The 54,782-nt window shown below is 54.9% G+C and overlaps 2 protein-coding genes across 3 annotated transcripts; one reads left to right on the top strand and one right to left on the bottom strand.

Annotated features, from left to right (window-relative positions):
* The first annotated feature begins 1,731 nt into the window (after positions 1–1,731).
* On the top strand, positions 1,732–7,223 carry HPN (hepsin). 2 transcript variants are annotated; one of them, XM_014596909.3, is made up of 13 exons: positions 1,732–1,838; positions 2,213–2,302; positions 2,996–3,097; positions 3,173–3,214; positions 3,445–3,574; positions 3,734–3,856; positions 4,032–4,072; positions 4,493–4,658; positions 4,801–4,991; positions 5,120–5,215; positions 5,587–5,729; positions 5,888–6,052; positions 6,189–7,223. In XM_014596909.3, exons 2-13 carry the CDS (start codon positions 2,266–2,268, stop codon positions 6,225–6,227), a joined length of 1,275 nt encoding a protein of 424 aa, XP_014452395.1. In that variant the 5' UTR covers positions 1,732–1,838; positions 2,213–2,265; the 3' UTR covers positions 6,228–7,223. The 2 variants fall into 2 exon arrangements, with proteins under 2 accessions (XP_014452395.1, XP_019353972.1); XM_019498427.2 differs by having other exon boundaries at positions 1,742–1,838; positions 2,217–2,302; positions 5,888–6,054.
* A 5,043-nt stretch (positions 7,224–12,266) lies between these two features.
* LOC106737352 (zinc finger and SCAN domain-containing protein 21) lies at positions 12,267–24,799 on the bottom strand. The gene is made up of 5 exons (XM_019498430.2): positions 24,588–24,799; positions 17,417–18,108; positions 17,126–17,327; positions 16,182–16,271; positions 12,267–14,441 (listed from the first exon to the last, which is right to left on the bottom strand). Exons 2-5 carry the CDS (start codon positions 18,017–18,019, stop codon positions 13,447–13,449), a joined length of 1,890 nt encoding a protein of 629 aa, XP_019353975.1. The 5' UTR covers positions 18,020–18,108; positions 24,588–24,799; the 3' UTR covers positions 12,267–13,446.
* Positions 24,800–54,782: the final 29,983 nt, after the last annotated feature.

Below are 54,782 nucleotides of genomic sequence, written 5' to 3'. Positions count from 1 at the left end.
CCCGTTTCTCCCTGACTCTATGATTCTTGAACTGGCCCAGGTGAGGCCGGGGACTGGGGCTCTGCCTGTGTCCTGCTGCCTCGGATGCAAGGAGGAGGGTGTTAGATGCACGTGGCAGAGCCAGGGAAGGGGCCCTGCAGCCCCGTCCGAGCTGGCCTGGCAGGGGGCACGTCCCCGCCTGATCCCCCATGTCGCGGCTTCGCTGTCCTGGACCCCCCCGGCCAGGACAGCGCCTCCCGCTCCGCCCCGCAGCCCTGGCAGGAAGCCCCCAAGGCCTCCCATGAGCCGATCTCCACCCCCGCGGCCTCTCGCTCAGGTCCGTGCCCGGGGGAGGGGGGGGGGGGGCAGGTCCTGCCCACGCTGCCCCGGCGGGGGCACCTCTGGGGGGACCCCGCGCCCTGCCGGGCTGCAGCAGTCCCGCCCGAGCGGGGGCGCAGGAAGCCCTGGGCTGTGGGGGAGGAGAGGCTGGGCGCCAGGATTGCTGGGTCCCCGATGGCACCCCGGCGCCCTGCCTCAGTTTCCCCGCCCGGCCCCACGGACAAGGGCCCCTTGAGGGAGCCAATGGGTGCAGAAACCAGGGGGGCGGGGATTCCCGGCAGGCCCCGCCCCCCGGGGAGATGTGGGGGCGGGGCAGCAGGGGTCGGGGATACCCCCGACACACGGATTAACCCCATGGAGTCCGGAGAAAACCGAGGCGCCCGGGCTCCTAAACCTCACCAGGTAGAGAGAGCCCAGGCACCCGGGCTCCTAAACCCCCCAGGTAGAGAGAACCCAGGATCCCGAGCTCCTAAACCCCCCAGCTACAGAGAACCCAGGCCCCTGGGCTCCTAAACCCCCCAGCTACAGAGAACCCAGGATCCTGGGCTCCTAAACCCCCCAGGTAGAGAGAACCCAGGATCCTGGGCTCCTAAACCCCCCAGTTACAGAGAACCCAGGCGCCTGGGCTCCTAAACCCCCCAGGTAGAGAGAACCCAGGATCCTGGGCTCCTAACCCCCCCCCCAGGTAGAGAGAACCCAGGCGCCTGGGCTCCTAAACCCCCCAGCTACAGAGAACCCAGGCACCCGGGCTCATAAACCCCCCAGGTAGAGAAAACCCAGACACCCAGGCTCCTAAACCCCCCAGCTACAGAGAACCCAGCCGCCCGGACTCATAAACCCCCCAGGTAGAGAGAACCCAGGATCCTGAGCTCCTAAACCCCCCAGTAGAGAGAACCCAGGCCCCTAGGCTTCTAAACCCCCCAGGTAGAGAGAACCCAGGTTCCCAGGCTCCTAAACCCCAGAGCTACAGAGAAGCCAGGATCCTGGGCTCCTAAACCCCCCAGGTAGAGAGAACCCAGGCGCCTGGGCTCCTAAACCCCCAGGCTACAGAGAACCCAGGATCCCGAGCTCCTAAACCCCCCAGTAGAGAGAACCCAGGATCCCGAGCTCCTAAACCCCCCAGTAGAGAGAACCCAGGCCCCTGGGCTCCTAAACCCCTCCAGCTACAGAGAACCCAGGCACCCGGGCTTATAAACCCCCCAGGTAGAGAAAACCCAGACACCCAGGCTCCTAAACCCCCCAGCTACAGAGAACCCAGGCACCCAGACTCATAAACCCCCCAGGTAGAGAGAACCCGGGATCCCGGGCTCCTAAACCCCCCAGTAGAGAGAACCCAGGTGCCTGGGCTCCTAAACCCCTCCAGCTACAGAGAATCCAGGCACCTGGGCTCGGACGCCGCCCCCGGCTCCTCCCCGCCTCGGGGGTGCTCAGGTGCCCGCCCAGGTGGGGAGGGAGGAGGAGGCACCTGCCGCCATGGCCTGGCCCGCACCCGCCAGCCTGGGGCCCTGAGCCCCCCGCCGGTACCGACCCCCACCCCTGTGCTGGGAGCCTGGATGCCTGGGTTCTGGGGGTGGGGGCATCGGTCCCTGGTATTCCTCCCCCAGCCGGACCCTCTCCCCTGGGGATGGGCTGGGGGTGTCAGGCTGTTCTGGGGGGGGTTCTGAGCCCTGTGGGGTGGTGGACAGGGGGCTGCGGGTCAGGAGTGAGGGGCACCAGGGGTGAGGGGCACTGCAGAGCTGGGGGGGGCAGGGGGCTGTGGGTCTGGAGTGAGGGGCACCGGCAGGGCTGGGGGGGGCAGGGACTGCGGGTTGGGAGTGAGGGGTACTGGCTGGGCTGGGGGGGCAGGGGGCTGCGCTCTGCTGTGCCCCCCCAGTGGCAGTGCCCCCTCCCCCAGGCAGGCCGTGCTGGTGCCAGGGCCGCGGGACGTGGCCCCGGGGCCGCGGGTGGATGATTAACTGCAGTCCAGAGATGGCCGGGAAGGACGGTGAGTTGTAGCCGGACCCCCCCAGGCCTGTCTGGACTCCTGCCCAGACCCACAGGCGACCCCAGCCAGACCCCAGCCCCTATTTCTACACCAGGCCCAACCCAGACCCCCTCCCAGACTGGGTTAACGATTAAGGGGGCATCTGGCAGAGGGCAGGGGTCTGTCCCTGGCCCTTCCTCCACTGCCAGGCCCTGGGGAGTCCCCCCTAGACCCCAGGGCCCCTATGGGTGGTTCACGGGGCTTCATGATAGGGAGAACCCAGGCATCTGTCCGTCCAGCCCCCAAGGCTGTGGGCCTGGTGTGTTAGAGCTGGGGAGGTGGGGGGGCTGTGGGGTCCCAGAAGCCCGGGTTCTGAGGTGGGCATCCCTGGGTCTGGGCAGGGCTGGGGGGCCTGGGAGCAACACTCCCTCCCCCCCCCATCTATCCCAGATTAGCTGGGCCATCCCAGAGCCAGGCAGCCACGAGGGCCTGGTGGGGGCAGAGTCCAGAGCTCGGCCCCCACCCCCTCCAGGACGCCTGGGTTCCCTCCCAGCTCTGGGACAGGAGGGGGGCTGCAGGGGAGTCTGGACGCCTGGGTTCCCTCCCAGCTCTGGGACGGGAGGAGGGCTGCAGGGGACCCCCCATGCCTGGACTCTCTCCCATGCTGGTGACTAGAGCTGGGGGGCGGGCCTGGATCTGACCCGTGTGTCTCAGGGGCCCCCAAGGTGCAGTGCTGGACGCTGCCCAGAGTCGTGGCCGCGGTGGCTGGTGGGTTCCTGCTCTTGGCCGGCATTGGTGCCAGCGTCTGGGCCATTGGTAAGACCCGCCCCCTTTTCCCCCTCCCCCAGTTGCCCCCCTCCCAGGCTCTTACCCCCCTCTTCTCTCCTGCAGTGACGTGGGTGCTGACAGGTGACAGCGAAGCACTGTACGGAGGTGAGTCCCAGGCTGTGCCCCCCTCCACATAGCCAGGGATTGGGCCCTTTGTATGGTTGAGGAAGGGGATGACCTGGGGGAGAACCCAGGCATCCCAGCTCCCAGCCCCTGCTGTTCCCACCCTCTTCCCGGAGCTGTGTCTGGGCTGGGACAGCTCCTGGGGGTGTTGCAGAGCAGCTGGGGGTCCTGGAGACCTGGATCCTGGCTCACGGTTGCCCCCCACCCCCCAGTCCAGGTGAGCCCAGCTGACCTGCGGCTCACCGTGTTCGACGAGGCCGAGGGCAGGTGGCGCCTGGTCTGCTCCTCTCCTGCCAACGCGCTGGTGGCTGCACTGAGCTGCGAGGAGATGGGCTTTGTCCGGTACCTGGCATGGGGCGGGGGGCTGCGGTTCAGGAGTGAGGGGCATTGGTGAGGCAGGGGGCTGCTGGTTGGAGGTGAGGGGCACTGGAGAGTTGGAGGGCTGTGGGGGCAGGGGTGGCAAGGGGGCCCTGGGGGTAACCCCCACCGCCCTTCCCCCAGGTCTCTATGGCACTCGGAGCTGGATGTGGAGCGTGCTGGGGCCAACGGGACGTCTGGGTTCTTCTGCGTGGATGAGGCCCGGCTGCCCTTGGCCAGTGGACTGGCTGAGGTTGTCACTGCCTGGTGAGGGGGGGAGCTGGGGATGCCCTGTGGGGCAGAGGGCTGTGGGTTAGGAATGAGGGGCATTGGCACAGCTGGGGGGCTGCAGGTCAGGAGTGAGGGGCACCAGCAGGGCTGGGTGGGGGTCCTGAGGCTCTGCTGCCTCCACCCTGGCACCAACCCTCCTCTCTGCCCGTAGTGAGTGCCCGTCTGGCCGGTTCGTGGCCACGCTGTGCCAAGGTGGGTGCCTGTCCCCCCACTCCAGTCCTCAAGGATGAGATTGGGGGTGGGGGGGTGGTCAAGGGCAGGTGCTCCCATGATGCCTTGCAGCTGCTTCCTGGCCCTGTGGGGTCCTGTCCACCTGAGGGCGGGGCTGGGGGGTGGGGGTGAGCACCTGGGGGGTGGCTGTTCTGAGGGAGGTGCAAAGGTCTCCTGGGGGACCCAGGGGGCTGTGGGGGTCTTCTAGGGGCCAGGTGGGGGCTGGGGGATCCAGTGGGCAGGGGTGGGAGACCTAGGGTGAGGGTCTTGGGGGGGCGGGGTTATGGGGCATCTGGAGGGGCTGGGGCCTGTGCTGAGGCCCAAGGGGGGTGGGGGTCTCTGGGGGAAGCTGGGGGGTCTGGGGCCGTGCTGAGGCTAAGGGTGGGGGGTGTCTCTGCACAGAGTGTGGGCGCCGGAAGCTGCCGGTGGAGCGCATCGTGGGCGGGCAGGACGCGGGGCGTGGGCGCTGGCCCTGGCAGGTCAGCCTGCGGCACGACGGCGCCCACCTTTGTGGCGGGTCCCTGCTGGCCAGCGACTGGGTCCTCACCGCTGCCCACTGCTTCCCCGAGTGAGTGACCACCAACCCCGACCCCCAAAGCTGGGGAGAACCCAGGCGTCCAGGTCTGGGGGGCTGTGGGGGGCAGCTGCCTGCTCCTCGCTGATCCTCCCCCTCTTCCCCCCATCCCCCATGTCCATCCGTGGCCGGGCAGGAGGCACCGGGTGCTGAGCCGGTGGCGGGTGCTGCTGGGTGCTGTGTCGCAGGCCGCGGGCCAGGGGCAGCAGGTCGGGGTCTTAGGTGTCGTCTACCACGGGGGCTACCAGCCCTTCCTGGACCCCAACAGTGAGGAGAATGCCGACGACATTGCCCTGGTGCGCCTGGCCGTGCCCGTCACCTTCACTGGTCAGTGCCAGGCCTATCGCTCCCGACCTGCAGCCCCCTCACCCCTGCTGGTGCGTCTGTCATGCATGTGCTGGTGCACACGTGTGCAAGGCCTCCTGCCCATTGGCTACCCTCTCCCCACACCCCAGAGTACGTGCAGCCCGTGTGCCTGCCAGTGCGTGGCCAGCACCTTGTGGATGGCAAGATCTGCACCGTGACGGGCTGGGGCAACACGCAGTACTATGGTGAGTGCACACGTGTGTGCGATACCACCAGCCTCACGGCCATGGGGGCTGTGACCACGGAGGAGGGTGGAAGTAGGTGGTCACACATGAGAGGGACCCTGGGGGCCTCGGTCTGGTGGGGGCAGGACTTCCTGGGGCCTTGGAGAGGGGTCTTCCCTGGGTGGGGGTGGGACGTCCTGGGAGCATCAGATATAGAGAGGGTGGGATGTCCTGGGAGGCGGGACTTCCTGAACTGCGAGCCCTTCAGGGAGGCGGGACTTCCTGTGCAGCCCCAGAGTTATAGGAGGCGGGACTTCCTAGCCCGCTGCCCTATATCCCCTGGTGGGGGTGGAGAGGGTGGGTAGGTCCCAGAGCCCTTCCCTGTTCCCCAGGGCAGCAAGCCGACGTGCTGCAGGAGGCGGCCGTGCCCATCATCAGCTCCAGCGTGTGCAACACGCCCGAGTACTACGGCAACCAGATCCGGCCACGCATGTTCTGCGCTGGCTTTGCTGAGGGTGGCGTTGATGCCTGCCAGGTATTGAGGAGGTCAAGGGTCAGGGGTTAGGGCTGGGCAGGTTGGCATGGAGGTGGGGATGGGATCGTGCTAGGGGCAGGGGCTGACTTGGGACCGGGCTGGGGGGTTAATCGGGGTGGAGAAGGACTGCCTGTGACCTTGACCTTGACCCCCCCCAGGGAGACAGCGGGGGCCCCTTTGTGTGTGAGGATGGGGTGGCGCGTGCCCGCCGCTGGCGCCTGGCCGGCGTGGTGAGCTGGGGCACTGGCTGTGCCCTGCCTCGCAAACCAGGCGTCTACACGCGTGTTGGTGCCTTCCACGCCTGGATCCACAAGGCCATGAAGGTGTGTGTAGGGTTGAGGCCAGGACATGCCCTGCCCCCTCTACCCTGCTGGGGCGGAGGAGCAGGGCTGGCCCCTTCCTCTGCCCCGAGTCCCGTGCCCCTTGGCCTGACCCCACGTCTCTACCCTGTCCCTACAGACTCACTCCCAGGTCAGCGGTATCGTGTCCCAGCACTGACCCCTGCCTGCCCCCCCTCCGTGGACCTTGCTGACCTGGTGACCTCTGACTTCCGGCCCTGCCCCCCCTCATGGCTGCAGGCCAGGAACAGGCCCCAGCCACTGAAGGGGATGCAGCGTCGGCTCTTTAAGCCTCCGCTGGCCAATGGGAGCATCCTTTGGCTGGATCGGCCTATTGCAATGTGGCACCAGCCCTTTAAGGACATGATGACCAATGGGTTTCCTCTGTGGCTTGTCAGACTTCTGTGCAAGGGAAAAGGAGCTGGCCAGGGAATGGTGAAGGCAGTGGGTATGGCTGCAAAGACCCCCCCCCCCCCCCCCCATGGACATCAGCCAATCAAGGTGGATCTGCCACCCATTAACTGCTTCAGTACTGGGAGGAGGCACCGTGCAGGGGAAGTTATTCCAGCATGCACTGCTCTTGCTGGTGCATGGCATGCTGGGAGGGACAGGGCTCAGAGGAGGATCTGGCTTCAGTTCATCGGGCCAGGAAGTGGGGTGGGGGGAAGGGACAGAGGTGGGCATGCACCCTGGAGATCTGCATGTACCAACACATGCCAAGGACACGCAACAGACACGTGTGCACACACATACATACACATGCACCTTAGACGCACAAAGGGCAGGCACTGCCTACACGGATCAGCCCAGGCACGGCACCCGCCTCCTTGTACCATGTGTAGAGAACACGTGTATGTGTGCGTGCATGCACTCATACACAGCCAGCCCCACTGCCACATGTGAATGCACGTGAGCAAACACGCACGCATGCATGCACGCACGCGCGCGCGCACACACACACACACACACACACCCCCCTTCCCTCTCACCATCCCACACACACACACATGCCTTGCTGGCTATGTCTGGGCCTCCCTGCCTAGAGCCAGCCCCTGGGTCCCTTCCCCTGGCTGGGGCCCTTTATGTACATAGCTGTGGGGCCTGTACGGGCCCCACTTTTGCCGCCAATCACTGTGCTAATAAATGTTTGATTAGACACTTCCGTGTCTGGCCTCCCTGTACCTGGCATCACGCATGCCCCTAGGGGCCTAGGCTGGGGCAGGGGTGGGTTCTGCCCACTATCCCAGGGTTACGAGGAATAACGGCCACAAATTATTAGAGAAGGTTTAGGCTGGACATCAGGAGACATTACTTTACAGTTAGGGCTGCCAGACTCTGGAATGGGCTCCCAAGGGAGGTGGTGCTGTCTCCTACCTTGGGGGTCTTCAAGGGGAGGATGGACAGATATTTAGCTGGAGTGATATGACCCTGGCACCCGTTCCTGCCCGGGGCAGGGGGTCAGACCTGATGATCTGTTTAGGTCCCTTCTAACCCTAAGCACTATGATCTGCCAGGCACAGCAGAGGACGTCTGGCTTCCCACTAGCTTCTGGGTATTGGGGCCAGGAAGGAGATTTTTTCCCATCTCATTGCTATAGGAGTCGGGGAGCCTTTCCTTCTCCCTCAGGGTATCAGCAGCAGCTCAGGCCAGGGTGGTTATGGTGCTGTAGATCTGCCAACCCAGGACAACGAGCTGAGTGGTTTGTTGTTTGTTTTTTGGGAGTGGGGGAGGAGGGGCAGGGTTGTGGTTTTTTTAACTGAGGCTTTTTTTTTTTTAACTGACAGTTGAATTTTTTTACTGATGGCTGAATTCCTGACACACATTTTTACCAACTTATATTTGACATCACATCCATGTAACCCTCCTGCCAGGCCCTGGATACCTCAACCAGGGGTGTCAGACATGGAGCTGTATGGTCCAGAATAGGCCAGGGAGAAGTTAGAGTAGGTCCATATGTGGGTGATAAAGATGATCAGGGTATCAGAAAGCAAGTCCTTCTGGGGGAGCTGGGCATGTTCAGCTTGAGGTTACAGTGCTGAAGAGTGGACATCATAGCAGTCTGCATATACTTGAAGGGCTGCCATAAGGAAAAGGGAAAGCACCTTTTCTCCTGGCTGCACAGAGGAGGATGTGGACCAATGGCTTGAAGTTGCAGCAGAGGAGGTTGAGTTTGGCCCTAGATGTCCTGGATTTCCTTATGGTTTGGCTAACTATGGGGATTTCCCAGGCTTCTGGATTTTCCTTGTTGCACTCCCCCCCGCCAAATGTGTCATGGGGGTTTTAAGCCTCCCCCAGAGGTGCTGGCTGCAGCCCAGGCTGGGGATAGGAACTGGGCTGTGCCAATGCTCCTACTGGGACCAACCCCGTAGGGTCCTGGCTAGAGGGTCTTGCCCCTCCGCTCAGGCTCAGACTGATGCTGGACTTGGGGTCAAGAAGGAAGTTCCACCCTGGTCAGATTGGTACAGACTGGGGGGGGGGGGGGGGGGGGCGTTGCCTTCCTCTGTAGTGGGGGCACAGCCTTTACCTGGAGTCTCTGGACCATCTGTTAACAGCCTTCTACAGAAGCAGGAGTTTGGTTGCTGCAGTCCCCCTGCTTTCCCTGGGGTAGGTTTGGGTGTGATGTCTGGTGTTGTGTCAGGGCTAATGGTGGTTTTACAAAGATTGTAGATGCTGGCTTTGTCTGGGGTGGTTTGGACAGGACTGATCCTGCCTCAGGCAGGGTATTGGACTAGATGTGACCTCTGGAGGTCCCTTCCAGGCTCATTTCTCAATGGCTTTATGATCCTGGTACAGTTCCCAGACCCACATGAATGAAACCCCTTCCCCAAACTATGTTTAAAAAGCTTGGTTGTCAGTAAAAAATATGTATTATCAGTAAAAAAAAAAAAAAAAAATCAACAAATACCCAACCCCCCTGCCCCCACAAAACCCCCCTATTCTAGGGCTGGCTGTCCCTTATCAATGGTTTGACACCCCCCCCCATCCCCAGCAAAGGGCCCCCCCAACTCACTGCATACCTTGGTACCTTCAGTTGCACCCTGCATGATGCTGCTCTCATCCCCCCAGCCTTGCCCCTCTGAGCCCTGCTTCCCTCCCCGCCCCGAACCTGGCTCTCCCTCCTCTTGGCCTCACTGCCCTGCTCCCCGTACCTAGAGTTTCCTCTGTCTGGCTCCAGCGCCTTTCCCGGAGGCACTGGGATAGGCTCCAGGATGCTTACCTTCCCAGCACGTGGCTTGGGTTATTTCACGGTCAGAGCCTTTTGTGTTCATGGGAGTGACAGACATGGAGTCGGCTGCCCTGAAGGGGCCAGGCCCAGGAGGGCTGGGCCTCCAACCCAGTGGCCCCTGCTGGTGTTGGCCTGATGCTTCTCTGGGGCCAGGGGGTCCTGCAATTGCAGCAGGGTGTGGGGAGTGCAGCCCCCACCCAGGCATCATGCCAGGCTCAGCTGTCCCAGCCCCAGCCCCCCAGCCGCTGGTTGTGCTCTGTGCAAAGGCATCTCCAGCCCCTCCTTACACTCTCACCTGCTTCCCAATGCAACCCAGTCCCCCCCCCCCCCCCCAGCTATGGCCAATCCACTCCCTCCCTAGGGGCTGGTGTGTTTCCAGCTGGGGCAGGAGGGCAGGAGGGGCAGGTCTCCTTCCTTAACTGGACACCTGGGTCCAGTCTTGGCCTCCATGCAGCTGCCATCCAGAGACACAGCACTGGACATGGAAGAGAGAAGTGTGAAGTGGGAGATGAATGTGGCATGCTAGAGACTGAGAGAACCCAGGGGTCCGGGTCCCAGTCCTCCTTGCTCTAACCCAAGAGTAGGCAATGTTTTTTTGGCTGGAGTGCTGAAAAAACCACAGTGTCTACCTTGGAAGGTGCCAGAGTGCTGACATGCTGGAGCCTGGAGCAGCTGTTTGCAGCCTCCCGGCTGCAGCCAGCCCTTGGAGTCTGGTCTGCTTGCAGCAGGGCTTGCAGCCTCCCCGATTCCTGCTGGGAGCAGCCTGGGCTCTGGGGCTGGCAGCAGCTGCTTAGAGCCTGGGCTGGCAGTGGTGTGCTGAGCAAAATGGCCTTGCGTGCCAGGCTTGGCACACATGCCAGGGGTTGCTGACCCCTGCTCTAACCCTTCAGCCTGAACTCCCCTTCTAGAGCTGGAGGGAACCCAGGCAGCCAGGCTCTCAGCTTCCTCTTTAAGTTCCAGCCTCAACTCCTCTCCCAGAGCAGGGATCAAACCTAGGTGTCTGGGCATCCAGGGTGAACCTTCTGAGGATGACCTGGGGTAGATTTGGATGTCTGGGGGGAGATCTGGGAATATCCCTCCTGCTCCAGCCCCAATCTCCATTGATCCTAAGTGCTCGAAGCTCCTTCTCATGGCTGGGACAGGATGGACAAGTAGATATGGTTAAGGGAAGTGCTCAGTCCTGCCACAGGCTCCAGCCCTGAGACAAGCAGGACCTGGATGGGACTGAGGTCTCGGCCCTGAGATGTGGCCAGGCAGCAGAGGCTTGCCCCCTGCCCCCATTGGGGGGGAGGGAGGGGAGGGGGAGTAAGGCTATAGGTCCTCATCCAATACCCACCAAGTGTCCCAGCAGCTCTCCCTAACACTGGCCAGTCCTCAGCTTCTGCTGCCATGAGCTGTGAACTGGCAGTCATGCCCCACCCCAGAAGTGGCTGCATTTCAGCTGGGGAGCGACCAACCCTGCCTGCCCCCATGAAGCTGGAAACAAAGCAGAGGTAGCTCCATTGGATCTCACGTCCAAGCCCAGACCAGGAGAATGCAGTGAAGACCAGCTGCTCACCCCCTGGCTAGGCCCAACTAGGCCACAGGTCATCCCTGTGTTTCCTCTCACTTGTCCGTGCACGTCTCTGGGCGGAGCACCAGCGGGCAGCAACCACTGGCTCCTTGGATGCCTTTGAGGACCCGGGGCTAGGTGCGGCCCGGGGGGCTCTGCTCGGTGTCCCCCTCAGGCACACTTGTTTTCACGTTTTAACCCTTTGACCCACACGACACTTCTATCCTGTTTGTTTTGGCCTGTTTTGGCATTTTTTGTCCCAAGAATTCTGTTGTCTCTCACCCATTGGCCCCACAGTAGGGGCTGTTAGTTAGCCAGGTGGGCCTTAGAGCCCATGATACCTGAAAGATGCAAATAGACAAGTCATCCCTGTGTTGGGTCCCTGCAGTGCCCGGCCCTGCCCCTACGCTGCCCCTGACAGGAGGGCAAGGGGGAAATCACAGCAAAATGAATTTGCTTGGGCAGACCAGGATCCAGGGTTCCCTCTGTCCTGGGACAGGATGGTTGCCTGCACAGAAGGGTCTGGCAGTGGGGAGACAGGCCTAGGAGCTGAAATGAGGTCCTAGGAGCTCAGGACTGGAAGGGAGCTTGTGAGGGCCGTGGAATGAGCCGACAGTGCACTCTGGTGGCAATAAAAGCCAACAGCCTCCTTGGTCGTAGGAACAAGTCTGGGGCAGGGATTCTCCCCTCTAGTCAGCACTGGGGAGGCTGCCCCTGGAGTCCGGTGTCCAGGTCCGGGCCCTGCACTTCAAGAGGGTCATAGACAGATGGGAAAGAGTCCAGCACAGGGCAAAAGAAATGATCAAGGGCCAGGGAGACAGGGATGATCAGGAGAGGCCAGAAGAGCTGGAGCAACTGAGAGTGCAGAAGAGAAGCCTGAGCAGGGATTTGATCACAGTCTTGAAGGATAGTAACAGAGAGGATGGGGATGGACTTTCTTCTCTGCAGGGGGCAGGACTAGGAGCAATGGCCTCAAGCTTGCAGCTGGGGAAACTGAGGCTGGAGATGAGGGGGAGTTTCCTGACTGAGCGGGGGCTCAGGGGGGTGGTTTGGCTACAGGCTTGATCACCTTGGCCTGAAGGCCTCTACAGCCTCCTCATGGGGTCTGTGCTGAAGGCCTGGGGGGTACAGCTCATGGGTGGCCTACTACTGTCACATCAAGAGCCTGGATGCCACTGGAATGGCTTGAAATCTCGCAGCAGGCAGAGGAAACGCTACAAGGACATGCTGAAGGCAGACCTCCAGACCAAGGATGCTGACCTCCCCTCCAAGGCACTTCAATCCCTTTGACGCCCACGCCCATTGGCCATCTCAGCCCCTTGGAAATTCAACCTGGGCCAGGTCCCTTTCAAAACTCCTTTTACGGCCACTTCCAACACAAGACAAACTGGTCCTTCCCCACCCCCGAATCACAAGGGCTGTTCAAACAACATGAGGTTTATTTTCTTTAAAAAAAAAAAAATGTGGTCTAGGGGACGTGGGGATGAGTTCCTGACTTTGGGACACCTGATCTGTCAGGAAAGATGTCCATTGGGTGCCCTGTTCAGCAGGACACGGCATCGGGGAAGAGGTGATAGGATGGATGGTCAATAGCCTTTGGGAGTCGCTGCCACAGGAGAATCACAGAGTTGAATGGTTTTGGGACCAGCCAAGACCTGACACTTGCAACGGGAGAGTCCAATGTGCTGAATTTGCCCCCTCAAGAGGCTGCCCCACACTTCCATAGGAGAGGTAGGTTATGTCGTGGGCTGTCTCTCCTTTGCCATGGCAGAAGCGCTTGCAGCCTGGGCCCATCGGTTGCCAACGAAGCTGCGACTTCTGCTAAATACCTTGTCCCAAGGACACGAAGAAGGACAGGACTGCTCTATACAGCCCCCAGCTCAAAGCCAGCAGAGGCACTCTGGTCCACACTGCCCGGAGGTTCCTGCTAACAGTCCGCTGAGAGGACAAGAGAAGCCGTGAGGGACACTGGGAGAGTTACAGGCACAAACATTTCAGGGGGAGCGATGATTTGTTGGGGGGTGGGGGGGGAGATGGGGTTCAGCAAATGCTTCTCTGGTCATAAATACCATGAATGCTGCAGCCCAAGACCCTCCAGTACTGGGACCCCAAGAATGATTGGAGGAACAAGCCCACCAGCCCATGCCATGGCAGTGAACCGGAGTGACAGCCCCAGGGTGCCTGTCAGGCCTGCCTGTGGCCTCGTGCCGGGAAGGCACAGCTGGTCCATGCAGGAGAACTGGACAGTCTCAGTGCAGCAGGGTCCGGGGTCAACGTCAGAAAGAGGGGGAGGTCGCGGTGCCCGTGCTGACCCCTGCCCCAGCCTCTCCTGTCCACTATGGCTCTGCCTGGGCAGGGCCAGATTCTGAGGCGGATTCTGATGTCATTCCTGAGGGGCAGCAAGGAACACAGCCAGCTAACTCCCTCTGGCAAAAGGGAACATCCTCTCTGCTCCCCATCAAATACCAGGGTCAGGCCTCTGGACCCAGCGACTCTTTCGGTGCCTCACAAGGGCCGGACACATCTCTCTACCCTTGGCAAGCCGTCTGCCTGAGGGCAGGAGGTGTGGAGGCTGAAGGGGCGTCCACCATGGGGGCCAAGTCAAGCCGGCGCCTGCACATGGATGCGGCGGTGCCGGGCCAGGTTGGAGCTGTTGACAAAGCTCTTCCCGCAGGCGCCGCAGACATATGGGCGCTCGCCCGAGTGGATGCGCCGGTGCTGGGCCAGGTCTGGCCGGCGCACAAAGCTCTTTCCGCAGTCGGGACAGCCATGGGGTTTCTCCCCCGAATGGAACTTACGGTGGACGGCCAGGCCAGACGACTGCGTGAAGCTCTTGCCGCAGTCCCCGCAGCGGTGCGGCCTCTCACCCGAGTGAATGCGGCGGTGAGCAGCCAGGCCGTCAGGGCGAGCGAAGCTCTTCCCGCAGTCCTGGCACCGGTGCAGCTTCTCCCCCGAGTGGATGCGCTGGTGCCGGGTCAGCTTCCAGCGGCACAGGAAGCTCTTGCCACAGTCCCCGCAGCGCTGCGGCTTCTCCCCCGAGTGGATGCGGCGGTGCCGGGCCAGGTCCGAGCGGCTGGAGAAGCGCTTCTCGCACTCAGGGCAGCCATGGGGCTTCTCCCCTGAGTGCACACGGCGGTGGGCAGCCAGGTAGTAGGGATGGGCGAAGCGCTTCTCGCACTCGGGGCAGCCATGAGGCTTCTCCCCTGCGTGCAGACGCTCGTGTGCGGCCAGGCGCGATGGGCAGCTGAAATGCTTCCCGCACTGAAGGCAGGGGTGAGCTCTCTCCTGGCACACGGTACCAAGCTCTGGCTTCCCTCGGATGCCAGCCCCGTCAGCTTGGCTTGGATCCAGCCTCTCGCCTTGGTGAAGTTGCCACTGGTGGATCTTCAGGTCTCTCAGCTCCACAAGACTTTCCTGGCTCTTGTCCCTGGCTTCCAAATCGCACCCATCTCTGCTCCCAGCCACAATGTCCCTCTGCAGTTGGGGTTGGCCCTGCCTCTTGGGCTCAGGTTGGGAGCTTCTATCCAGCAGCCTCCACGAGAACGGCCGTGGCAGCTCCTGGGTTACAGGCCCTTCCTCAGCTCTGCTCAGGATCCCTGGAACAGAAAGAGCATCCACAGGTTAGCCCCAGCATCGTTAGCAATGGGAAAGCTCTGATCACTCCTCTCTGCATGCAAGAGGAGAGAGAAAGCAGAAGGGAGATCTCATCTGGTCTCCTTCTGCGCAAAGCACCTCCTGCAGCCAGTCTTGGCGTGGCTTCAACAGGGGCAAGCCCCTGGGCTTGGAGACCCTAGCTCTTCTCAGTGCCAGCCTCTGAGAGCTCCTTCTTTTCAGTCAACTCCTGGAAAGGATGGGAAGTGCCGACATCCCCTACAGTGTAGCAGACGTGGCTCCGAAACAACCATCTTTCTCATGCCCCTCCAGTTCCCTCTACACTGGTCTGATCTGGGACTTCTCACCCAATAACACACATCAGAATTGCCACGGACTGGATCAGAGTAGGTCCTAGGTCCATTGTGTCCAGCCTCCTGCATCCCACTGCGACAGAGCTCCTTTTCTAATCCCCCAGTAATCGACTTCTTTTCTTCAGCTAATTGTTTTGTCTGCTGCCCCTAGGAATTTCTCCTTTCTGACTGTTCCTTGCTTTTCTTTGCTATGTTGGCTTTTATTCTTCAGCCCTAAAGAAAAACATCTTGCATTCAAAAGCTTGTCTAATTATACAGGCGGGCCAATAAAAGAGTTGGTCCTTAAGAAATCTTGGCCCCTCGTGTAATTCCTGGACCCTCACAGCTATGACATCACTCTAACGCTACCATAACAGAGTCAAATTCCACCTTTTAATCCTGCTTTCAGGTAGAACGAGATTTAATAAACTTCACCTTGTTTGGGCATCAGTGAAGTGTAAGCAGGAGTGTAAAGGGAGAGTTTTGAGCCAATAGGTATAGAGATATTATCATAAAGCTTGCTTATGTATTAGATTAAGTCATGAGAATGGACACTGATTGGAGCAGACCCCAGAGCCTGTCTTGCCCGTCTCCTGTGTCACACACTGCAGAGAGTGGAGGCTGGAAAGGAGAGAGTGAGCTGGGTTGGGGCTGAGATTTTCCCCCTGTTCCTCTCTCCCTTGAAGCCTCCAGCATTGAAGGTCCAGGAGATTCTGATTCAGAGGCTGAGCCCTTCATTCCCAGGCTCAATAGTGACCAATGCCCCTTTTCCTCCAAGAACGGGTCCAATCCTTTGGTGGATCCGGCTACACTCTCAGCTTCCACCACAGCTGGTGGCCACAAATCCGAGCCTTTCCTACCTCGCAGGTGACAAAGACATGCCTGGTGTTCGTTATCAACCAACGACCTCCTAGTTCCATGTCGTGACCCCTCATTCTTGTCTGGTGACTTTCTCAATAATAAATCCCCAGTGACTTTCTCTTCACCTTTCAGTATTTTGGAAACCCTTCTCCTGCCCCCCCTCCAGTGTCAGTCTTCTAACCTGACCAGGCCTGGCCTCATTAGTCTCTCCCACCAGAGAAGCCCCTCCATAGCTCTTATCATCCTTGCTTCCCTTCTCTGAACCTTCTCTAGCTCTTCTCTATCCTGTTGGAGGTGCAGGGACCAGAGCTGGGTGTAGTCTTCAGTGTGGATGCACCGTGGATGTACAAAGGAGTATCATGAGACTTTCTGCTCAAGGGCATAAGGAAAGTTTCCTTGGGGGGCACTGGGAGAAGAGAACGAGCTTATCAGTGGGAGCCTCAACCCTCAAGGAAACCTGACAACAGAGAGTCTCCTGCTGATGGATGGCACCCCCTGGTACCAGAATGGGCACAGCCCCACAGCTCTTACCTGCTTCAAGGGAAGGGCCTTGCATGGGGAACCAGCCTGAGGAGCTTTCATCTGCCGATGAGTCCCAGGTCTCACGTGCATCGGGGGAATCTGCAGTAGGACAAAGGCTGGGGTTTGCCGGTTGCCCCTGTCCCCCCTTTCTGCTACAAGCATCAGAGGCATTGGGTGTTGGCTGCAGCCCAGGCTGGGGATGGGGACTGGGCTGTGCCAATGCTCCTGCTAGGACCAAACTTGAAGGGTCGTAACTATAGGGTCTTGCCCCTCTGCTCAGGGCCAGATCAATGCCAGGTTTTTGAGTCAGCAGGAATTTCCCCCCTGATCAGACTGCCTTTCTCTGTAGCAGGGGCATGGCCTCAACATGGGACCTCTTGAGCATCTATTAACAACCTTTTATAGGACACTGGTGGCTGGGGTCTCTCCACTTTCCCAGTGGCAGTTTCAGGTGCTATGTCTGGTGTTATGTCAGGGTCGACGGTAGTTTTACAAAGTTTAGACGCTGGGTGTGTCTGGGATGGTTTGGACAGGGCTGATCCTGTCTCAGGCAGGGGACCAAATTAGACATGACCTCTGGAGGTCCATCCAGCCCCGCTTCTTTAGGACTCTATGAATCTCTCTACAATTCTATAGTTAACTTATGGGAACTGGGTAGAAGTCACTGGGAAAAGCTGTTACCAGGACACCTGAGCCAGCCCAAGCTTGGCAGCAGGTGGCTCGCAGGCACCTTGAGAAAGGGGTGGCCTGGTTTGGTCTTGATCACTGATACATGCCCTGGTTACATTAAGGGAGTCCAAACAAGATTAAGGACCTTCCTGCCAGGTACTGTGACAGCACAAGAGGTCTGTGGGAACCATCCCACCCCTGACGGGCAGTGACAAGGATTTGACCCTCTCATGCTATGGGCTGAACAGCCATAAGGGCACCAGCCGCCACACTTTGCACGGTACCTGACTCCTGGAGTGATGCAGGCTCCTCTCTGAAGGCACGAGGCAACCTTCCCCGAGGCCCTGGGCTTTCACCCCATCCAGCCTCGTCCTGGGGTGTGTGCATGGGGGGACGCTCCAGACAGGAATCCAGAGGTTCCCACAATGTCCCAGCAGGCACCATCTTGTCCGAGGTCACGTCCTCGACTTTCACACGCACTGTGACCTGGCGGGGGGAGTGAAACATGTTGCCAGGCAGCCCTGAATAGGGAGACGGGGATGGCAGCATTGACAATCAGGATGCAACGCTCTCACCTGCAGCTTTTCATCCTCCTCCTGCCCCAGCTGAAACCCCTCAGCCAAAGCCACGGCCTCGGCACAGGTCTCCACGCCGCACCCCCACTGCCAGCTCTGCATCTCCTGGGGCAGGATGGCCAGGAACTGCTCCAGCACCACCAGCTCCAGCATCTGTTCCTTGCTGCGGCGCTGGGGCTGCAGCCAACCTCGGCAGAGCTCCCGCAGGCGGCTGCAAACCTCCCGCGGCCCCTCGGCCTCCTGGTAGCAGAAGCCCCGGAAGTGCTGGCGCCGCGTCTCCACAGCTGAAGGCTCATCCCTGGGTGCCAGCTCCAGCACCCGTGGGGAGGACAGGGTTGGTGCAGCACCGGCAGGGGATGGCGGGGCTTGAAGCACCTTCCAGCGCTGGACCGGTTCCTCCTGCAGCTCCTGCTTGACCTGCCGTGGAGCTGCCCATGTCAGGGACCCACCGCTGGTCCCAGCCTGGACAATGCGAGGGGTTTTCCCAGTGCCCTTTGCTCCCACCCTGGGCTCTGCTTCCTGCTCCTCCACTTTCACGCGGGGCTGTCCTGATGTTGGCAAGGAGAAGCCCGGGGCTGGCGCGGGACCCATATCAGCAGCCATTTTTCCTTGGGGAGGCCTCACCCAGCTCAGGGCCTCCTCTCTTGCTCTCTTGTGGGACTTACTGGAGGCGTCTCCGTCCCCTGGGCCACCTGTGGGAAAAGAACCAGAGCCATTATCATGTGATGGCAGAGCGAGGACGGAAAGAGCTCCGTAAACCCCTGAGGCACCCTAAAATTAACTCCACGGGCAAGCTGCGTGATCGTCTCCCCTGCACTGATGCAGGGCCTGGTGAAAGGGCTGGATCCCACAACACCCCTCTGTGCAAGGCCAGGACCACTACCACCTCATAAGCCCCTCTAGAAAAGCTAGAGAAGGTCCCAAGGGCAGCAAGGACAATGAGAGCTATGGAGGAGAGACCCACAAGGCCAGGCCTGTTCAGGTTAGAAGAGAGATCATTGGAGAGGGGGCAGAAGGGTTTCCAAAATACTGAAAGGTGAAGAGAAAAATCACTGGGGATTTATTACCTGTCGCTCACCAGATAAAAACGGGGTCACCGCACAAGACTAGGAGGCCGTTGATTGATAGCGAACACCAGGCAGGTCTTTTCCACCCAGAGTGGGAGGAAAGGGTGGGACTTGTAGCTACCAGATGTGCTGGAAGCTGAGAGTTTAGCCAGATCCACCAAGGGCTTGGACCTATTCTTGGAGGAAAAGGGCATCGGTCGCTACTGAGCACAGGAGTGAGGAGCACCTCAATGCTGAGCCTTCAATGCTGGAGGCTGCAAGGGAGAGAGGAACAGGAGGAGAAACCCAGCTCAGACCCAACACACTCTTTTCCAGCCTTTACTTGACACAGGGGACTGGGCAAGACGGATTTAGGGCCTGATCAGTCAATGGCACATTTTTATGGTCCCCACCCCAGTTGCCCCAGCCAGGTCTCACAGCCCATCTCTTCCATACCCCAGAGCCCCTCTCCCCTTACAACTTTATAAATGACCCTCCCCGCAATTGTCCCATGTGGGCTCACAAACCCACAGCCCCCACCTCCCCACTTCCCCCCGCATAAAGACACAAGCCATGCAGCATAATACCCACCCCCCACCTGGGGATGACTCTGGAGTGTTTTATTTAAGTGGATTTAGATTGGATTTCTGGAAAAAACTTTTCCACTTTTAGAGCTGGGAGGCAGTGGAAGAAGCCCAGGGGAGTTGGGGACTTTCCATCACTGGAGGGGTTCAAGGAGAGGCTGAATAGAGCCTGGGTAGGAGTGATCTAGGCACAACAATGCCTGTGCTCTGCTATGGGGATATCCCAGGCTTCTGGGCTTTGCTGTTTGCCCCCCACCCCCACGCTTTCTGCCACATCAGGAAGTTTTTAAGCCTCCCCCAGAGGTGTTGGGTGCTGGCTGCAGCCCAGGCTGGGGATGGGGACTGGGATGTGCCAATGTTCCTGCTGGTACTAACACCAGAAGGTCATGGCTAGAGGGTCTTGCCCCTCTGCTCGTGCTCAGACCGATGCCAGATTTGGGGTCAGGAAGGAATTTTACCCTGGTGAGATTAGTACCAACTGGGGGGGGTGGGGGTTGCCTTCCTCTGTAGTGGGGGCACGGTCTCTACCTGGGATCTCTGGAGCTTTTATTAACAAACTTTCACAGCAGTAGGATGTTGGTGGCCATGGTCCCCCAACTTTCCCTGCGGCAGTTTTGGGTGTGATGTCTGATGTTGTGTCAGGGCTGATGTTAGTTTTACAAAAAGTTTAGTTGCTGGATGCATCTGGGATGGTTTGGACAGGGCTGATCCTGCCTCGGGCAGGGGTTGGACTGGATGTGACCTCTGGAGGTCCCTTCAGCCCCACTTCTCTAGGACTCTCTGCCTCTATGACTTCTGGAGATCCCCTCCACCCCTACATCACTATGACCCTATGGAGTCATCTTTATGACCCCTAGAGGTCCCTCCTAGCCCAACATCTCCATGACACTATAACTATGACCTCTAGAGGTGCCTTCCATCACATCTCTACAACCTTAAAATAATGTCTCTATGACCTCTGGGGGTCTCTTCCACACTCTACAACCTAATAATGAAGACTCTAGGACCCCTAGAGGTCTTTTCTGGCACAACATCTCTACAACCCTATAATGATGAATATGACCTCCAGAGGTCCCTTCCACCCCAACATCTCTGTGACCCTATGATGACTCAATGACTTCTAGAGGTGCCTTCCACCCAGATATGGCTATGACCTTATAATGATGACTATGGCCCGTACAGGTCCCTTGCAGCCACACTTCGATAGGATTCCCATCCCACTACCCTTCCCCTTTGTAAAGATCAGGGTGGAAAGGATCTGCCTCACTTTCTGCCTGAGATCCAGGATGGATGAGAGCCACTCTCACAGGCTCCCAGCCTTCGTTTCAGGCAATCAAGAGCCCAGAGGCATTAGTATCCTCAGCCTGCCATCAAGCTGGCAAATGGACTATCCATCTTCATGGAGCTCTTTCAGTGCTCCTCTAAAGAGGGAGGAGCATCTCTGAGCCTGCAATTCTTCTCCCCGAACTTACTCCACTCCACTGGCAATGAGGACACATCCTGCTGCTTCCTTCCTTTGCTTTCCCAAACCCTCACATCAGGCTTTCCACTCCCAAATGGCTCATATGAGTGCCTGATCCTAGTCCTCAATGGCTTTAAAAAGCCCCTGTATTCAGGCAACTTTCCTGCAGTCCTTGGTCATGCTTTTTGTGGTCATAAACAAGTCCCATTCCTCATCTGCCTTCTCCCCTGGGTTTGGATCCAGGCTCTGAAAGACAGCTTGATCCCAGTCCAGCCTGATTCCCCAAGGGCTCGGACCCATTCTTGGAGAAAAGGGGCATTTGTTGCTATCAAGCCTGGGAGCAAGGGGTATGGCCTCTCAATGCTGGAGGCTGCCAGGGAGAGAGGAGCAGGGGGAGAAACCCAGCTCAGACCCAGCCACTCTACCTTCCAGCCTCCACTCTCTGCTACCGTGTGACATGGGAGACTGGGCGAGACAGACCTACGGACCCAGGATATGTGCTACTGAATACGTGGGACAAATAAAAGGCAATATAGGTCAACAGTGAAGGTCGCAGGTTCAAAACAAAGGCACCGGGGTGGGGGGGGAGTGCACCAGACGTACCCCTTGAACCAGTCCAAGCAGCTACTGCATGCTGCCCAGTGATGCTCTGCCTGGAGACGAGATCGAACCAGGGAAAGGAAAGTGGCTCTGGGGTCCCCAGGGTCCCCTGGCCACAGCCTCCTTCCTGGTGAGTATCTCAAGCAGGCCCAGAAGAATGTAGACCGAGAGGTCCTGGGATTTAGTTAGGCCATGGATGGGGAATGCATAAACAAACAGGTGGGGGGAGAAGAGCAGCCATCAAGAGGTTCTGGAGGAGGTGGTGAAGGGGCTCACCCTCCAGATATGCGTGTGCTGGGATCTCCTTGGAGGCTTTGAAGCCTTGGCTAGACAAATTCTTGGCTGGGATGACATGTAGCCTTGCTGCTTTGCTTGGAGCAGGGGATTGTACTAGATGCAATTCCTGATATCCCTTCCAACATGAATTTTCTATGAGTCTATGAAAAAGGGCTTCCTCAGCAGGACACAGGGTTATCACCTTTCAGCTCCTCCTGTCCCAATAAGCCATGCTCGATGGGACTCTCCTCACCCGGGGCACCGTTCAGTGACACCCGGGATGACTCTGGGGGTGGTTTTATCCTATCGTAGACAATGAGGGCTGGAAGGAACCTCAGGAGGTCACATCCAGTCCAACTCCTGCTCCGAGCAGGACCAGCCTCAACTACATCATCCCAGCCAAGGCTTTGTCGAGCCAACCCTTGAAAACCTCCATGGATAGCAATCCCACCACCAGAGGAGAATAAGACATGCAAACTATACTGAGATACCAGCCATCAGGCCACATGACCAACCGCAACTGCAGAAAGAAGAGACCATACAGGTACGCTTGCTACTGGGTGACAAGGTCTCAGGTTTCTCACTGTTTCTCTTCACAGGGAAGTTAGTGTAAAGGGGATGGTGTAGCTGTGTTGGCCCAGAAATCATGGGATCGCAGAGAGTCCTACAGAATTGGGGCTGGAAGGACCTCCAGAGGTCAGAGTCATCATTATAGGGTTGTTGAGGTGGAGGGGATCTCCAGAGTTCATTGAGTCATCATCTCTACGACCCTATAATGAAGACTCTATGACCTCTGGAGATCCCCTCCACCTCAACATCTGTACGACCCTATTACGTCGGGGTGGAGGGGATCTCCAGAAGTCATAGAGGCAGAGAATCCTAGAGAAGTGGGGTGGAAGGGACCTCCAGAGGTCACATCTAGTCAACCCCCTGCCTGAGGCAGGATCAACCCTGTCCAAACCACCTCAGACACATTCAGCATCTAAACTCTTCCTAAAACTACCCTCAGCCCTGACACACCAGGCATTGCACCCAACCCTGCCGCAGGGAAAGCAGGGGGCCGCCAACGTCCTGCTGCTGTGAAGGGTTGTTAATAAATGCTCCAGAGACCCCAGGCAGAGCCCATGCCCGTGCCCCTGCTATAGACCCCCGCCTCCCCCAGTTTGTACCAATCTGACCGGGGGGGGGGGGGGGGTGGAAATCCCATCCTGACCTCAAAAGTAACATCAGTCTGAGCCTGAATACAGGGGCAAGACCCTCTAGTCAGGACCCTCTGGGGTTGGTCCCAGCAGGATCATTGGCACAGCCCAGTCTCCATCCTCATCCCCTCTGGAGGAGGTTTAAACCCCCCCTGACACATGGAGCAGAAAGGTAGGGAAGGGGGGCAACCAGCAAAGCCCAGAGGCCTGGGACATCCCCATAGCAGAACACAGGCATCGCAACCCCTACATCATCCCCCACCAGTGTCTATCCAACATCTCCTCGAGCCCCTCCAGTGATGGAGCGTCCCCAGCTCCCCCAGGTCTCTCTCCCAACGCTTCTTGGCTTGAAGAGGGCAAACGTTTCCCCTGAGATCCAACCTCAACCTCCTTCGCTGCCACTTGGTCCATGTGCAAAACCAAGGATGTGAGAGGCGTGGACTATTTAAGGTGGTCTCTACTGGATCACCGGGGCTGCTGGGAGGTGCAGCTAGAGCTGCTTGGTCTAAGTCTATCCCAAAGACAGAATGGGTCCAAAACAAGAGATATTAGGAAAAACCTCTCTCATTAGGAGGGGTGTGAAACACTGCAGTGGGTTATCTAAAAGCGTGGAGGTATTTAAGACACAGCTAGACAGAGCCTTGCTGGGATGATGGAGTCGGGGCTGGTCCTACTCGGAGCAGGCGGTTGGACAAGATGTGACCTCCTGAGGTCCCTTCCCACCCTCGTTATCTAGGATCCTGAGATCCTCCATAGACAGCCAGGCGTCTCTCATGGGGAGGCCAATCTCAGGAGGTGAACGCTGAGAACGCATGAATGCTGCGTTTGATGCCAGTCCCAATAGTCCCTCCTACTTGTCTGAGATAACGACCTCTGCGCTACTCGGGAAACTCTGAGACACTGTCATTCCTACCCAGGGGCTACCCTTGGTGGCCTTGCCCGAGGGTCACGGATCCCTACTCCCTGTCCTGGGCTGATAAACAAACCTGGGATACCCCAAACTCCTCTTCCCCCATCCTCAAGGATCTCCGGGCTCTTCCGGAGGACAACTGCCATGTCTCGCAGCTGCTGGGGACCCCCCTCAATGGGATGCTGGTCTCACCGAGTCTGGATGCCAGCTGGACCCAGATCCTATCGTGGCGGGGATTATAGCATCCGGGTTTCTTTCACCCAGAGCCCAACTGATGTCAGGCAGCTCAGGGTGCCCCTGGGACAGACAGGGGGGTCCCGAGTGACATGGTGGGTCCGTACCAGAGCCCGTGCTTGAGTCTCCCGTCTTCCAGCCTCTCCACCACCAGCGACCCAGGATGACTGGCTGCGAGACAGAGACCTCGGCAAGCCGGACTGGCCTGGGCAGCTGCAGGGGAAGGAACGGCAGCGGGACGGGGAGGGCTCAACCTGATCCCATTACCTGGATTAGCCGCAGTGACCCCTTTGTCCCTGCTGCTTTCAGGCCTGTCTGTCTCCCCGGCCCTGCCTCTCGCACCCGGATCCCTGCGGCCGGGACCTGGCTCCAGGCACCACACACCTCCTCTCCCTGGAGGCTCCTGCCCCCCAGCCCCAGTGATGCCCCTCACTCCCGACCCACAACCCCCTCCACCCCAGTGATGCCCCTCACTCCCCACCCCGGTGATGCCCCTCACTCCCCCCACAACTGCCCCCCGGTGATGCCCCTCACTCCCCACCCCCAGCCCCCTCCATCCCGGTGATGCCCCTCACTCCCCCCACAACCGCCCCCTGGTGATGCCCCTCACTCCCCACCCCCCGCCCCCTCCACCCCGGTGATGCCCCTCACTCCCAACCCCCCGCCCCCTCCACCCCGGTGATGCCCCTCACTCCCCCCACAACCGCCCCCCGGTGATGCCCCTCACTCCCCACCCCCAGCCCCCTCCACCCCGGTGATGCCCCTCACTCCCCACCCCCAGCCCCCTCCACCCCGGTGATGCCCCCCACAACCCACCCTGCGGTGATGCCACCACTCCCGACCCCCAGCCCCCGACTCACCGCCACGGCCCCTTCCCGCACCCACGTGGGCGGAGCCAGGCCGGGCAGGAAGTTCCCGCGGCCCCGCCCCCTCCCTGCTCTGTGACGTCACCGCCAGGGGCCGCACGCAGACATTTAACCCTGTCCTTGCTGCAGCGCCCCCGGCGCTGCGCGAGCCCGGCCTGGCCGGGCCGGAGCGGAGGGGCCGGAGGGGTCCCGTGCAGGGCAGCCGCTGCCCTGGGCAGGATCAGAGCCAGGCAGTCCCGCCACCGAAGTGGCAGCAGGGGGGCACTGCTTTGCTGCCCAAACCTGGGGGCCGGATCCGGGCAGGGTGGGAATGACAGCGGTCCTGCAGGAGCGGCGCTGGCAGGGGGTGCCCGGCGCCGAGCTCCGGCCAAACCAGCCCAGGCACGTCCGGCGTCGAAGCTAAAACCGCCGTCAGCCCCGGCACGATACGAGCCCACGTGCGCGGGCCCGCGGCATCCCCCGGCCCCAGCCCGGCCTTTTCCCGCCGCCTCGAGCTGCACGCCAGCTGCCTGCAACTGCTTCCCAGTCCCGCGGGGGCTTCACACCCTTCACACCGCACCCCACAGCCGTCCCGCCTCCGGCTCCTACCACGGCACCAGCCCCGGCTGTGGCCAGGGAGCCGGCCCGGCGCTGCTCCGTGTCTCGTCCGCGCCACACACGCTGGGGTTGGGGTTGGGGTTGGGGTCCTGTACCCACAGCCCCGCAGCGACCTGCTCCCCGTGCGGGCAGCTGTAGGAACGAGGCAGCGTCACCATCCTGGACACGGCCCGGCCCTTAGACTCGCCCCTTGGGCTTGAGCACGGGCCGCTGTCAGGGAACCAGGGGACACGGTCACTGTGCGGTGTCGGGGTGCCGAGCAGCCCTGCGGGCCTCGAGGGGACCCTGGAGGCCTGGACCTGGCTGCTCATAGGGAGGGATGTGATTTGAGGCATGAAGGGCCCCCAAGGGATTGGGGAGCCCAGGTCCCGCAGTCGAATGCAGCTTAAGCCATTGGACATGAATGGAAATAGGATGCAGGCTCCTAATTCACTCAGGCCCCAGGGACCATGTCCTGCTGAGACTCATGGGAGCTTGCAGGGCTCTGAGACATTGAGGACCATTTGATACTCACCTCCCAGAAGGCCAAGTGCAGCCAGGAGCAGCGGGGCCATCGCCTCCCACAGCTGAGATCCCATCGGGGCTGGGGGACGACACACCAGGCAGGCATGTGAAAACCAGTTTCCACCCCGTGCCCCGCTCCGTCCAGGCCCAATCCCTGCCACCCAGCTCCCGCCAGCGCCTCTGATGCCTTCCTGTTCTCTGCAGGCCCAGGTGTGCCGCGCCCTTGATCTTTTCACAGCTTTGCCTGACCTGCTCGACAGCGTACAGGAAGTCCCAGCTGTTACCCGCAAAGTCGAGGCCGCTCCCTGGCTGTGACTGCAGCTGTGTCGTGGCCGGGGTGCAAGAGAAAGAGACCCGAACAAAACCAGCCCTGTGCTGCTGTAACCACTGCACCTCCAACCCGTGTGCAAGCGGCTGTGAGAACCCAGGTCCCTGGGCCTGGCCTCGGGGGCTCTGCGGACACGGAGAGCAGTTCTCCCAGCATGTGAACAGCCCCCAGGGTCTATCCTGCGCTAACAAGGGTGCGGTCCAGAAGACAGGACCTGGCTATAGGACACCTGGGTACTCTTCCCAGCTCAGTCAGTGCCCCCCACAAGGGCTGGTGCAAGTCCTAGAGAAGTGGGTCTGGATGGGCCCTCCAGTGGTCATCAAGAAGTAGGGCTGGAAGGGACTTCCAGAGGTTGTAGAGCCTGAGGCAGGATCAGCTCTGTGCAAAGCAGCCCAGACACATCCAGCACCTAAACTCTTTCTAAGACTACCATCAAGCCTGACACGACAGCAGGCATTGCATCTGACCCTGCCACGGAAAGCAGGGGGACCGCGGCCGCCAACATCCTGCTGCAGTACACGTCGTTAATAGTCGCCCGAGAGACCCCAGGTAGGGGCGATGCTCCTGCTGCTGAGGGAGGCAAAACCAGCTAGTCCCTACCAGTCTGACCAGGGGGGAAATTTCTTCCTGACCCCAAATCTGGCATCAGTCTGAGCCTGAGTGAAGGGCAAGACCCTCTAGCCAGGACCCTGAGGGGTTGGTCTGAGCAGGAGCATTGGCACAGCCCAGTGCCCACTCCCAGCCTGGGCTGCAGCCAGCACCTAAGGGGGAGGTTTAAAACCCCGCGACACATGGAGCAGAAAGGGGGGGAAGGGGAGAACCAGCACAACCTGGACATCCCCATAGCAGAGCACAGGCACTGCAACACCAAGATCATCCCTGCCTAGCCTCTCCTTGAACCCTCCAGTGATGGAGAGTGCACAACTCCCTTGGGCATAGGCCTAGCTCTGCCTAGGTCATCTCAGTCCAGTGACTGTCCAAGCTCTCCCTGCAGTGAGGTTGGCAATGGTTGGAGGAGGATCCTCAATCATTACCTCTGGCAGCCTTGACTCATTGGACCTTAAAAGACACTGCTCCTGTTGGTTTTCTTTCCCATCCCCAGCCTAGACTCGACCCCCAGCCCGTTTCCCCTGCCCCTGCCCCTGCCCTGTATATCACAATACCATACACCAGTGCCTCTCAACCAGGGGGCCTTTCATTGAATCTAATGACAGGCCTTGAATCTACCAAGGGGTTCCTTGAGTCTAACAAGGGGTGTCTTGTGTCTAATGAGGATGCCTTGAGTCTAGCAAGGGACTCCTTGGGTCTAACAAGGGGTGTTTTGGGTCTAACAAGGGGTGTTTTGTGTCTAATGAGGGGCTCTTGAATCTAAGAAGGAGTGTCTTGAATCTAAAAAGGGTGCCTTGAGTCTAACAAGGGGCCTTGAATTTAACAAGGGGTGCCCTGAATCTAACGAGTGGCATCTTGGCTTGCCTTGAGAGCCTTTCAAGGGTGCCATAAGGTTCCAAGCACTGTTGGGTGCATGAAGGATGTGGACCAACAGAGCAGGGACCTGTTATTCACCATGTCCCAGGAGACTAGCAGCAGAGGCACCCTGAAAGGAGTAGATGGCAGGTTTAAAACTGATGAGAGAAAAGAGTTTTCTCCCCAGCGTGTCCTTACCGTGCGGAGTTCGTTGTCCTGGGAGGCGGCAGGGGCAGAGAGCACGGCCAGATTCAACAAAGGATGAGATAAGTCCATGGGTGACGGATCTATTCAGGGCTATTGAGCAGGAGGGCTGAAGATGTTTCCTCCAGCATCTCTAACCTAAGAGATGATGGATGTCAGGGAGGGTGTTGAGCAGGGGAAAAATGGGTGGGATAGAAAGGGCATAAATCATTAAGATATCCAATGCCATGCTCTCCCTCCCTATCGCATCCGCTTCTTCCACTGTCTGGGATGGGATGCTGGGCTGGATGGACTATTGGCCCTGCTGATATCCGTATGATTCACAAGACAAACCCCGAGATTTCAGGCAGGACTCCAGTGCCACCAGTCTAAGCTGCGGTGGACTCGCTGAGTCCCTTGCAATGGAAAAATCCCTTGCTTATGTTTCTCTGTGGTCAAGAAACTCAGGCGGCATTTTCTGAGGGGTGCCTTGAATCTAATGAGGGTTCCTTGAGTCTAACAAGGGTGTCTTGAGACTGAGAGGCCTTGAGACTAATGAGGGGCTTCTTGAGTCTAATGAGGGGTGCCTTGAATCTAAGGAGGGGTGTCTTGAGTCTAACAAGGGTTCCTCAAATCTAACAAAGGACCTTGAATTTAACAAGGAGTGTCCTGAATCTAAGGAGGGGTGTCTTGAGTCCAATGAGGGTGCCTTGAGTCTAACAAAGGTGCCTTAAGTTTAATGAGGGATGCCTGGAATCTAAGGAGGGATTGTCTTGAGTCTAATGAGGGGTGCCTTGAGTCTAACAAGGGGTGGCTTGACTCTAATGAGAGGCCTTGACTCTAATGAGAGGTGCCTTCATAGTTTCATAGTTTCATAGTAGCTAGGGTCAGGAGGGACCTGAACAGATCATCTAGCCTGACCCCCTGCCACAGGCAGGAATGAATGCTGGGTTCACAAGACCCCAGACAGGTGAGCATCCAACCTCCCCTTGAATTTGCCCAAGGTAGGGGCGAGGACCACTTCCCTGGGAAGTTGGTTCCAGATTTTGGCCACCCTAACTGTAAAATATTGCCTTCTGATCTCTAACCCAAACCTATTCTCCATCAGCTTATTACCATTGTTCTTCGTCACCCCAGGTGGTGCTGGGGAGAAAAGGGCTCTGCCTATTTGCTGTTGATCTCCCCTGATGAGCTTGTAGGCAGCCACCAGGTCCCCCCTCAGCCTCCTCTTGCTGAGGCTGAACAGGTTCAGGTCCTTCAGTCTCTCCTCGTAGGGCCTGTCCTGCTGCCCTCTCACCAAGCCTTGAGTCTAATGAAGGGAGTCTTGAGTCTAAGAAGGAGCTTTGAGTCTAATGAGGGATGCCTTACATCTAACCACAGGCCTTGAGTCTACCCCAGGGCTCCTTGAGTTTAATGAGGGATGTCATGTGTCTCATGAGAGTGCCTTGAGTTTAACAAGGGGTGCCTTGAATCTAAGGAGGAGTGTCTTGAGTCCAACAAGGGTGACTTGAGTCTAATGAGGGCACCTTGAGTTTAAAAAGGGGCCTGGAGTCTAACAAGGAGTGCCTTGAGTTTAAGGAGGGGTGCCCTGAGTCTGAGGGTGCCTTGAGTCCAAAAAGGCTGAGAACCCCTGCCCTACACCCCACCACTGCTTTGTCTCATTCAGTCTCACAGACATTCAGAGGCCTGATGGCGCACATTTCCCTCTCGCCATCCCTGCCCCGAGGCCTCCCAGCCCACCCCCCACCCCCTGACTCAGCCACAGCCTCAGGCCCTGCTCCCCTGTTGCCACCTCCTGTCAGCATCATCTCCCCTCAGGGAACCTCCAGGGTGATCTCTCCAGGTCAGTCATCCAGCCCCAGTCCCCACATGTCACCTCACAATGCCCTAGGCGTCACCCTTCTCACCATATTAGAGGACCCCAAGCCCCCTCCATGGGCACACATGGACCATCAGGACTCACCCCTGCTTTACGAGAGGCATTAACAGGGTGACAAACAGACAGCACCTTTGCAGAACAAAAGGTAGTTGGAACAGAGGAGCAAAAAGAAAAGAAATGAGAATCATTAACACCTGTGGAGTGGAGAGATTAGCAGGAATTGGGGAATGATAGTGCAAGTCAGTGGGCTCCATCAGCACTGCCTGAATAGAAATGCCACTGCTGCTGCCTAATTTAGTTTTAAAGTCTGGGCAGAGCAGGAATCAGAGTGGTGTGACTGGATCTGCCCCTGTTCCCACCACATGTTCTCTTCCCATCATCCTCTCTCCATTCATCTCTCCCTCACTCACAGCCACTTCTCCCCCTTTCCTTCCGCTCTTTCGCATTCTCCAAATCACCTTTCTCAGCCCCAAATCACTGGGTTTTGCACTCACCCTGCAGTAGGAGAACAAGCAGCCCCCAGAAATGTTTGGAAACTTGGCATCGCCCCTGAGATCTGATCACCAGAACCTGGGGCTGAACCCCAGAGCCCAGCATGAACATTGGCTGGTTGGGCTGGGAGTAGACTTAAGCAGTGCCATTGTGACATCATCATATTGTGACATCACAACCACCACAGGCGTCATATGTCCCAAACTCATTTGTATACAGTTGTCCTATTGGTTGAAAGGACCAAACCCGTCCTTCATCTGGGTTGGTCACTTGCACAGTGGGACTGGTGCACACCTCTGCCTGCTAGACGTTGACCTAGACTGAAGTGGCCATCTCGTCATTGGACATGGGGATAGTGGATCACAGGCCGGTTGCTATCTCTGCGGGATGTGACATCCAACCCAGCTCTGTGGTGCGACATCATTGTTAACCATGCCTCCATTGGAAGATGATCTCTACCGAGGCTAATTGATGGGTCTTGAGGTGACTTAAGGGTCTGATCCTTGAGCCAGATCCATCCACAGATGTTGCAGGTCTTTCTGCAAGGGAGACTAAACTGTAGGTTGAGTTTCTTCTCCTTTTCCTTCCTCCTCTCTCTCTTCTCTGCTTCGAGGGCAAGACGCTCTACCTCAAAACGGGCTGTCCCTTGGTTGAGGATGTGGCACCACTGGAGTTGGTTGGCAGCCAGCTCCTCCCAGCTCTGGATGTCGGTATCTGTTGCTTGGAGATCTGCCTGAGATGTGTCCTTGTCGCCTCTCTTCTGGCCACTGTGACATCTCAAGGTGCAGCTAAGTTGGGAGTAGAGTAATTTTGGATTCCCGCCCCACCCCTGACTTCATCTGGGCTGTGCCATTGCTCCTGCTGGGACTCAGACCCTGGCTAGAGGGTCTTGCCCCTCTGCTCAGGGTCAAATTGATGCCAAATTTGGGGTCAGGAAGGAATATTTCCCTTGGTCAGATTGGTATTGTCTTGGGGAGGTTGCCTGCCTCTGTAGCAGGGGCATGGGCTCTGCCTAGGGTCTCTGGAGCACCTATTAACAACCTTGTACAGCAGCAGGACGTTGGTGGCTGTGGTCCCCCTGCTTTCCCTGGAGCAGATTCAGGTGTGATGTCTGGTGTCGTGCCAGGTTGATGGTAGCTTTAGGAAGGGTTTAGATGCTGGATGTATCTGGGGTGGTTTGGGCAGGGATGATCCTGCCTCAGGCCAGGGGTTGGACTAGGCATGACCTCTGGAAGTCCCTTCCAGACCTGCTTCTCTAGGACTCTACATTTATGACTCTATGACCCCTGGAGGCTCCTTCTAGCCCCACTTCTCTAAGAATCTATGACTATAACTCTATCATACTTGGAGGTCCTTTCTAGCCCTACTTCTGTATGACTCGATTGCTATGAGTCTATGACTTCTGGAAGTCCCTTCCAGCCCTACTTCTCAATAACCTCTGGTGGTCTCTTCCAACCCTGCTTATCTATAACTCTATGACCCCTGGAGGTCCCTACTAACTCTACTTGTCTATGACTCTATAACTGACTATCATCCTTGGAGATTCTTTCTAGCCCTACTTCTCTATGACTCTATGACCTCTGGAGGTCCCTTCCAGCCCCACTTCTCCATAACTATGAATCCATGACCTCTGGAAGTCCCTTATAGCCCCACTTTTCTATGACTTTATTACTCCTGATGGTCCTGCCTAGCCCTGCTTCTCTATGGCTCTATGGCTACATCTCTATGACCTCTGGAAGCCTCTTCCAGCCCTGCTTCTTTATGACTATGACTATAACATCTGGAGGTCCCTTCCAGCCCTCTAGGGCTCTATGATTCTCTATGATTCACCTCCAGCCTTGCCTTCTTTCTTGCCAGTAAAAAAACTGCTCCTCAAAGGCACCATAAGCACATTCTTTCTGAGAGGCATTAACAGGACCACCTAACAGTGCACCATTGCAGAACAAAGGATAGTTGGAACAGAGCAGCACAAGAAAAGGGATGAGTCATTAACACCTGTGGAGTGGAGAGATTAGCAGGAATTGACTTCCCTAAATATTTGGTGGAGTGAACCAACACTGGGATTATTCTCCCAGCAAAACATTTATTGGATCCTGAAACCCCTTATCCTTTCATCCACCCAGGCCAATGCAGACCCAGAGGGTGAAACATGGATTCTCCATATTGCCCAGCCCCGCAAGGGCTTTCCAAGCCCCCTGTAAGTCTGTCTGAAGCTTGCCAATGCAGTGATCATCTGACATCTGTTCACACAGGATATGACCCTCTCACACCTTGTATATTGGCCTACCCTAACATCCTCCTGTTCTGAATGTCAGTTGTGTTTCCGCCAAGCTGTGTGTCACTCTAAGCAGCACCCTGAACGCACAGCACTCCAGCAGGACTATCGCCTTTCAGACCCAGGGTATCATTTTCCTGCCTGGGATGACAGCCCCTTGCAACATTGGGGACAAGAACTGAGCGGGGTTGGATCTCCCTGCCCTGGGTAAAGCCAGTGGTAGCATCAGAGCAAACCCAGAACCAGGTAAGAGCTGGTTCTTCTGCACTTGGGGTCTGGAAAACTGTTGGGAGAAAGACTCAGAGTCTCTCCCTCCATGGCAGAAAGTAGGATGATTTATTAAGGGCAGGGCACAGAAGCTTCTGGGATTGGGGCCCTGTTATAGAAATCCTAGAGAATTGGGGCTGGAAAGGACCTCCAGAGGTCACATCTATGGGGGCACATCTGAGGCAGGATCAGCCCTGTCCAAGCCATCCCAGATAAATCCATAATCTAAATTCTTCATAAAATAACTGTCAACCCTGACACCACACAAGACCTCACACCCAAAACTGCCATAGAGAAAGCAGGGGGACGGCAGCAGCCAAAGCCCTGCTTATATAAAAAGTAGTTAGGATATGCCTAAGGGCTCCCAGGTAGGAAGTCCAGGATGTCAGATACTGCAGAGATGCATGGCTGGGGTGAGCCCCTACCCCCCAGCAGTCTCTGGCCAGACAAACACTGGCCAGGAAGGGAAACTGAGGCAGGAAGGAAGAGAAGGACTTGGACCAGCCCTCATAGGGGGCACTGGCTGAGCTGGAAAGAGAACCCAGACCTGGGTCCTGTCTTCTGGATCGCACCCTTGTTAGTGCAGGTTAGACCCTGGGGGCTGTTCACACGCTGGGGGGACTGCTCTCCGTGTCCGCAGAGCCCCCGAGGCCAGACCCAAGGACCTGGGACTGCAGGGCTTGCTGTGCTGAACTCAGGACCTAACCCTAAAACTGACTGCATGTCCCAGCCTGATGTGGGGTAGAAGAACAGGTGGCAGTCATGGGATCTGGGATCTCATGGTGGGGGGGATTGAACTGGTAATGAGAAGGAGAGTGTGAGAGCATGCCTGTGGGCAACAGCAGCACCTGCAGAGCCCGGACACCTGGGACACAAAACACCCCTCGTTAGACACAAAACACCCCTTGTTAGACCCAAGGAGCCCCTTGTTAGACTCAAGGCACCGCTCGTTAGACTCAAGGCATCCTCATTAGACACAAGACACCCCTTGTTAGACTCAAGGAACCCCTTGGTAGATTCAAGGCCTGTCATTAGATTCAATGAAAGGCCCCCTGGTTGAGAGGCACTGGTGTATGGTATTGTGATATACAGGGCAGGGGCAGGGGAAGCGGGCTGGGGGTTGAGTCTAGGCTGGGGATGGGAAAGAAAACCAACAGGAGCAGTGTCTTTTAAGGTCCAATGAGTCAAGGCTGCCAGAGGTAATGATTGAGGATCCTCCTCCAACCATTGCCAACCTCACTGCAGGGAGAGCTTGGACAGTCACTGGACTGAGATGACCTAGGCAGAGCTAGGCCTATGCCCAAGGGAGTTGTGCACTCTCCATCACTGGAGGGTTCAAGGAGAGGCTAGGCAGGGATGATCTTGGTGTTGCAGTGCCTGTGCTCTGCTATGGGGATGTCCAGGTTGTGCTGGTTCTCCCCTTCCCCCCCTTTCTGCTCCATGTGTCGCGGGGTTTTAAACCTCCCCCTTAGGTGCTGGCTGCAGCCCAGGCTGGGAGTGGGCACTGGGCTGTGCCAATGCTCCTGCTCAGACCAACCCCTCAGGGTCCTGGCTAGAGGGTCTTGCCCTTCACTCAGGCTCAGACTGATGCCAGATTTGGGGTCAGGAAGAAATTTCCCCCCTGGTCAGACTGGTAGGGACTAGCTGGTTTTGCCTCCCTCAGCAGCAGGAGCATCGCCCCTACCTGGGGTCTCTCGGGCGACTATTAACGACGTGTACTGCAGCAGGATGTTGGCGGCCGCGGTCCCCCTGCTTTCCGTGGCAGGGTCAGATGCAATGCCTGCTGTCGTGTCAGGCTTGATGGTAGTCTTAGAAAGAGTTTAGGTGCTGGATGTGTCTGGGCTGCTTTGCACAGAGCTGATCCTGCCTCAGGCTCTACAACCTCTGGAAGTCCCTTCCAGCCCTACTTCTTGATGACCACTGGAGGGCCCATCCAGACCCACTTCTCTAGGACTTGCACCAGCCCTTGTGGGGGGCACTGACTGAGCTGGGAAGAGTACCCAGGTGTCCTATAGCCAGGTCCTGTCTTCTGGACCGCACCCTTGTTAGCGCAGGATAGACCCTGGGGGCTGTTCACATGCTGGGAGAACTGCTCTCCGTGTCCGCAGAGCCCCCGAGGCCAGGCCCAGGGACCTGGGTTCTCACAGCCGCTTGCACACGGGTTGGAGGTGCAGTGGTTACAGCAGCACAGGGCTGGTTTTGTTCGGGCCTCTTTCTCTTGCACCCCGGCCACGACACAGCTGCAGTCACAGCCAGGGAGCGGCCTCGACTTTGCGGGTAACAGCTGGGACTTCCTGTACGCTGTCGAGCAGGTCAGGCAAAGCTGTGAAAAGATCAAGGGCGCGGCACACCTGGGCCTGCAGAGAACAGGAAGGCATCAGAGGCGCTGGCGGGAGCTGGGTGGCAGGGATTGGGCCTGGACGGAGCGGGGCACGGGGTGGAAACTGGTTTTCACATGCCTGCCTGGTGTGTCGTCCCCCAGCCCCGATGGGATCTCAGCTGTGGGAGGCGATGGCCCCGCTGCTCCTGGCTGCACTTGGCCTTCTGGGAGGTGAGTATCAAATGGTCCTCAATGTCTCAGAGCCCTGCAAGCTCCCATGAGTCTCAGCAGGACATGGTCCCTGGGGCCTGAGTGAATTAGGAGCCTGCATCCTATTTCCATTCATGTCCAATGAAAGCGATGCATATGACTATGAGACATGGGCTCCCCAGTCCAATGGGGGCCCTGGTGGAGGTTTCCTTTCATGCCTCAAATCACATCCCTCCCTATGAGTAGCCAGGTCCAGGCCACCAAGGCCCCCCTCAAACCCTGCGGCACCCCGACACCACAAAGTGACCCCCGTCTTCCCGCTTCCCTGACAGGTGCCTGCACTGAAGCCTGGGGGGTGAATCTGAAGGCTGAGCCTGTGTCCAGGATGGAAGGCTCTTGCATGACGCTGCCTTGCTCCTTCAGCTACCCGCAAAGGGAGCAGGTCACTGCAGTGATGTGGAAACAAAACGACATGTACTTCGTGTATCACTTGGAAGAGGTGTGGGTCAGTGCGGTCTTCAAGGACCGTGCCCACTACCTGGGTGACCAGCAGCACAACTGCTCCCTGAGGCTGTCTGGTCTGCGTCTCCGTGACCAGGGCACCTACCACTTTCGCTTTCAGACCACAAACGGCAACCGGACCGAGGGGTGGACTGGCCAACCTGGCGTGAAGCTCAGTGTCTTGGGTAAAGCGCTCCCACCCAGGGGGATATATCATGGGCTTGGGGGCCGATGGGTCCTTATCTGCTCCTCTTCCATTTTCTGCTCCAGCTGAAGAAGTCAGGCTGGTGAAGAGAGGGCACAGTGGAGCAACGAGAGCTGAAAACCAGGACCCCTGGGGGATAAAGTCTGATGGGTGGAAAGCTGAGGTTTGGGGAGCTAGTGCCTTTGGGGTCTTGCCTAGGCAGTGCCCCATTCTCTCTGCCCATCCCAGTGCCCCCTTCGTGGGCACTGCAGGGGGACCAACATCCTCTGCTCGAGGACCTGCAAAGTAAAACAGCCTAATTTCCTCCTTGTCTCCTCAGCGGATGCATGCGGGACCCCTCATCTCCAAGTGGACCCCGAATCTCTCACATGCTCCGTCCGGGACAGCTGCCCCTATTCCCCCTCCTGGTATGGACCAGACGGCCGGCTGATCCCAGAACAAACCCAGCAGGGCAATCAGAGCCGCCTACAAAGATCCTCATCCCAGCTGCCCCCTGGCACAGCACTGAGCTGCTTGATGGATGGATACAAGGAGCCCTGCACCCCAGACTGGCCCCCAAAGTCAGGTGCGGCCTTGGCTTCTAAACTCATTGCGTGGTGGGGTCCAGGACTCCTGGGTACTTCCATGTCTGGGAGCTGCGCCAGGTTTCCCGTAGGCAGTCTTGGGATCTGGGAGGAAGGACTCCTGGGTGCTTTTCTCTCTGCTAGTGTACCATTTGGAAGCACATCTGTTGTCAGTCTTTGGGATGATGATGACATTGTTGGCAAGCACCAGCTCGGTCCCAGACTCCCTTGTGACCTCTCAGGGCCCATTAATAGGGTTGTATTGACTCTGCCATAAATCAGCCCATTGGAAAGTGCTGATTTGGAGGAAAACAAGGGGGATTTCGCCCTCGTGTGTGTATTGGAGGCAGCTGCACCCCACATTGCTCTTTCACACAGGTCCACAGGTCTATGATCCCAGGGGCTGAGTGGGGTGGGTCCTGAACTTCTTTCTGGCCCTAGCTCCTAGATGCAGCTCTGACCCCGCTCTCATCCTCTGCAGCCCTGAACAAGACCAGTGTGGAGATTTTGCAGCTGACTCAGAGGAGCCTGGGCAGGGACAACAACTCCATCATGCTGCACTGCCAGGGTCCCAGCCGGGAGCCCGTGACTAGGTACATCTGGTCCCGGGACAGCAAATGGCTGCTGGAAGCAGGAGAAGACTTAAGCATCACCCATGAGGATGTTGCGGGTGATGGTGGCTACACTTGCGGCATCTGGATGTCCAGCCTGGGCTGGGGGCTCCTGGTGTCCTCCAGAGGCGAACCCATCACCCTTCATTGTAAGTAATGGATGGGGCATTCCCGCAGGTGAGATGGGCTGTGGCTGGTGTTGCCTGGGGGGTCTTTGGAGGTTGGCAACACATAGACTGAGGTCTTTTTAGCCAGGGATTAATATAGCTTAAGGCTGGGAAGGGCATTTTACTCCTGGAGCAGACTTCATATCCGTAAGATCATAAGAATGGGAATTTCGTAGCTCAAACTCCAGGCTCATCTTGCCCAGTCTCCTGTGTCATGTGGAGGTAGAGCAGAGGCTGGAAGGAGGAGTGACTGTGTCTGAGCTGGGTTTCTCCCCCTGTTCCTCCATCCCTGTCAGCCTCCAGCATTTGAAGGTCTGATTCAGAGGCTGTGCCCCGTACCCCCATCCTCCAAAAATGGGTCCAGTCCCTTAGTGGATCTGGGTGAACTCTCAGTTTCCACCAGCCACGAGTCCCACCTTTTCCTCCCATGCTGGGTAAAAAAGACCTGCCTGGTGTTTGTTATCAACTGATGAGCTCCTAGTTTCATGCTGTGACCCCTCGTTCTCATCTGGTGAGAACCCGGGCTGTGTCAGGGTTGAGGGTTGTCTTATGTAGAGGTTCAATTATGGTTGTACAGGATAGTTTGGACAGGGCTGATCCTGCTTCAGGCAGGGGGTTGGATTAGCTGTGACCTCTAGAGGTCCCTTCCAGAACCACTTCTCTATGACTTTATGACAATCAGTAATAAATCTCCAATGACTTTCTCTTACCATTTGAGATGTTGCTAAACCCTTCTCCTACTCCCCTTCAGTTGTCTCTTTTCTAACCAGACCAGGCCTGGCCTCATTAGTCTCTTCTCCGAGCAAAGCCCCTCCATAGCTCTCATCATCCTTGCTTCCCTTCTCTGGACCTTCTCCATCTCCCCTCTGTCCTGTTGGAAGTGTGGGGACCAGACTTGGGTGCACTCTTCAAGGAATGGATGCCCCATGGTTGTATAAAGGGGCACCACAATACTTTTTGTTGTGTTCACAATTCACTTGTCATCCCTAATGTTGCATTCAAGGTTCTTTGGGTAGATGTGATATCTTTTATTAGACCAACTAAATAGTTGGAAAAATCTTATTTGCAAGCTTTTGGTCATAAACACCTTTCTTTAGGCATTGGGAGACTCTGCTGTTGTCCTGAGATCTCAAAGGTAGAAAAGAAGCTAAAAATGTGGCAAGCAGTGTTGCATTGGTCTTTTTGATGGTTGCTGAGCATGGAGCTGATGTTCTTAGCAAACTGTCCACAGTGCCTCCCAGATCTCCTTTCTGCATGCTAACATCTCAGGTAGAGCCCAGAAATCAGGGGTCTGTCTCCCTTTCCCTGAACAATGAGATTAACTATTATTATAATGAATAATACTTGATGTGTGTACATTAGGTGTATGACTGCTGTTGGATCATCTAGGGGTCTTGGATTGAGATTTTCTCCAGGGGTTAATAACTTCATATTCTCCAGGAAAACTGATACATGCAATCCCGGAACTACAGAAGGTGGCAATTGAAGAAATCAGTAAATGCTGTAGTATGTGAGACAAAAGCAGCACAATACTCTGGGGTTGTTTTGGGTTTCTTGTATTTTTTTACTCTGGGCTGTGCCAATGCTCCTGATAAGACTTAAACCCAAAGGCTCCTGTCTAGAGGATCTTGCCCTCCCCGCTTTGGGTTAGACTGATGCTGCATTTGGGGTCAGGAAGGAATTTTACCCCTTGGTCAGGTTGGTACAGACTGGGGGTGGTTGTCTTCTTCTGAAGCAGGGGCACGGCCTCTACCTGGGATCTCTGGAATGTCTATTAACAACCTGCTACTGCAGCAGGACGCTGGCCATTGCTGCCCCCCTGCTTTCCCTGTGACAGATCCAGGTGTGATATCTGGTGCTGTGTCAGGGTTGACAGTAGTTTTAGGAAGAGTTTAGATGCTGGATGTGTCTGGGACGGTTTGGACAGGGCTGATCCTGCCTTAGGCTGGAGCCTGGACTACATGAAAACTCTTCCGGCCCGACTTCTCTAGGTTTCTTCATAGTTTTAAATCAGTGTGTCAGTCAGTGTGGAAGTGCCCAGGGACACTTGGACACATCTCTTTCCAACAAAGAATATTTTACTCTTATCATTTCTTTTTAGGCATTGGAGTAAAATATAGCAAGAAACACCAAAGAGTAGCTGGACTCTGAAACTAAAGATGTGTTTCCTTAGACCAGTGGTTTTCAACTTATGGTCAGTGGACCCCTTAGGGTCTTCAGACTGTGTCTAGGGGGTCCACGAAAGATAAGTATGATCAATCAAAAGCATGTGAATACCCACATTTACCATTCAAAGGGGTCTGCACCTCCATTGGAAATTTTTTAGGGGTTTGCCAATGAAAAAAGGCTGACAACCACTGCCTAAGACTTCCTTTGGTCACTGCTAGAAGTGCCATAACCCTGCTAGTACCTTGACTGAGCACAGAGACATGAAAATAAGAACATGGCAGACATGACTAGAGTGTCTCAAGAGCAACCTCAGAAAATAAGTCTAGATGCAATGTCTAGAAAGGCCATACCTGGTTGGATCCTTGCACTCGAGCAGCTGTCATCAATAGCTCTACCTCTAAGCAGAATCATAGACTCAGAGAAAATGAGGGTTGGAAGGGACCTCAGAAGGTCATCTAGTCCAACCCCCTGCTCCATGCAGGACCAGCCCCAACTAGATCATCCCAGCCAAGGCTCTGTCCAGCCACGTCTTCAAAACCTCCAAGGATGAAGGAGGCATCAAGTTGGGTTCTCAAGGCTGAGACCTAATGACCCCAATCCCTGTCTTTCCCCAGGCCGCAGTGGATGTTTCCAGCTGAGTCCCCTCCTCATTGGAGCTATTGTGGTTGCTGGCATCCTAATCATTGCCTTCATTAACCTGGGTGCTCACTACCTGTGCAGGAGAGGTCAGAAGAAGACAGAGCTTGCAAAGGGTGAGACTATGGCCGTGGATTCCTTATGTGGTAGGTAATGCGTCTCGGGGTCTGTCTATGGGCTACTTAGATGGTGGCCAGAGTGAGGTTTATGGGGGCAATATTGGGGTGACCCCAAGACTGACAGGACTAGGATGACCCCTGATTTGACAAATGGCTTCTCCCCCTTCCTCAGGTGATGTCCTAAACTGTCCCACCCTAGAGATGGAGTCAACGTATGAGGTGAGCACGAGGCCTTTTCCCAGCTATGCTCTCCTAGCTGTGTGTTAGGGGATACGTCTGCTGCTGCTATCCCCTCAGTGCTACCTCCTTGCTCCCCTGCTGGATGAACTCCGGAGAGCCTGTACACATGTCCTAGGCCCTTGTCTTGTGCACAGCTAAGGAGCAATTCACCCATCATTGCACTGGGGCAGTTGCCCCACTCTTTGTTTGCTGCTTCATCTACATTTTAAAACCAACTGGCACAGCATTGCTATTCAGGCAGCACTGAGGAAAGTCAGTTGACTTCATGGCTCATTGTCTTCTCCCCGATTCCTGCTAATCTCTCTCCACTCCACAGGTGTGAACAATCCTCTCTCCTTGTTAATGCTCTTGATTTTCCATTATTCCAATGATCCTTTCTTCTGCCATGTTGTTGGCTGTTAGCCGGCCCTTGTCATGTCTCTCTTCTAGTTCACAGCTCTACAGATAGCTCTACCTAAAAACCTTAGCTTGGGTATAGTAGTAGTAGGGGGTGTACTCAGATCTATCACTTCTCGGCCTTTTGGCTGGGGTCAAGGGTTAAGTCATGACCAGGGATCCTAGTTTTCTCTGATAAAAAAAAATCCCTGTTTTTTAGATTAAAAAAGTATCCCCAAATCCACATTTTTCCATGATTAAAATGAAATGCCTCTAGATAGATAGATAGATAGATAGATAGATATAGTGGTATTTAATTTTAATAATGGAAAAATTTGAATTTTGGGTTGCTTTTTTAATCTGAAAACTGGGGATTTTTTTTATTGGAGAAAATCAGGATCCCTGCTCATGCCTAACAGTAAAGCATCAAGACACTCAAGAGGGCTAGATTTTGTTTTAAGAAGATGTACATTTAACTATAATGACAACAGAACTAGTGACACAATATCTTTGGATTATTTTAACTATTTTTGGTTAGTTAGGATTTTTTAAAATGTAACATATAATCATAGAACCATAGAAAATGAGGGGTTGAAGTGTCCTTAGGAGGTCACCTAGTCCAACCCCCTACTCAAAGCAGGATCAGCCCCAACTAGATCATCCCAGACAAGGCTTTGTCTAGCTGGGTCTTCAAAACCTTCAAGGATGGAGACTCCACCACCTCTCTGGGTAGCTTGTTCTGGTGTTTTACTACCCTCCTTCTGAAAAAGTTTCTCCTAACATCCAACCTCAACTTCCCTGGCTACAACTGGAGCCCATTGCTCCTTGTTCTGTCATCTGCCACCACTGAGAACAGTCCAGCTCCATCCTCTTTTGAACCCCCCTTCAGGGAGGTTCCCACCTCAGTCTTCAATCCCACCTCAGTCTTCTCTTCTCCAGAGTAAATAAGCCCAGTTCCCTCAGCCTATCTTTATAAGTCATGTCCCCCAGCCGCCTCAACATCTTTGGTGCCCTCCGCTGGACTCTCTCCAATTTGTCCCCATCTTTCCAGGGGGGGCACACAAAACTGGGCACAGGACTCCAAGTTAATCTAGAAAGTTTGTGCATGTTTAAAATGAACACAAGGCAGATCTTTTTCACTCAGCATGGAAGGAAAGGAAGAGAGGGACAATGGGAAATAAAAACCCTGGTTAGACCCAGTTCACTCTCCCTTCAAGCTTTGCTCTCTGCCACCAAGTGACACAGGAGACTCGGCAAGATGAACCTAGGGTGTCACCCCGTGGAGGACAGTTCTTACGTTCTTATATGTTCTTATTCCAATAGTTACATTTCTTTTTTGCTTTGAGCATATATGGAGTGGTATAGTGGTAGCCTTCTACCGTATTAGTAAAGCTTCTAGTTTCTCTTTAACAGGAGAAAAATATATGCTGTTATATGTGATGATGCCCCACACTTTCTGCACATCCCCTGTTCAAAATTTTGGGTCTGCCCATGAAGATATGCTAAGTGCTTTTGTATTGTAGCAAGGTTACACCTTTCCAAAGAAGGAGGATCTCCCAATGGTATTGACATGTGCTGTGTTAACATGGGTCTGCTCCACTGAGATAATACAATCAATTGTAGTCCCAGGGCTGAGACCCGTAATCCACTGCTTGTGGCTCACAGCCCTAAAACCCTACAGAGGTCTCCAACTGGCTTCAGTGGGTCCCCAGGCTGAGATGGAAAAATCAGCTGAGTTTTGGTCTTGGATTTGGGACCGCACAGGAGTTTTGAATCATCTCTGGTGGGAAGGGATAGAAACCAGCACTAAGGTCATTAGCTAACTTTGTAGCTGATTGGCTCTTTTTGTAGCTGGATGGCCATTTTTATGGCTTGGTTCCTTTTTTTTGTGTGTAGCTGGTCTTAACTTATCGCGCAATTCACCACTTATATATGTAAGCCTGAGGCATATTCATACTGAATGTGATCTAAAAATCACATGAGCCACAGATCCCATGTAAAACTCAGTGTAGCCTTTCCTTAGACAACCAGCCAGTTGGATACACTAGTTGAACTCAACCCCAAAGTGTGTTCTTGTTTTACCTTTTTTATATCCCAGAAGCACATCCATCAAGCACACATCATGGCACCAAACTGTTTACTGAGCTTCAGGATTACAGTGTTCCTACATACCTTTCTTGCCTTCTCTAGGCGGATCTAGGATTTTGAAAAGCGGGGTGCATAAGGACCTAAGAATTGCCATTTCCTGGGTTAGATCATAGGTGCATCTTGCCCAGCCTCCTGTGTCACACAGCCACCAGGGACCTCAGCTGGTGAGTCCTCCATGGAGCCATCACCACGGGCGTTGTATCTGGCAGGGTTTACAGATGCTCCTGACACCTGCCCCTGGGCCTGACCAGGGTTTCTCCCTCTGTTCTTCTCTCACCTGCAGCCTCTGGCATTTAAAGTCTAGGAAGTTCTGATTCAGAGGCCGTGCCCCTCATTCCCATGCTCAATAGTGATAGATGCCTCTTTCCTCCAAGAACAGGCCCAATCCCTTTGTGAATCTGGTTCAACTGTCAGCTCCCACCACATCTGGTGGCCAAAAGTCCCACCCTTTCCTTCCCCACTGAGTGAAAAAGAACTTCCTTCTGTTCATTTTAAAGGTGCACTAACTTGCTTATATGCTAATTTAACACAGCACACGTGTTTCTTCAGTTAAAAAGAAACTAGAAGCTTGACTAATACGTGAAGGGCCTATGGCTGGGTTATTCAGTTTAAGATGGAGGCAAAAACAAATATAAGATCATGGAAAGAGTTAAAAACATTGCACAGGGCTGTTAAATAGGAGCTTCATTACCAGGGATCCTGGTTTTCTCTGATAAAAAAAATCTCCAATTTTCAAATTAAAAAAGTAACTGAAAATCCACATTTTTCCATGATTAAAATGAAACACACACACACAAACACACACACACATATATATATATATATTAGTGGCATGTCATTATAATCATAGAAAAATGTGGATTTGGGGATATTTTTTAAATCTGAAAATTGGGGATTTTTTTAAATCAGAGAAAACCAGGATCCCGGCTCATACTGGTGAATAGGCAACAGAATGGCAGAAGACAGGAGAGCTTGAAGGGTGGAAGATAGAGACTTTAAAGAAAAGAGGGTCGTTAACATGTCTGGAGTGAATAGTTTAGAAGGAATCAAGTAGTTGACAATGAGCCCTGACATCAAGTGACTCCCTCTTTGCCGCCTGACTAGAAACACTGCTTTCCTCAACTACTACAGCCGTTCATCCTGCTTCTGCCCATTTGAGGATATCTTTGCACCAAGTCCCAATGGGCTGATGTCAGCTGTCTTCCACAGAACGTAGGTTTCAAGTCCTGCGGCTCCCGGACAGCCCTGTAACCTACCAACAGGAACCTGGATTTTTCTACCCCATTGGATGGCCGGCCCCTCTCCACTGTATTGGGCAGTGAAGAAGAAAGAGGAGCCTTTTTATGTGGCTGTGGGCCGGATCCCCAGAGACCATCAGTGGGCACCAATGGAGGCAGCTTCTTCACTTCAGACTAGATAAGGACTTGGTCCACTTGAGTCCAGCACTGGCTGGACACTCTGAACTATGTACAGTTATCTTTACCTTTGCTTTCCTCCATAGCTGAGGGCACAGCAGCTTCCTGGGATCTCACTGAAGCATTGGGTGTTGGCTGTAAATGGGGACTGGGCTTAGTCAATTCTTCTGCTGGGACTCAAACCCCAGGGGTCCTGGCTACAGAGTCCTGCCCCTCCACTCAGGCTGATGCGTGATTTGGGATCAGGAAAAAATTTCACCCCATGGTCAGACTGGTAAAGACAGGGAGGGGGGTCTGCCTTCCTCTGTAGTGTGGGCATGGACTCTCTTTGGGATCTCTGGAGAGTCTATTCACAATATTTTATAGCAGCAAAACATTGGCCGTCGCGGCCCCCCTACAGCAGGTTTGGGTGTGATGTCTTGTGTCATGTCAGTGTTGACAGTAGTTTTAGGAAGAGTTTAGATAATAGATGTGTCTGGGATGGCTTGGACAGGGTTTATCTTGCCTCAGGCAGGGGGTTGGACTAGCTGTGACCTCTGGAGGTCCTTTCCAGCCCCATTTCTCTATCAAGAATATTTTAATAATCTTCAAAGCAGCAGGATGTTGGCGCCACAGTCCCCCTGCTTCCGAGTTGACTGTAATTTTTCTAATAGGTTAGAGAAGGATTTGTCCTGGATGGTTTGGACAGGGCTGATCCAGCCCCAGGCAGGGGCTGGACTAGATGTGACCTCTGGAGCCCCTTCCAACCCCATGTCTCTAGGATTTTATGCTGAATAAAGCATCTTGACAGGCTGCTGTGTCTTTTTGCAAACATTTTTGGACAAATATGTAAGGGAAAACTACTTTTTAACAGCTTGCACAGTCCAGGCTCTCTCTGGCTGTGACCCCCCTGCCTGGCTCCGCTGGCAGCCAAAGCAGGTCTTGAGCTTGGGACTGACTGTCCACCCCCACATCAACCACATACACACACCCACACACCCACACACACACACACACACTCCCCTTTCTCTTCACACAGCATATGACCCTCCCACACCATATATCTGCATTTCCTCCTACACAGCAGCTGTGTTTAGCTCTTGCTCTTCTGAGCTCTCCAGTCTCCCTAGCTGGGTGGCACATCCTGGATCAGAGGGTAAAGCTTCCAAGCCCTGGTGACCTGCAGAGTCCCCCCTAGGAAAGGACTTGTCTTGCATGCAGGCTTTGTCCTACCTACTTTGCCCAGCCGGGATGTCTCAGAGCCACTGACAAAGCTCCCAGCCCTGGGGGCAATCCAGGAGTGTCCTTTTCCTCTCTGCATCTCATGGAAAGTGAGAGAATTAAGGAGAGAACCAAGAGTCATAGACTCAGAGAATGAGGGCTGGAAGGGACCTCAGGAGGTCACATCTAGTCCAACCTCCTGCTCCAACCAGGACCAGCCTCAACTACGTCATCCCAGACAAGGCTTTGTCTAGCTGGGTCTTCAAACCCACCAAGGATGGAGATCTCACCACCTCTGTTCCAGTGCTTCACCACCCTCCTCCTGAGAAAGGCCTTCCTAATATCCAACCTCAACTTCCTTTGCTGCAGCTTGAGCCCATTGCTCCTTGTTCTGTTGTCTGCCACCACTGAGAACAGCCCAGCTCCATCCTCTTTGCAACCTCCCTAGTTGAAGGCTGCTATTCAATTCCCCCTCAGTCTTCTCTTCCCCAGTCTAAATCAGCCCAGTTCCCACAGTCTCTCCTCATAAATCATGTCCCCCAGCCCCATCACCATTTTCATTGCCCTCCACTGGACTCTCTCCAATGTGTCCACATCCTTTCTGTAGTGGGGGACCCAAAATTGAACACAGGACTCCAGATGTGGCCTTCCCAGTGCCAAATACAGAGGAAAAATCACTTCCCTCGATCTGCTGGCAACACTCCTACCAATGCAGCCCAGGATGCCGTTAGCCTTCTTGGCAACAAGGGCACCCTGATGGCTCATATGATGGACCCTCGCTCTCAGGGCTCTGGTCCCCACCAGCAGGGTCAGGAACAACACACCCCGCAGGGGTCAGGAGCTTTAGGCGTCTGATCTCCCTGGCACTGGGACTGCTTCTGGGATGGGGAAGGGCAGTGCCGCAAGGACAGGGTGGCAGCACCAAGTTCCTCCACAGGGTTTCCCTGGGTTGTTCCAGCTTCAGTTGCAGGTGCCCATCCAGCTCTCCAGGGAACGGGGCCACTTCCTCTCCCCCAGGTCCCCTCCCCACACCCCCAATGCTTTTGGAGCTTGCTAATCTGTGGGTTTTGCTCTTGTTGGGAGGAAAGCCCTTCCCCTTTTGGTGGCCTTCCCATTGCCCCAAGCCTTTTGCCACCAACCAGCCATTCTCCAGCTCCTTTCTCAATCAGCCACAAAAGAGGGATCCCACACCCCTCCCTAGTGAGGTTATCCAGCTGTTCATCACTTGGGTAGCACCAATAATGAGAAATCCCTGCTCCCACCCCTGTGTTAGGGTAGCTTGTTATATTTTATGCTTTAAAGTTGCACCTGCTAAGAGTAGCAAATTATAGTATTGTTTATATTTAGCCTTATTTAATCATTGCTTACATTTGGTATAGCCTCATTAACACTTTATTTTATTAGCTAGCCTTGAGTTGTTTTTGAAGAGCTCATAGGTCCTTTTCTTTTTTATTACTGTGAGAAGTTCTTCTAACATAACATAGTAATGGCCTTGTTACCAGCTCAAATTAACTGAGCTTGGCACTAGCCAGCTGAATCAGAGGGATGAAATAATTGGATATGTTAATGAAAGGTGATAAGGGAGACCAATGGACACTGCCTAAAATAAGATACCAGAAAAAGGCCAGATTAAGAGGTGTTCTTGTGATGGGTCTGTTGAACAGAGGAACATGCTGACAGGATAAAATATGGGCAGTGTGCGGACAGCAATGAGACCAATCTGGAAGCAAAGAGTCATTGAAGGAATGCAATTGAAGAAAAGCATAAAAGAAGGCTGCAAGGAAGTTAGGCATTGTCACCATTGTCCTAAATCCAGCCTTCAACACCTGTCTGGATTGTCCCAGACAGGGACCAGGAGGCAGCCGTATTGCTCGGGTTCAGAACCAAGAAAGACAGGATGAGAAGGAATATCCCAGATCATCCATTCAGTCCTTTGTTGCCACCTTCAATCAAATTCACCATTCACCATTGAATGGTGGACAGCAACCACCAATCAATCAAATTCACCATATGGCGTAGGGTGGGTAAGATCACTAGTAGGGTGGAAGTGATTGACTTTAGGAAGGCTAACTTCAGTGTGCTCAGGAGTCTAGTCAATGATGCACTGCAGGATAGGAGTATTGGCAATATGGGAGTCCAGGAAGGGTGGTCGTTCCTCAAGGAAGTGATCCTTCTGGCACAAAGGGAGCTGATCCCAGTGCAAGGGAAAGCAGGGAAAAGGGCAAAATAATTTCCATGGCTAAACAGAGAAATCCAGGGCAGCCTAAGGGCAAAAAAGAGGCATATAGGTGGTGGAAGCAGGTAGAAGCTACCAAGGAGGAGTGTACCTACTTGGCCTGCACTTGCAGGGAGGCAGTTAGAAAGGCCAAAGCAACTACAGAGCTAAGACTAGCAACACGTAATAAAGACAACAAAAAGTCTTTTTCTAGGTATGTAGGGAGTAAAAGGAAGATGCAGGGCAGCATAGGACCTCTACTGAACAAGGAGGTGCAATTAGTGACTGACAGGGGGTACAAGGCTGAGCTCTTCAATGAGTTTTTTGCCTCACTGTTCCTGAACAAGGGTCAAGACAAGGCATCTCATGGGTTCTTTGTTAGGCATCAGAGAGACACCCGCCCACCAACTGTCGACGCTGACTTGGTGCAGAGTCACTTGGATGGACTGGATGTGTTCAAGTCAGCAGGCCCGGATGAGCTGCATCCAAGAGTACTGAAGGAACTGGCCAGTGTCATAGCAGAACCACTGGCACGGCTGTTCGAGCACTCGTGGTACTCAGGTCAGGTCCCGGAGGACGGGAAAAGGGCCAATGTGGTCCCTATTTTCAAGAAGGGGAGGAAGGAGGATCCCAGTAATTATGGGCCAGTCAGTCTCACCTCCATCCTTGGAAAAGTCTTTGGAAAGAGTATTAAAGATCATATTTCTGTGAGTTCAGTGGGAAAAATAATGCTTCAGGGAAACCAGCATGGATTCGTAGCAGGCAGATTGTGCCTGGCTAATCTGGTTTCTTTGTATGACCAGGTCGCAAAATGCTTACACAGGAGTAAAGGTGGATGTCATTTTCTTGGATTTTACCAAGGCCTTCGATATGGTCTCTCATCCTATTTTCATAAATAAATTAAGAGGCTGTTACATAGACATTTACACTGTCCAGTGGGTGGCAAATTGGCTTAGTGGTCGCACCCAGAGAGTGGTAGTAGATGGGTCGGTGTCGTCCTGGAAGGATGTGGGTAGTGGTGTCCCACAGGGCTCGGTCCTTGGACCTGTACTCTTCAATATCTTCATCAGTGACTTGGATGTGGGGGTGATGTGTACTCTGTCTAAGTTTGTGGACGATACTAAATTGTGGGGTGAAGTGCACACCCCAAAGGGTCGGGAATGACTGCAGGCAGACCTGGACAGGTTGGAAAAGTGGGCGGTACACAATAGGATGCAGTACAGAAAGGAAAGGTGCAGAGTGCTGCACCTAGGGCACAAAAATATCCGGCACATCTACTGGCTGGGAGTGACCCTCTTAGCAGCATGGAAGCAGAAAGGGATCTCGGAGTCATAGTGGACTCCAAGATGAACATGAGTCGTCAGCGTGACAAAATCAGCAGCAAAGCTAACCGCACTTTATCATGAATCAGCAGATGCATGACAAATAGATCCAAGGAGGTGATACTTCCCCTCCATGCAGCATTGGTCAGACCACAGCTGGAGTACTGCGTCCAGTTCTGGGCACCGCACTTCAAGAAGGATGTGGATAACCTCGAGAGGGTCCAAAGGAGGGCCACTCGTATGGTCAGGGGGTTACAGGACAAGCCCTATGAGGAGAGACTAAGGGACCTGGACCTCTTCAGCCTCCACAAGAGAAGGCTGAGAGGTGATCTTGTGGCCAGCTACAAATTCATTAGAGGGCACAGCAAGGGATCGGAGATGCTCTGTTCACCAGGGTGCCTCTTGGGGTAACAAGGAGCAATGGTCACAAACTGACAGAGAGCAGATTTAGGCTGAACATCAGGAAGAACTTCTTCATGGTAAGGATGGCCAAAATTTGGAATGGGCTCCCAAAGGGAGGTAGTGCTCTCCCCTACCTTGGGGGTCTTTAAGAGAAGGTTGGATAGACATCTGGCTGGGGTCATCCGAGCCCAGCACTTTTCCTGCCTAGGCAGGGGGTCGAACTCTAATCTGTTGAGGTCCCTTCCAACTCTAGCAGCTATGAATCTATGAAACTTCTTAATTCCCATATTAAAACCAGTTGCATTTTCAACAACGGAACAAGGAGCAAAAATCTCCAGTTGTAAAAGGGAAGTTGAGCTTAGATATTAGGAAAACTTTCTCATGAGGAAGGTAGTAAAGCACTGGAACAGGCTACCTGGAGAAGAGGTGGGATCTTCACCCTTGCAGGTTTTTTAGACCTGGCTAGACAAAGCCTTGGCTGGGATGATCTATTTGGGCCTGGCCCTGCTTGGAGCAGGGGGTTGGACTAAATGTGACTTCCTGAGGTCCCTTCCAACCCTCATTTTCTGATTCAATGAGTTCTCTGCCTTCACTGCTCCTATTGCAAGAGCTTTTACAGAACCCCCATGCTATGAGCTAGAAGCCACCATCTAATTACCACCAGCAAATAGGTAGAGCCCTTCAACAGCAAATATGCAGAGCCCTTTTCCCCACAGCACCACCTGGGGTGACGAGGAACAATGGTCATAAGCTGATGGAGACTAGGTTTAGGTTGGAGATCAGAAGACAATATTTTACAGTTAGGGTGGCCAAAATCTGGAACCAGCTTCCCAGGGAAGTGGTCCTCGCCCCTCCCTTGGGCAGATTCAAGAGGAGGTTGGATGATCACCTGTCTGGGGTCTTGTGAGCCCAGCATTCATTCCTGCCTGTGGCAGGGGGTCAGGCTAGATGATCTGTTCAGGTCCCTCCTGACCCTAGCTATTATGAAACTATGAAATTATAATTGTCCATGAGCAGTATGGAAGCTTCCTCTGTTTTCTATGTGGACCCCAATTTCCATGGATTAGACCTAAGCATTTGACAGACAAAATCCTGGTAGTCTCCCTCAAGTTCTCCAATCCAGGACAACTCTCCAGTAATCTTCCCTTATTCATAAGCAGTCCCTGGACAAGGTGGTTGAAGGCAGTTGTGGGGGTCTGTGCACCAGGTGTCTCGAGGGGTTTCACCCTGCCTGGGCCCGGCTTGGTACTGGCACCTTCAGGGCTGGAGGTCCTCTGTGCGTATGTCCTCGTAGCTCCTGGAACAAGAGCGCAGGGTGCAAAACAGCAACTGGTTGGGGATGATCGAGGCATCGCGATGCCTCTGTTCTACTGTGGGAATGTCCCAGGCTTCTGGACTTTGAAAGTTGTACCCCCCCACCCCCCAATTTCTGCTCCATGTGTCAGGGGGGGTTTAATTCTCTCCTAGAGGCAATGGGTGCTGGCTGCAGCCCAGGCTGGGGATGGGGACTGGGCTGTGCCAATGCTCCTGCTGGGACCAGCCCTGCAGGGTCCTGGCTAGAGGGTCTTGCCCTCTGCTCAGGCTCAGACCGATGCCAGATTTGGAGTCAGGAAGGTTTTTGCCCCATGGTCAGACTGGTATGGACTCAGGGGTGCTGGGGGCTGCCTTCTTCTGTAGCAGGGGGTCACAGCTTCTACCTGGGATCTCTTGAGCATATATTAACAACGTTTTATAGCAGCAGGACATTGGTGACTGTGGTCCTCCTGCTTTCCCTGGGGCAGGATTGGGTGCAATGTCTGATGTCATGCCTGGGTCAATGGTAGTTTTATAAAAAGTTTAGATGCTGGATGTGTCTGGGGTGGTTTGGACAGGGCTGATCCTGCCTCAGGCAGGGTGTTGGACTAGATGTGACCTCTGCAGGTTCCTTCTTCCCCACTTCTCATGGACTCTCTGCCCCTACGGCCACTGGAGATCTCCTCCACCCCAACATCTCTACGACCCTATAATGATGACTCTATGACCTCTGGAGATCTCCTCCACCCCAACATCTCTACGACCCTATAATGATAACTATATGACCTCTAGCGGTCCCTTCCAGCCCCACTTCTCTAGGACTTTATCATTCTACCTCCATGGTTTTCAGCCTGTGGTCCATGGACCCCTAGGGTCCACAAACTATGTTTAAAGGGTCTGCAAAAGATGCCTATGATCAATGAAAAGTATGTGAATACCCACACTTGCCATGCAAATGCGCCCACACCTCCATTTGAAAATTTGTAGGGCCCCACAAATGAGAAAAGGTTGAAAACCACTGTTTGAAGGTGAATCAAACCAGGCAGGCCAATGCCCCAGGAAGATGCAAGCAGCTTTACAGAGGCAGTGTTGGGAAAGGAGCTTACACACAGATAATCATTAGTGCTTTGGAGTGATGGCTCCCCACAGGACACAGCTATGTCATTATAATGCTACCAGCACCTCCTCTGCAGCTGGCATTTTGTCCTGCAGCTCATCCCAGTTTCTCAGCTCAGTGGCAGAAGGATTGGTGTCATGGCATGTGCTCCTCGGGCTTTCACTGGTGTAGAGATGTCACCACGATGGAAATCGTCCCTGTCACTGACACTAATGTACCAGCCACTGAACCCCGGGAGATGGATCATGCTTCAGCACCTGATGTTCTGTACCTTGTTCAGCTGGCCCCCAGGCTGAGAGAGCTGCTATGGAGGGAAGGCAGAAAACTCACCTACATCTTCCCAGCCATATAACCATGACGGCCGTCCCGGTGGCGATGAGCAAAACAAGAATGCTGATTCCTACAGTCCAGCCCGCTTTGGAGTGACTGGTGTTTGCTGGGGAAAAAAACGCAGCAAGAGAGAGAGAGGAGGTAGCTCTCCGTCTGTACTTGGCCAGCTAGCTCACTCCCTTTACGCTTGACTAATTACCCCTGTGTAACCTGTGTAATTAGCAGGGATCCTGGTTTTCTCTGATAAAAAAAACAAAAAACCCCCAAATTTTCTGATTTAAAAAAGTAACCCAAAATCCACATTTTTCCATGATTAAAATAAAAAACCTCTAATATATATATATATATATATATATATATATATATATATATTACATACACACACATACACATGCACTTATACGTAGAAAATTAGAAACACCACTATATACATATAAAAAATGTATTTATATTCTAAAATAATAAAAGGCTTAGTCTGTCTGTCTGTCTATAATGCTTTTGGGCAACTGCGCATGCACCACTGAGAGGCCCGGCGGCAATTGTCTGGCGGGGCTCTGCCTCCTGAAGCAGGGAGGAGGAAGCCCCACTGCTGTGCGGGAAGAGGCAGAGGCAGGCGGGTGGGCAGGGAGGAGGGAGCTGCTACTGCAATTCTGCTTGTTCGGCAGTCCTGGTCATGTCTCTCTCCTATTGCACAGCCCTGCTGACTATTTTAATTCAAGCTAAAACCTGAATTCAGTGGGCAGTACTAATATTAACTCATGTGAGGTATCAGAGGTGCTGTCAAGACACTCAGAAAGACTAGATTTTATTTCACGAGTCTGAATAAGAGATATACTTTGCACGATAATGACTCCAGGACTAATGACACAATCTCTTTTGACTATTTTGTCCATTTTCTTGCCCAGCTTGTTGTGTGTTTTTAAGCAGACTATATCATCTTGTTTCCCTGGGGGAAACAAGGGAATGTTCCCAGAAAGTTATATTTGTTTTTTGCTCTGATCTTCACCTGAATAATATAGGGTTAGGCCCCCAGCTTATTAGTAAAGCTTCTAGTTTCTGTTCAGCTGGAGAAAATATGTCATGTTGTGTGTGATGATGATACACCACACCATCTGCACACCCCTTTGCTATATCCTGGATCTGCCCATGTCCAGCTTCTAATTCATGTACTCATAGAAAGTGAGGGTTGGAAGGGACTTCAGGAGGTCACATCTAGCCCAACACCCTGCTCAAAGCGGGATCATCCCCAACCACATCATCCCAGCCAATGCTCTGTCTAACCAAGTCTTCAAAACCTCCAAGGATGGAGACTGCACCACCTCTCTGGGGAGCCTGTCCCAGTGCTTCACCACCCTTCTAGTGAGAAAGTTTTTCCTAATATCCAACCTCAACTTCCCTTGCTGCAACTGGAGCCCATTGATCCTTGTTCTGTCATCTGCCCCCACTGAGAACAGTCCAGCTCCATCCTCTCGAACCTCTCTTCAGGGAGTTGAAGGCTCTTATTCAATCCCCTCTTGGTCTTCTCTTCTGCAGACTCAGTGAGCCCAGTTCCCTCAGCCTCTCCTCATAAGTCATGTCCTCCAGCCCCCTCACCTTTTTTGTTGCCCTCCAATGTGTCCAAATCCTTTCTGTAGTGGGGGGCCCACAACTGGACACAGTACTCCAGATGTGGCCTCACCAGTGCTGAATAGAGGGGAAGAATCACTTCCCTTGATCTTCCAGCAATGCTTCTACCAGTGCAGCCCAGGATGCCCTTAGCCTTCTGGGCAACAAGGGCACACTGCTGGCTCATATCCATCTTATTGTCCACTGCCACCCCCAGGTCCTTTTCTGCAGAGTTGTTGCCCAGCCAGTCAGCTCCCAGCCTGCACCAGTGCATGGGATTGATTTGTCCTAAGCACAGGACTCTGCACTTCTCCTTATTTTCTGTGCCCTGTGTTGATTTTGTGGAAGTTTCTGTTACAGGGGTTCAACCTCTTCCAGGGTTTTAGGGGAAAAGAGGTGTTTGCTTGGCCCAAGTTAAAACCATTCTCACCACCATTTCATCAGGTTGCTCTTGTGCACTCATGCATTGACGTTGGGGCTTGAAATCCAGGCAGTGCACCAACCCCAGGGGATAATGAGGCCCCCTGCCTGCAGGCTGCTATGCTCCACTTGGCAGGCATAGCGGTGCCCATACTCCGGTGCCACAGCCAAGGTGCTGCGCAACTGGTACGTCAAGTCGGCATTGGGTAGGATCCCGGTGGAGCTCATTCATGGGCCCGGTGCCACCTTCTCCCCATCACGCAACCAGGACACGTGGATTGGCTGGGGGTGGAACCCCGTGACCCGGCAAACCAGGTGCAGCGACGGTGTCAAGAGTCCCGGTGTCAGGGGAGGCTCCCGGGCAAACACCACGGCAACTGGGTGCTCTAAAAGGGACAGAGAACGCATTTCAGTGTCTCCTTCACTACCATGCACCACCCCAGAGACAGTTGCAACTCTGTGTGGGGTAAGAGACCCCAAGGGAGAGGGACCGCATTGGTCTGGCCTCACCTTGTCTCTCAAGAGCCTCCTTCCCATACCGCAGGAAGCTGCCGAGATCCTTGATGCACGTGGTATTAAGGAAGAAGTGCAGCATGTCGACCGTGCCCTTGTTACGA

This window comes from Alligator mississippiensis, chromosome 15, assembly GCF_030867095.1.
Source record: "Alligator mississippiensis isolate rAllMis1 chromosome 15, rAllMis1, whole genome shotgun sequence".
Lineage (NCBI taxonomy): Eukaryota > Metazoa > Chordata > Crocodylia > Alligatoridae > Alligator > Alligator mississippiensis.
Note: the sequence above shows the minus strand (reverse complement) of the source record. Positions and strands in the feature narration are given on the sequence as shown.

Coding starts and splice junctions, on each gene's coding strand:
- LOC106737352 (XM_019498430.2), bottom strand. CDS start 18,019: ATGGCTGCTGATATGGGTCCCGCGCCAGCCCCGGGCTTCTCCTTGCCA. Junction 17,328..17,416: donor AGGAGGATGAAAAGCTGCAG/GTGAGAGCGTTG, acceptor TCCCCCCGCCAG/GTCACAGTGCGTGTGAAAGT. Junction 16,272..17,125: donor TGCATCACTCCAGGAGTCAG/GTACCGTGCAAA, acceptor GTCCTACTGCAG/ATTCCCCCGATGCACGTGAG.
- HPN (XM_019498427.2), top strand. CDS start 2,266: ATGATTAACTGCAGTCCAGAGATGGCCGGGAAGGACG. Junction 3,857..4,031: donor GCTGAGGTTGTCACTGCCTG/GTGAGGGGGGGA, acceptor CTCTGCCCGTAG/TGAGTGCCCGTCTGGCCGGT. Junction 4,992..5,119: donor CGTGCCCGTCACCTTCACTG/GTCAGTGCCAGG, acceptor CCCACACCCCAG/AGTACGTGCAGCCCGTGTGC.